Here is a 72,089-nt window from a genome sequence, read left to right as displayed (position 1 = left end):
ATTTTCTAAATCCATTTTGGATAGAAATTGGAAGGCTTTGTTGTTCTAACCCCAATGGCTAAAATCAGACAGAAAGTAGATTTGGAAAAAAACCACACTGACATTTTTTTCTGGTTTTGCCAGTGTCTAATAGTTTTCTTCCATCCAGATTTTAGTCGCCTGAAGACACTAACTTTAACTGGCTGTGGAATGAAAGTTGTATTGGGTGGCAAGCACTATATAATTGTGTTTGTTTCTGAGCACATTTTAACTCAGTTCCATAGTAATGTGAGTCTTGTGTCCATCACCATGGAGCAGAACAGGCTTTGGAACTAATTTTCCAATGAGGAGCCTATCAATACTATTTATGATATACTCAAAGAAAATGTCACTTTTCTTCCACCCACTTTCAGATCTTCCCAAAAACCAACCCTTAGGCATACTGTTCACTATTTCCTTATGTGTTCACATGTGTGGAAACACAACCATTAGTGGAACAATCTCCCCACTTGCTGTGAACAACAAAAGCACTGTAATTGTTATTTTGTCACTGCCAGACTGAGTAGTGTAGCCTTCTTCTTCTTCTTTTTTTTTTTTTTTTTAAAAAAAAAAAAAAGAAAGTCATCAGTCTTCTGACTGGTTTGATGTGGCCTGCCACACATTCCTCTCCTGTGCCAACCTCTTCATCTCAGAGTAGCACTTGAAACGTACATCCTTAACTATTTGCTGGATGCATTCCAATCCCTGCCTTTCTCTACAGTTTTTGCCCTCTACAGCTCCCTCTAGTACCATGAAAGTCATTCCCTAGTGTCTTAACAGATGTCCTATCACCCTGTCCATTCTCCTTGTTAGTGTTTTCCACATATTCCTTTCCTCTCTGATTCTGTGCAGAACCTCGTCCATTCCTTACCTTATCAGACCACTTGATTTTCAACATTCCCGGTGCACTCTTAATGTTGTTACCACCCTTGCTTTTAATTTCACCAAACGTTGTTTTGACTTTCCTATATGCTGTTTCAGTGCTTCTGACAGTCATTTCTTTTTCAATTTCTTCGCTTTTTCAAGCAGCCATTTTGTTTCAGCTTTCCTACACTTCTGATTTATTTCACTCCTCAGCGACTTGTATTTCTGTATTCCTGAATTTCCCAGAACATTTTTGCATTTCCTTCTTTGATCGATCAGCTGAAGTACTATTTCTGTTACCCCCAGTTTTTCACAGTTACCTTCTTTGTACCTATGTTTTTCTTTCCAACTTCTGTGACAGCTCTTTTTAGAGATGACTACTCCTCTTCAACTGTACTTGCCAGTGACCTAGTCCTTATTTCTATATCTATAGCCTTAGAGAACTTCAAGTATATCTCATCATTCCTTAGTACTTCCATATCCCACTTCTGACTAATCTCTTAAACTACAGCCTACTCTTCATCACTACTACAATGCAATCTAAGTCTATATCTGCTCCTGGGTATGTCTTCCGATCCAGTATCTGATTTCAGAATCTCTGTCTGACCATGATGTAATCTGACTGAAATCTTCCCGTATCACCCAGTCTTTTTCAAGTATACTCCCTCCTCTTGTGATTCTTGAAGAGAATATTCGCCATTACTGGCTGAAATTTATTACAGAACTCAATTAGTCTTTCTCCTCTCGCATTCCTTGTCCCATGCGCATATTCCTCTGTAATCTTTTCTTCTATTCCTTCCCCTTCAATTGCATTCCGGTCCCTCATGACTATTAGATTATCATCTCCCTTCATGTACTGCATTACCCTTTCAATATCCTCATATACTTTCTCTATTGCTTCATCTTCAGCTTCCAATGTTGGCATGTATACCTGAATGATTGTTGTTGATGTTGGTTTGCTGTCGATTCTGATAAGAACAACCCTATCACTGAACTGTTCACAGTAACATACTCTCTGCCCTACCTTCTTACTCATAATGAATCCTACTCCTGTCATATTATTTTCTGCTGCTGTTGATGTAACCTTGTTCTCATCTGACCAGAAATCCTTGTCTTCTTTCCATTTCACCTCACTGACACCCAGTCTTTGAATTTCCCTTTTCAGATTTTCTAGCATCCCTATCATGTTCAAACATCTGACATTCCACACCCCAGCTCTTAGAACATTATCCTTCTGTTGGTTATTCAATCTTTTTCTCATGGCTGCCTCCCCCTTGGCAGTCCTCTCCCAGAGATCCGAATGGGGGACTATTCCAGACTCTTTTGCCAATGGAGAGATCTTCATGACACTTTTTCAATTACAGGCCACATTTCCTGTGGATATATTATATGTGTCTTTAATGCAGTGATTTCCATTGCCTTCTGCATCCTCATGCCATTGATCATTGCTGATTTTTCTGCCTTTAGGGGCAGTTTCCTACAAGAAAGTACCCTGAACCTCTGTTCACTCCTCCACCCTCTTTGACAAGGCTGTTGGCAGAATGAGGGTGACTTCTTATGCTGGAAGCCTTTGGCCACCAAAGCTGATTATTAATCAAAATTTAAGCAGTGGTGGCTTTCAAACACAGGACCACGGATGTTTTGATTAGTAATCAAAGACACTACCCGTAGATCATGGGTGCAGTCTATTAACTTTTTAAACCACTTGTACTGTAACTCAAGGTAGGGTGTCTTTCTAAGAAAGATGAACGTAAGTTAGTCCACAGTCCATTGTCTCTGAATGATGTATTCCTTCCATCATCCACAATGATGCTTCGTATTCAAGAGATTGTCTTTCTTTTGTCCAAAACCACACTTAGATGTGCTTGTTAACCACAGATCAGTCTTATGTTCCTCATGTTTCATTACAATTGTTGAAGGTTCCATTCTTATTGGTCCCTCTGGTGTGTGATTATGAAGTCTATCTACAAGAGCTCTGCTCAGCACACCAAACTTCTGACTTGCCTCTCTGATAGGTAACTTTTGTTCTCAAATGGCTCGGAGAGCTTTGGTGACAGCATTCTCAGGATACTGGTGAATAGGTCTTCTCCTGCCTGGCATCTTCAGTTTTCTTTAATTAGATTTCCTGGCAAATAAACAGGGTATTTTAACCAATGTACTTATTACACTACATAGAAGGAATGACATGTTAATTAAACAGGTAGTGGTCACAGTCACATCTTGTCTTTCTGGGTGACTACTTAGTATACCAGCAGTTACAGTAGTATATTACTTACTACTGACAAGGCTTCATTCCTATTGTAGTAATGTGTAAAAGTAGCTGTAATGCCGAGCATGGCCTTCCAACCCTTTAATAAGCTGTCATGACTGAATATTGATTTTTGCTACTCAACTTATTCCAGTAGTCAGCCACCCCAAAAAATACATTATGGGGATACAAAAAGATAAAAATGTAGCATTAAAGGCAGTATTTAATCTTTGTACAATGCATAAAATGATGGCTGGTGTGTGTGTATACTAAAGTTGGAGTATAGTTAGCTATCAAACCCAACTGTGAAGTTAGCACAAAAACAGTCCATGCTCTTAGTTCAACAGGTGACTCTGACTAGCGGTAGAAAATGGCTGCTTATTTACACCAATTAAGCTCTTCAGAGTGCAACACTGACTTACTTGTAAATAAGTTATACAAAACTGCAACCAGTCACTTTTTTTAATTATTATGTTTTATTCCATGAACCAGTTTTCGAACTTTTTCAGGTTCATCTTCAGATGGTTTCTGGAAGTTACATCATTATTTCAAGCATAATGCTGGGTGCTGGCTTGCAACAGTATGGGCGGATTTTATCCGTTAATGTCCATCTGCCTGCCTCCATTTTGATGTCCGGTTGTTATATCACTACACACACTTTCACACAAACTATATTAATTTACACTCTGACTGCAAAACTTTGCCAGCAGCTAGCATGCGCTATACAACTACACAACCTATTGACTTAATAACATGTCTGCTAATTGTTATTACCTATTATAAATAAACAAACATTTAAAATTTAAACTTCAAAACTAGACTTCATATAAATATGGTAATAATTTTATTGTGTTCTGTACAGAACTTGACAAATACTTAGGTTGGATATTCCCTATCAGCAGAAACTACAAAAGATTTGCTGGTACCTTAATTATGGCTGCCAAAAAGTGTAAATCAAGAGGATACCATAAGCAATTCATCCCTGGGTAGTCCCAAAACAATGAGTTGTACCAAAACTTCCTCGAAAATGGTGATCAAGAAGTAGCAGATGAAGTACTACACAGTATAGATGCGGAGAGATGGCAAAAGTAGGAGGAAACAGTAGAAATCTTGAATTTTCAGACATGAAATAGACAGTCATAGATGTTATTGAAGTAACTAGGAAGCAGAGCCCCCAAACAGAGGAATAAACAGCAGTTAACCCAGATGCCATTGACTCACTTCTAGTAGCAACATCCAGAGCATCAAAAGACAAATCACACACACTCAAAGTGAAATGAGAACTTAGACCCCTAAAAGCCAAATCCTACAAAACAGCAGTATACCACAATAATTAAAACACTCTAAGAAATCACTATACTAAAACCTGGAAAACCAGCTGATAGCCTAAAAGTTACAGACCAATAGCACTGCTATCCATATCTACAAGCTATTAGGATGGATTATCTACAATAGAATAAGTACAAGATTGCTTAAAGCAATCCCAGTTGAACAAGCTGGCTTCCAGCCAAAATGAAGCTGAACAGCTCAAGTTCTGTCCCTCACCACCTACATTGAGGAAGGATTTCAAAGAAAACTTAAAACCGCAGCTCATTGACTTATCGGTGGTGTCCAATACAGAGTGGAGTGACAGCTTTTTCACCATGATACCTTGCAAACCAATTTCTTGCCTAATCAACAATATTCTAAATAACTGACTGTTCCAAGAAGTCAAGGCATCCAACATCAGCTCCCCAAGAAAATTAAAAAGCAGTCCACTGTAGAGATCAGTCCCTGCTCAATTTCTCTTCAGCTTGTTCACTGCAGACGTACCAAAAACAAAATCAAGGAACTTATGCCAATGACTGGGTACTTGCAACGAAGTGTACCTAAATTGAACAGTCAGAAGAAACACCAATGAATGACCTAGATGCAGCAGGAAAGTACTTTTGGAAATGAAGACTCCAACCAAATGCCACCATGATGGAGGTTTCCTGCGTTCACCTAAACAATAAACTTACTGCAAGAAAAATCAACTTGCAGTTTGAAAACACTACACTCACTCATAGTAAAACACCAAAGTATCTGGGGAATAACCATGACTGAACCCTGTCTTTCAGACAGCGTCTAACAAAAACAGCTGAAAAATTGAAAATAAGAAAAACATCATAAAAAACTATGTGGTACAATCTGTGGAGCATCAACATCCCACCTACGTTCTTCTGCTTTGTGTGTTGTGTTCTTAACTGCTGAGTATTGCACCACAGTTTGCCTAAACAGCCCATATGTATAAAAGATAGATGTCCAACTAAATAAGAGCATGAGAATGATTGCTAGCGTTATTAAATCAAGACCTGCAGAATGGCTGCCAGTACTAAGCCACATTCTACCCTCTCGGCTATGACACATAAATGCTCTCATGAACAAATAGAAAATGATCATGGATAATAAAAATTTCTCAATCCATCAAGATGTCGATGATGCAAACTATAACCAGCTCTGCTCTAGATGACAACCAATAATAATAGTGAGGGTCACTATAGAAGATGAGGTCAATATTAAGGAGTCAAAATGGACTGACAACAAAACAGTAATATGCCCTATATTACCCAAAAACCACTGGATTTTGACTTACTATGCAAAGTGTGGTCAGTGCCAAACAGAATTAGAACCCAACATGACAGATGTGCATATTTTTTACATAAATGGCATAAGCAACCCTCGCCACTTTGTGATTGTGGAGAACCATCAGACACATCACAGAAGAATGACTCACAAGATCATATGATGGTAGACCAGAAAACTTCCTGCTGGAACTCCTTAGTAGATAGATTGTATAAATGCACTAGATGTTTCTAAGATTTCATATTGTATATACACTGCTGGCCACCGTAAATGTAACACCAAGAAAGACAAGAGGTAGCACAACAAAATTTATTTTGTAGGTAACATGTTGACCAAGTATCAAATGATTACGTTTGCAGATGTCTGTGACAAGTGGTTCCTGCCAGAATCAGTAGCCAGAGTAGCCGCCATTGTTGGAGATCACCACTGCCACACGTCTCGGCATTGAGTCAAAGAGACATTGGATGTGTTCCTGGGGTACAGCAGCCCAAGCAGCTTCCACACGTTGTCAAAGATCATCTGGTGTGGCAGCTGGGGATGTAATCTGGGTCACTCGTTGAGCAACCATGGACCACATCTTTTCTATTGGCGAAAGATCCGGAGTGCGAGCCGGCCAGGGAAGCACTTCAATCTAGTTATTGACGAAGAACCTTTGGACAATGCGTGCCACGTGTGGTCGCGCATTATCCTGTTGAAATATGGCTGTGGCCGAGCCCTGAAGGTAAGGAAGGACAACTGGCTCCAGCACCTCGGATATGTAGCGCCGGCTATTTAAAGTACCGGCAATGCGTACTACAGGCGTGCGAGAGTAATATCCAATACCGCCCCATACCATAATACCTGGTGCAAGACCAGTGTGGTGGTGCATAATGCAGCTGTCCAGCATCCTCTCTCCACGGTGTCTCCACACTCGAATCCGACCATCGTGGTGCTGCAGACAGAAGCGTGCCTCATCAGTAAAGACAACGTCATTCTATTCTGCCGTCCACATCCGTCTGTCATCACACCATTGGCGACGGAGACGTCTGTGGTTCTGCGTCAATGGTAGACGAAGCAATGGATATCTTGCGGACACACCACTCTGCTGTAAACGGCGTCAAATGGTACGCGCAGACACTGGATGATGCGTTACAGACGCAACGTGCTGTGCTATGGTTCGGGATGTCACTGAGCGATCCGTCACTGCCATGCGCACAATTTGCCTATCAGCACGTGCAGTGGTGCACCGAGGTGAATGTGATCAACCACGTCGGTCCGTCGTACCCTCCTGCATCCAACGGTCACATATCCGCATTACAGTTGTTTGGTTTCGTCCAACACGACTAGCGATTTCTCTGTATGATAATCCACAATCTCGGTAAGCCACTATCCTTCCTCTGTCGAACTCGGATACTTGATCAAACGATGTTCGCTGTTGTCTACGAGGCATAACTGATCGTCTTGTGAAACAACCACAAGGTAAACACACGTGCCGAACGTACACTCGTCGAAATCGCCAAGCCTTAAATGGCGCTATGAGGTGGCACCACAGGCGCGCGTGATGTGCGTCTGCGCTGAAATTCTAATCAGTTGCATATCTCATCGCTGCAAACCCATGGTGTAAATTTCACTTGATTCGGATGCTTCCTTCAGGGTGTTGCATTTACGGTGGCCAGCAGTGTATTATCCTCTACAATCTACGTACTTTTTTTCACAATGTGTCAAAAAATAAATAAATGTATGTGTTCTAGGGTTTCCATCGATTCCAAAAATGTCTTTGCATCTGTAACCCAACTGTAAGCGGGTTTGGTCATTTTAATGAATATATAATCCTTTAATGTACCACATTCAGTTGGAAGGCCATCTTGGCCTTCACCTCCTTTGTCACCAGGTGCATTAGCCTTGGGCTTTCCCCAGGACCATGCTCTGACCAACATTTCTGATTCACCTGGCCCAGCTGTACATGACAACAAACTGGCTCTCCACCACTCATCTCTATACAGTGCTCAACAGACCAGTCAAACCATTGGTTTTGTCAAAATCTTTTTAAAAAGGCAGCCGAAATATTCTGCAGAAGAAATACAAACTTCACAACTAAACATGACATAGAAGACTTAGTGTAGTGGTTATACTGAAAGAGATAACTAAAATGTCCTAACATCACAATCTAATACTTTTACAGGAAGAGCATTTGCCAAGGTCTAGACTGCATGCAAGTAATGTCTTGTAATTCTCCTGAATTCAACATCTCACTATTCTAGGGGGGATGCTGATGAGAACATAAAGACATATGTGAGGCATAAATGTATGTTTACAGGGCTAGAGTCAGTTTTCCAAAAGGAGTGGAGTTGCCAGTGGGTGACTCAGTGTATGTAGCAATAAAGAGCAAAGCTGTGTTTTATGTTAAAAGTATCTGGAGCTAACTGCATTAATCAAAGAACGCTGCACAATAGGGACCAACTGAATGAGACAGTGCACTCATTAGCACAGTGACCTTGTATTCAGGAATATGGGGTGTGCTCTGCATAACTATTCTGATTTACATTTTCAGTGGTTTTCCTAAATCAATTCAGCCACAAACTGGGGTGGTTCCACTATCAAAGCCATGGGCAAGCACCTGTCTTTTACTCATAAAAGCACACTTATGCACTCTGTGTGTATTATGTTTTTCAACTACTTCTGTTCATTGTGCTACAATGACAAATCCTCTTTCATTGTACAATCATCCTTGGATGAATAAATAAATAAATGAAATTGTCACATTTCCATAAAATCCCTTACTGATACAGCTTTACATTAGCTTGGAATGATTCATGATTCATGTAGTCAGATACCTTAGACAGGTCCAAAGAGATCACATGATTCTTATGTTTCCTTTAAAAAGGGCTCAGAATGTTTTCAACTAAATTTGTAGTTACCATTATCCTAGACATCCCGTCTCTGAAACTGTGCTGTTATGAATGTAGTATTTTAAATTTTGTTGTAAACTTAAAATTCTGTTCTTCATTCACATCTCATAGATTTTCACAAAATTGGAAATTAAAGATGCTAAACAAATACAATAGGACCAAGAGTCAGTTTATAATATTTACAAAAGAATAGAGATATACTTTATACAAGCATGTGACATAAGATATGACAAATTGTATGCAGGTGTTTGTATACCACAACTGTATGTGTTTGTGTGTGTCTGATCTGCAGTTCTCTTTGCTTTTGCTTTGTACAAAATATCATATCCCTCAGTACGCAACCCATGCTGTCATCTCTTGTCAGGTTGATGTTTCGTTTACATTTTGCACATGCACCCATGCCATGCTGAGTTGTATTCTAAGCATGTTCTTCTTATTCTCATTGCATTTTTTTCTTTTCCTTCTTCTGGTGTTATAACTTTAAGCAATTTTTGTGGCAGTTAACTTTCATTTCCACATTTTTGTAATATGAAGTACTTTTGTAATACAGTCTCCCAATTACACTTCTAAATGGAGACAAAAAGAGGATGTTTACTAAGGTGATGTTGAAAATGCTTTGGAAGAGAAGTTGGAATTTTTGGACATGTTCTAGATGGTTACAAAATGTGTATGAGCATGCCCATGGTGATGGGCTAAGTTGATGTGAACTTTCATTTGAGAAGTGTTAGATATGCTGGTCATAAGGATACCAATGTTAGTGTTCTTGATGCTGTGCTGTGGACATTTATAATAATTTATGCCATGTTTGCCTACATTTACAACAAGGAGTGAAATAACTTTGTGATGTTGTAACGGCGGTTCTGATGGTCATGAGATACGTACAGGTAAGTGTTCCAGTAGATCTGAATGGGACCACACATTTGAAATATCAACTGAAACTGGAATCTGTATGCATTAGCAACATTTTGATTGGAAAGTAACTTTTACACATTCACAGTGTATTACCTGTTACTGGGTGACCAAAAGAGACACTTCACATGTACGTACTTAGAACTTAGGGACCAATAATACCTAGAGGTTTGCATGTGTGTTTCTTCTTGTCTATAGTTTTATATTCTATACTTGATTATGAACAGTTTCCAAGCATTATTAAGTTGTTAGTCACATTTTACCCAAGGACAATTTATTTATGCTCATTGCATTTTGAAAAACCTGAACTCTATCATTCAATGGTTACACATGTGTTTTTGTCGTCATATCGTGTGATGGTGCAGTGTGCTATTTAGAAAGTGGTGTTCTAAAATCTTTTACATATGTGTGTTGAAAAAGGACTGTTAAACATTGTCATAGAATCTGTGAGAATAATATTTAAGTTAAGTTTAGCAAGTGCTGTAGTGCATTTAATTGTTGCTGCATTTTGTACCTTTATTTTAGGGCAATTAAAGGCAGCACACCTGTGGGCATGGAACATTCTAAACAGAATTTTGTATGTGTGTTGTCATAGAATAATGTGAGTTTATTTGCTTTGATGGTGCACCATCCTTTATTTGTTGTATGAATGTTTTAGTTTTAAGTAATACCAACTTGCAATTTTCCACATGTGGATTTCATCTTTTCAAGTGTTCTGACTGAGGCAGTGACATTTTATCTGATGATATGGCTAATTTAGATTGCTATTTTCCCTACTGAGGCAGCATTGTTAGTCAACCTTGGGCTAGGAACAGGGTTTAATCATGTATTTGCTTCAAGATTCATTCAAACTCATGTTCAGTATTGTTCCCTTACTGGTTAAAAACCATGAGAAACTGAATTTCATCCACAACAGACAGGGGATAATTTGGACATATTTTCAGTGGTACAGTTTTTTTTTCTGTTGTGCCGACCTGGGTTGGCGATTGCCATCATTGGCTATCTAACTTATTTTCCCTGTCTAATTCTTATCCTCCTGCTGTGTCAATGATACTATTCTTTATTTCTCCTTTGCCAAAAAAGGGTAGTGTTGACTAAACCCATGAGGCAGTATTGGTTTTGCTACCTCATCTTTACATCCATAATTTTGAGGCATTGCACCTCCCTTATCAACAGAGACCATCCATCACTCCTCTCTTGTGGTTTGCCATCAATAGTGAGCTTCCGTTCACTTTTCTTGTGCATAATTAGTAAACAGTTGATTTGCTTAGCAATGAGTTTATATTTTCTGTCTGTTTGGTACTGGTCCTGCCTTTACTTTTGTAGTCTCATTAATGTTACATGTTTATAAGTGTTATGTCTGGTATGAAGACTATGCACTGCCATTCCATATAGGTCTGAAGTAATGACAACTTGCCCCTGATGTGTTTTCTCATGTACTCTTTTGCTTCATGTTCTTACTATAACTAATGAATAAATAATATTTAGCAGATTGGAGCTTTATTCATGGAAATAATTAATAAGGGAAATATTATGCAAATTAATCAAAGAGCAAAACGGGGGATATCGGTATTGATGAAAAACAAATTCAAAAGAATGGTCACAAACTGGGAACCTATCGATGAAAATCTGATTAAAATTAATATTGATATTCATGGATACAAAATTACTATTATAGGAGTATATGGAATAAGCGAAGATGAACCAATTTGTAAAAAGGATGATTTCTATAATAATTTAAATGGAATCATAGAGGATATCGGGAAAACCAGGGAGATTATTATTGCAGGGGATTTTAACAGTAGAACTGGAAGTAAAATTGGAAATAAAATTATAGGACCATTTGGAGACAATGTTATAAATGATAATGGTAATAGACTTATTGATATCTGTGGACAAAATTCATTGAAAATATTAAATGGCTTTTATCAACATAAAGAAATACATAAATACACATGGCATAAAGATACATTGAATCAAAAATCAATAATAGACTATATTATAATTAAACAGCAAACGAGGATAAAAATACATGACATAAGAGTATATAGAGGGGTAACTCTTAGCGATCATTATTTGGTAAATTCCAAATTTTTATTCCCCTTCAGAGGAAAAAGCACTGAAGAAAATCGAAATTGTCCTATAGAAAATATACAAACAGAAATCAAAATGCCTAAATATAATTTGAATAGTTTTGAGAATGAAAGCACAATATTTTTATATCAAAAGAGATTAGATGAAAAACTGGTAGAAACAGAGTTTGATAATACAGAAGATCAATATCATTATATTGTAAATAAACTACATGAAGCCGCCAAGGAAGCTTTAGGAGAAACAGAAGAAACACGTACAAACCATCCATTATACTACTGGAATGAAGAAATTAAAAAGGAAGTGAAATTAAAGAAAGAAAAATATTTAAAATGGTTAAATACCAGAAATCTTCAAGATAAAATAGAGCTTAATGCACAACAAGCGAAAATCCGGAAAAAGGTTGCAGAAGCAAAAAACAAAGTTTGGGAACAGTCATGTCAAAAAATTGAATCCTATATTGGTGGTAAAAGAAACACAGAAGCCTGGAAAACTATAAAAAATTTAAGAAGGAATTCCAAAGAAACAACACATATTAAATATATTACTCATGACTCTTGGGAAAAATATTTTAAAAGTTTATTAACAGAAAACAGGGAAGAATACTTGGGAAACCCTGAATATAATGAAATAGTAGATCTACAAGCAGAGAATTACATCCGTTTGGAAATAGAGACAGTAAAAACTGCAATAAAATCTTTAAAGAATGGAAGGGCTACAGGCATTGGAGGTATTCCTGCAGAATTATTAAAATTAGGAACAAAGAAATTAATGGAATTGTTAAGAAACCTTTTCGAAAGATGTTTAAATGGGGAAGATGTCCCAAATGATTTGAAAGTAGGATATATTTCAGTGATACATTAAAAAGGAGCGAAAGATGAGTGTAAAAATTATAGGGGAATAACAGTGACCAATACCTTCAGTAGATTATATGGAAGAATTATTAAATATTTGTTAGAACAAGAATACAAAGAAAAGGAGGCTGAAGAACAAGCAGGTTTTAGAGCTGGAAGATCAAAATTGATCATATCTTTTGCCTACAACAAATTATTGAAAAAAAAATGGTTCGGGCACAACCTATACATTTAGTATTCATAGATATAGAAAAAGCCTATGATAGTGTGCCTTTATCCAGTTTATGGAAAGCTTTAATATCAATAGGAATAAATCCAAGAGTAATTAAAGCAATTCAAAATTTATATAAAAATTCTATTTCAAAAATAAAAATTGGTAAATATCTATCACATGGATTCCAAGTCACAAAAGGATTACGTCAAGGATGTAGCATCTCACCTACATCGTATAAAATATATACAGAAGTAACTTTACAGAATTGGAAGAAAAAATGTCACGCTATGGGAATACCAATAAATGATAGAACAATATACTCGTTACAATTTGCAGATGACCAACTGATTATAGCCCAAGACTATGAGGACATAGAGTATATGACCAGAAAATTGATTCAAGAATATAAAAAATCAGGTCTAAATGTAAACATGAATAAAACGAAGTACATGGTAATTGGTGGAGTGAATGGAGACTTAATATTAGAAGAAGGGATGGGAACAATAACAGCTACTGAGGAATATAAATATTTAGGTGTGAAAATTACAAATGATGGGAAACAGGACAAAGAAATTAGATCAAGAATAAATTCTGGAAAGACGACAATCTCTTTATTGAATGGAATTCTCTGGGACAAACACATAACAACTGATAACAAAATAAGGATTTTTAAAACAATAGTTAGGAGCATTATTACATATGGTTCAGAAGTGTGGACAACAAAATGGCAACTGAAATCAAAATTATTAGCCACAGAAATGGATTTCTGGAGACGTTCAGCAAGAATATCAAGACGAGAAAGAATAAGAAATGAAGTAATCAGAGACAAGATGAAATGTAAAAATTCAATTATTGATTTCATCGAGCACAAACAACTTAAATGGTATGGACACATCAGACGAATGGAACAGGAAAGGCTACCAAAATGCATAATCGACTGGGTACCAATTGGAAGAAGAAAAAGGGGACGACCACCTGATACATGGATACAGGGAGTTCAGTCAGCAATGAGGAAGAACAACATTCCTGAAGATTTATGGACAAATAGAGAAGATTGGAGAACAATAATTAGTGACTTACTGTAATCTAGAATAGGTGCTGGAAAAATGTACTCACATTGTAAATCCAGAATAATAATAAATAATTATGCAAATTTTGTTTATGGTCAAAGAAGTAACAGTGAGTGAATTTAGACTTTGTTTCTACCAATTACTTTGAGGTTATTTAAAATTAGTGGTTATTTTCAGTGCAAATATCCACCAGATTAACATCTAATTGCCAAAGTGTTACTGTCTGCATGTATTATGAGGATTATTCCATGTTTGAACAATCTCACTTTAAAAGGAAACATTTGAGACAACTCTTGAACAAATTTTGACAATATAACCATTTATAATTTTCCCTGAGCAACACTACAGAAAATCAAATGTAACAGATCCATTTCATAGAGTTAAGCCTCCACAAGCACCAGTCCCCCATGAATGTGGTCCTTGTGGAATGGGGAAGCATTGCACATGTTACCTAACCAGTTTGAGTTATTGGGAGTAATTCATTGGTAATTTTTGAGAATTTAAAATTTTCTTTCACATATGTAGCTGCGACCAAGCTAGAGGCGTAGATTCCTAACCCAAGTTCTTGCAATGCCTATGTAACAAACCAAGCCTGTCCCTTCAGGACAGAATCAGTTGATTCCAGTAAAAGCTGTTGACAGGATATGCTTTCAGCTCCCTGTTCGGGCGCTAATGACCATAGCAGTTTTGCGCCCTAAAAAAAACCACTTTCACAACAATTAACTATTATTCCAGGCCCGCACAGTGCATGTAAAAATTGAACACATATCTTTCCGTGTGAGCTCTGATTTCCCTTGTTTTATTATGATGATTGTTTCTCCCTACATAGGTCGGCATCAACAAAATATATTTGGAGGAGAAAATTGCTGACTGAAATTTCATGAGAAGATTGTGCTGCAATGAAAACACCTTTGTATTGATGATGATCACCACAAATCCTGTATCATTTCAGTGACACTCTCCTCCCTATTTCACGATAATACAAAACGTGCTGCCCTTCTTTGAACCTTCTTGATGTAGTGCAACAGAAAATCTGCCCCACACAGTTACCAACAAGATCTTCTCAAAAGTTTTTAATTGGTTTACTGTTAATTTTCATTCTGCCAACCCAAACAAGATAAATTTTACGCAATTTTGACCAAGTCACATAAACTCAAAAGAGCACTCAATAACCAGTCACTACAGAGAGTTAGCGCCAGATTCCTGGGCATTCACTTGGACTGAAAAGTAAACTGGGAACAACATTCATCAAACTGTGAACAGACCAAACTCAGCAGCTTTGAGATTCAAAATACTCTTCCGTATTGCAACTATGCACCAGGCAAGACATCTGAGTGTTTGTGAATTCATAAAGATAAGTTATTTAGATGCAATAACTGTTATTTTAGTATAAATTAATTGTTAACTACATGTATAGTGTGTTTTTTAAGCTTACTGTTAAAGGTACCAATTTTCTTTACATATTATTCCAGAAAATATGAGAAGATCATACGGCCAAGTTGCAGTCTTATTTCTGTTTCTGTTTTGGCTTAGTTAACTTAGAGAATTGTGTTTAATTGCCCTGTTTTTCTTTCCAGTAATTTAAGTAGAGTGCATCAATTCATTCATCACTAAGTTAATATTTCCAGAAAATAGCATAAATCTTGAGTTGCTCTAGTAGTTTGTTTACTTAAAGCTTGTGTACATTAAAGTTATGGTACATCCTATTGTGAATAAATTAATTAACAGATATTTCAGTTATGTGAGTGCTGAGCTCTTGTTGTAAATACAAATAATTAAATGTTTTACATTATATCATACACCTGAAAGTATTGATGTATAAGCCTAATTTTTGCAGCTCATGAATAATGAAAATTTGTCTGGTGTAAAGCATGTTAAGTAATTTAGTTCTGAGTTCGAACGTGTAATTGGTGTTGCAATGCATGATAAATGCAGATTTTGCTGTAGGATAATCAAAGAGGGAGTGGTATGTGCAGACTGTGGGCTGGAATTCCACTGGAGTGACTGTAGTGGGGAACTGAATAGCAAACTCAATGAGGCTCTCCCATGGAACTATAGGCTACGCAAAAAGAAGAGAGATTTGCTGAGCGGAAGGCAAAGATTTGTGCTCTTTAGGTTCAATCATAACATGCAAATTTGAACTAGATAGGCTGAAGGAGGGAAATAGATCATTTGTACTAGGTAAAGGTAATAAGCAATGCACAAAAAGGGAACAGCCCTTCAACTTCATCTACATTTCAGCGTAGAGTAGCGAATAAATTTGACATGTTACCTGAAGTAGGAGGGGGAGGAGTCTCATCCAGCTGTACATTACAGTAGGGTGGAGCAGACTTCTAGCAAAGAAACTCAATGTAGGTTGGTACCGAAAGAGAGTAGGAAGAAAAGAGTCTTGCTGCTAGATACAAGTATTGTGAAGCCAAGTTTTAGCCTTAGCCAGGTGACAGAGGACACTGGGAATATGTGCAACAATTTTGGCAAAGAGGGTCATGTCGTTGTAGTACGTGGAGCACAGAACAGCCTGGTTAAGGACAGTAATTACAGCTTTATCGATGACCTGGATGAAATAGGAGTAGCAACTACACACACAAAAGTGAGTTTTATGGAGATCCTGCAGTGCCATGACCAGCCCTGGGTCAACACTCCTGTGAGTGTGTGAACACTAAGTTGATCAGGCTGCTGCTGACTGAAACGAAATCTCATATGAGTGCAGTGTCTGTTGCTGAAATTAGGAACTGGGGATATACTGTACATGGCCTACACCTGATTAGGAGAGGGAAAGATAAGGTGGCTGAGCTTCTTGCAGTAAATGCATGGGAGGCGACCAGCACACATAGCAGGGTCCCTGTAGTTACTGGTGTCAGAAGGACACTTTCTTTAGGCTAGAATCAGGATTCAGGCACCCTGTTTCGAAAGAAGTGAAAATAACACGTGTCCCACAAAATGCTTAAGAATGCACAGAAAAATAAGGTTGGCTTATTTCTTCAGAATATTAGAGGACAGAATAATAAGGCAGAACAGCTTCTTGTCCGTTTGTAAAATTTAGAGAGCTATGAAAAGATTGACATCCTATGCCTATCTGAGCACCACATAACCACAGGGTCAGAAGCTACATATAAAAGATTACATTATAGCAGCTTACTCATGCAGAACATATGTGAAAAGGAGGAGTTGTTACATGTATTAAGACAGAACAAAAGGTCCAAAGCATTGAAACCAGCTAGTTTTGTAGTGATCAGCACACAGGAGTGTGTGCTTGTGAATGAATACTGTTTCAGCTCACTTTTAATTGTAACTATTTATAGATCCCCACTGGATAATTTTGCGCTGTTTATGAGGAATCCGGATTTCTTACTCAGCTATCTATCAGACAGTAGCAAGGAGTCTGTGATGACTTCAATGTTGATTTCCTAAAGGTTTCTGACAAGAAAAATGATGATGATGATGATGTTTGGTTTGTGGGACGCTCAACTGCACAGTTATCAGCGCCTGTACAAATTTCCAACCTTTGCTCAGTCCGATCTCGCCAATTTCATGACAGATGATGAAATGATGAGGACAACACAAACACCCAGTCATCTCGAGGCAGGTGAAAATCCCTGACCCCGCTGGGAATCAAACCCGGGACCCCGTGCTCGGGAAGCGAGAATGCAACCACGAGACCACAAGCTGCAGAAGACAGGAAAAATGATCTGGAAACCTTATTTGGATCCTACAATTTGATGTCAATAATTAACTATCAAAAAGGATGGATAAATACAGTAGAACCCTAAATTACAATGTTTTCTTTTTGTGAAGCTCAAGGAAAGAAAATAACTGGTAACCCAATAAAAAATGCTCTCTCTGATCATGATGGACAATCGGTTAGGATAAATAATGTAGTGCCTTACAGTATGGGTATTCCTCAGTGGAAATCCGAATAATTAATGGCTCCAGGACAATTGTTTTTAAGAATAGTTTACTAGAGATGATCTGGGATGAAATTTATAATGAACCAAATGCTAATATAAAATTAAATATATTCCATGATAAATTCATATCATTATTTTCAATAGTTTTTTACAAAAGCTAAACAGAAAGGACAAAAACAGGAGAGATCAAATTATGTTGTGAAAGGAAAAAGGAGACACACTGCAGCAGTTGCACACTACAAAAACTGCTCAAAATTACTAAGAAAAGTTATTTAAAAAGGCAGGAACATCCACATTATGTCTGACAACAGACTAAGGCTATATGGAATGTAGTGAAATGAGAAACAGGACAACCAGCCACAGAACAGTGAACACTATTAAAGTGAATGGATGGGCTATAAACGACGAGTCACAGGTAGCTAATATATGTAATAATCATTTCGTAAATATAGCAGACAGTATAGTGACAAATGGTTGAAGAGAAAAATCACAGCAGTATACTGAAAAAGCAACTTTCATAGAATTCAATCACATAAATGTATCAATGACATCTCCTTCTGAAATTAAGAAAACTATACATTCTCTCAAAAATTTAAGCTTGTTCAGTTTTGTTTGTGTTTCATATAATAAGCCCTGTCTTATATGTAATATATGTAATGCATCACTAACTAAAGACTTTTTTCCAGAGAGACCGAAATATACTATTGTCAAACCCCTAAATAAGAAAGGAGATAGGGGAGATTTTAATAACCACCGACTTGTTTCACTGCTGACATTTTCCAAAACTTTTGAGGTCATATATCATAGAGTAGTACCTCACCTAAGCAACAATATCCTCAGCAAATCACAGTTAGGATTTCAGAAGATTTGTTCTACTGAGAATGCCATTTAAATGCTCACTCACCAAATATTACAAGTGTTAAATAATAAAATAGAAGCAGTTGGATTTTCTGCGATGTGCCTAAAGCATTTGAATGCATTAATCATGGTATTCTCCAATATAAATTGAAGTTTTATGGGATTGATGGTAATGGTATAGCCAACCACTGAATAATGTCATATATAACCAAAAGAATGCAGAAAGCTGTACTTAGCAAATTCAAGAAATATAGTCTAGGGACATTATTCTGACTGGGTAGAAATCACGTATAGCATTCTCCTAAGCCAAATCTTAGGTCCACTATTGTTCCTCATATATGTAAACAATGTTCCATCTCATACACAAGAACAAGCAGTTTTTTTTTTTTTTTTTTTTTGTTTTTTTTTTTCCAGATGACACTAGTATTGTTATCAATCCGAGCATACACAGAGAAACAGAAGAAAGGGTAAACAAAGTTCTTAAAAGTATTATTGACTGGTTTTCTATGAATGGTCTCAGACCTTAGTTTTGAAAAGACATGGTGTATTCAGTCTGAACACCTAGTGGTGCTACACCAATGATAGGTGTAACACATGGTGAGGAAATAATAAATAGGGTGGAAACTTCTAAATTCTTAGGTGTCCATAGTCATGAGAATTTAAACAGGAAAAAGCACATTTTGGAACTCATAGACCAACGTAGTTCAGCCACATTTGCATTTAGAATCTTTGCAAATCTTGGGGAGAGACAAATCAGTAAGCTGACAAATTTTTCATTTTTTCATTTAATAATATCATATGATACAAATGTTCTGAGGTAACACGTGTTTAAGAAAGAATGTCTTCATTGCTCATAAATGTACTGTAAGAGTAATATGTTTAAGGAGATGGCACAGAGGAGGTGAGTTGCCTTTTAAAAAACCAGATACATGCAGATCATTTTCCTTGCACCTTCATTGTTGGTAAAAGTGCACAAACAGCATGTGTTAGCAGACTTTCCAGTCAGTGCTGTAGAATAATCTTTAGTGACAGTCATAAAATTGTTATGGAAGTTTATGGCTTGCAAATGCATCTGGAAAAATGGTATGTTGCACTGGGCATAGTGTGCGAGACCCCAGCAAACAATAAAATGACAAACGCAACTTTTCTGCTCAGACTTCCTGGCAGGTTAAAACTGTGTGCCGGACTGAGGCTCGAACGTGGGACCTCTGCCTTTCGCAGGCAAGTGCTCTACCAACTGAGCTACCCAAGCATGACTCACGACTCATCCTCAGAGATTTACAGCCACCAGTACCTCATCTCCTACCTTAAAAACTTTGCAGAAGCTCTCCTGCAAACCTTCATATGAGTGCACACTCCGTTGCAGAGTGAAAATTCATTGTGGAAACTTTTCTGCTGCTAGAATGAACATGAGCACAAGTGACAGTTTCTCTTACATCATGGCCAGCTATGGCATGCCAAACCTTACGCAAGCTGGATGTGCAGGCTGAGGCCTGACCTATCTCGTCTTTATTCTGTCCTGCATTGAAGTACCTGGCACAATGTGACTTTTCGTTTAGTATTGTGGTGTGGCATTTTCCAGTCTGCACAACTCTCTTCAGCTTGGCAGAATCATGATGTCAGGGCTGTTTACTCTTCACTATTTGTTTGTGGTTTGAAGGATGTTCACAGATCCAGTGGCTGTTTGCAGAAAAGAGGCAGACTACTGATTTATCATCACAAGCCTTTAAAACTGAATGAGAATGACAGAAGAGAGGGATGAGAATTATCAGTAGCTCTTATGCAATTATATAATTGAAGGTACAGCAAAAGGCAGTTGTCCATCTGGTGCTTTCAGAGCCAGTGAGGTGAGGTGCTGATACAGAAATTGCGTATGACGCCAGCAAAGAGATAAGTAGAGAAAGCACATTTATTCTGGTGCAAATCAGGTAATTGTAATTAATAAATATTTGCTAACAAAACTTGGCTTTTGCCACTCTCTCTCACTCAAGACATTAGGAGAAATCTACCAGTCATAAATACTGGCTTTGCAATGCCACGAAACATTGATATTAATAAATAAATGACTAACTTTGGCATAACCAAAGATTTATTATTTCATATGAACTATACTGATTGTATGCTCAAGTTACAGACTGTGTGCCATAGTCAGCAGTTGTCAGTAAGATGCCTTTCAATCTAGTCATGCAGTAGTCCATGCTCTCATTCCATTAATAGTTAGCTTATTACCAGTGTGAACAAGTTCATTTTATGGCATTTCTGAAATAAACACACCATAACAGCATCCCATTTAAAATTATTTGCACAAAAAAAAAAATCCTTTTTGCTTCATCAAGTAAAAAATAGACAGTAGTAATGCACTTTCAGAACCCGACAGCACTCCTACAGTTCTGCAAGGGGACATAAAACTACGAAAGCATCTCCATGTCACAGGCAGGAAGAATTCCTACATGGAGCTCACTAAATCAATTCAAGGATGGACTGGCTTAAATATCACAAAACTCGGGTGGGAAAGAGTGGCCAGTTATACTGTACGCCCCTTATACCACCATCTTCAGACTCACCTGCTAAACTGAGACATTTCTGGAGGTTGGAGGTTTGGTATGAAAAGGGGGGGGGGGGGGGGGGCAGTTCATGCAAACTGTTCAGGATAACTTTGTTTTCCTCTGGTAAGGTTTCCATGGCTCCATAAGGAGGTTGCTACAATATTTCAATCAATGTATGTGTGTGAAAGACCTTTTTCCATTATGAACCTAAATAAGCCACAATTATGTGGCAACCTCAGTGCAAAAATCTGTGAAATTATTTGTGTGTGTCCATATGGCAGCAGTTTGTTCCAGATAAAAATTATATTAAGCATACCAAAAATAATTATGAGATTGATAATTTGTTTTGTTTATTATCTATGTCACTGAGAAATGTGAAATGTAAAACCGAGTCATACACAGTGCTACCGCATTGCCCTTTAAATACAACGTGTTTGCAGTTTCCTCCTCTTCCTCTTCTTTTCACACTCAGATAGCGTACTGTAGCAGTGGGGATAGTGTGCAGCAAAGCTGAGCGCTATGGCTGTTGAGAGCACGGCTCACGAACTAACTTCATGGCTACTGCTATTCTACATCTCGTATCTTTGAAAAAGTGGATGGCACAATTTGAGTAAGTGATGTCTCAGTTCAGGTATGAACTCTCACATCTAGGATTGGCCAGCTAATATTCAATGAAATCACTGTAGATGTGTATGGATGTCAAGTAATATACAGTTAACACTCAGACCTCCATCAAATGTGAATTCAATTTTAGTGCTATGGAAAGATACTGTCCTAACTTTGAAACAACATCAGGTAAACTATGTGCCAGATTCTCAGTCCACCACATTTTAAGTTAGGAAAATTAACAGTAATACACACTCCACAAGAGAGAAAGATTCATCTACATCTATATTCTGCAAACCATTGTGATGTGCATGGCAGAGAGGGTACATCCCATTGTACCAGTTATTAGCGTTTCTTCCTGTTCCATTCATGTATGGAGCGCAGATGAGTGATTGTTTGAATGCCTCTGTGCAGATTATAATTATTCTAATCTTATCTTTACAATCCCTGTGTGGAGTTGTTGTATATTCCTAGAGTAATCATTTAAAGCTGGTTCTTAGAACTTTGTTAAAATACTTTCTCAGGCTAGTTTACATTTATCTTCAAGAGTGTTCCAGCTCAGTTTATTTAGTATCTCTGTGAAACATAGCTGAGATTAAACAAAACTGTGGCCATTCATGCTGCCCTTCTCTGTATACATTCAATATATCCTGTTAGTCCTGTCTGGTATGGATTATACACTTGAGCAATATTCTAGAACCAGTTGCACGAGTGATTTGTAAGCAATCTCCTTTGTAGATTGATTGCACTTCCCCAGTGTTCTACCTATAAATCAAAGTCTACCACCTACTTTAGCCACAACTGAACCTATGTGATCATTCTGTTTCATACCCCTACAAAGTGCTACAATCAGATATTTGTACAACTTGGCCGATTCCAACAGTGACTCACTGATATTATAGTCATAGGGTACTATGTCTTTTTCATTTTGTGAAGTCCAAAATTTCACACTTTTGAACATTTAAAGCGCATTGCCAATCTTTGCACCACTTTGAAATCTTATCAAGATCTGACTGAACATTAGTGCAGCTTCCCTATCATAGTATTCCATTATAGATAACTGAATCATCTGACAAATGCCTAGTTTTACTATTAATATTGTCTGTGAGATCATTCATATACAACATGAACAGCAAGGATCCAAACACACTTCCCTGAAGTTACTTCCACATCTGACGATGACTGTCCATCCAAGATAACATATTACATCCTCCCTGCCAAACAGTCCTCAATCCAGTCACAAATTACACTTGATACCCCTTGTGCTCGTACCTTTGACAGTAAGTGTAGGTGTCACACTGAGTCAAATGCTTTTTGGAAATCAAGAAATACAACATCTGTCTGATTTTCTTGATCCGAAGCTTTCAGTACGTCATGTGCGAAAAATGCGAGTTGGGATTCCCATGATCAATCTTCTTGAAATCCATGCTGGTTGGCACTGAGGAGCTCATTCCATTCAAGATACCTCATTCTGTTTGAGCTCAGAAGATTCTACAGCAAATCGATGTCAAGGATACTGGACGGTAGTTTTGGGTATCACACCTACTACTCTTCCTGTAAACCTTCTTCCAAGAACTGGGCAAGTTTTTTTGTTTGAGGGATCTGCATTAGATTATAGTTAGAGGAGAGGTTAACTCAGCCACAAATTCAATATAGAATCCGACAGGGATTCCATCGGGCCCTGGAGCTTCATTCAATTTTAACAATTTGAGCTGCTTCTCAACACCACTGACACAAATACTTCTTTCATTCATCTTTTCAGTGGTACTAGGATTAAATTGGGGCAATGTCTCTGGGTTTTCCTTTGTAAAGGAATATTTGAAAATGGAGTTAAGCATTTCAGGTCCTGTGTCATTCACTAGGGACTGGACACCAACTTTTGTGCCACTGGCAGCCTTTACATATGAACAGATTTTATTTGGTTTCTGTGAAAGATCACTTGACAGTGTTCTGCTACAGTAGTCACTGAAGGCATCAGGCATTGCTCTCTTGACAGCCAAGCACATTTCACTCAGCATCTCTCTATCTATAGTCCTACACTTCGTTTTATAACTGTTATACAATAATCTCTGTTTTTATAGAAGTTTCTTTACAGTGACTGTATACCATGGAGGTTCCCTCCCATTATGAACTGTTCTACTGGGTTCATATCCAACTGCTGCATGCTCAAGTATTCTTTAAAACTTGAACTAGAGTTCCTGTGCATGCACCAGGCCTTGTGCTGAAAGTTTCCTCATTGAAATATACACCACGGATTTTTTATCTAGTTTACTGAACATATATATCTTTCTGCTTGTTTTAGTTGTCCTAACCATGTCATGATCACTGATACCAGTTTCCAATGTGGACAACCTCAAAGAGATTATGTCTATTTGTCACCAATAGAACCAATACATTTCCATCATAAGTGGGGATCCTAACTATCTGTTCTAGGTAGTTTTCAGAAAAGGCATTTAGTAAAGTTTCACAAGATGTTTCATCACGCCCACCACTAACATAACTGTAATTGTTCCAATTAATTGTTAGATGGTTAAAGTCTCCACCTATGGTTACAGTATGGTTGGGGAACTTACATACATGGAACTGAGGTTTTCTCTTAAGTTTCTGGTTACATCAGGAGATGAGTCTGGGTGACAGAAGGATCCAACTATCATTTTATGCTCATCCTTGATTCTGAGTCTTGCCCAAGCAGTCTCACATGCAGCTGCAATTTCTCTCTCTCTGTCACTTTGAGTTTCTTTTCTACTGCGAGAAATTTACCACATCCATTTCCCATTAGCCTATCCTTACAATATACACTTTAATTTTCCCAAAAATCTCACTGCTATCAACTTCAGGTTTCAATCAGCTTTCTGTGCCTAGTATTACGTGAGCTTCACTGCTTTGCACGAGCGTTTCAAACTCTGGCACTTTGTTGTGAATGCTTTGGCAGTTTACCGTTAGGATTTTAACACTCTCATCTGTGGGAGGCATTTCTTTCGATCTTATATCGATACTTCAGTGTTTCCTACAGCTATCATTATCTGGATTGGATGGAGAGTCATGTAATCTAAAACAAAAACATCTGTGTGCACCCCACACAGAGTCAGATACCTGAGTAGCAGCCACTTAAGTGTAGTGCACACCTGACCTATTTAGGTTGACCCTACAGTTCCCAAGTTGCAAGTCCAGGAAGTTGCAGCCTAACGTGTCACAAACCTTCAAAGTGTCTGGTTCAGTCTTTCCACTGACTCAGAACCAAAGGACTACAATCAGTTGTGGGGAAAATGCTGCAGATTGTGGAGCTTCGTTGAAATTCCATGTGCAAGTCTGGTCTCTCAATATTCTCTGCCAGTCGCTGGATGACCTAAGAGCCCAGACAATGGGCATCATTTGTTCCAATGTGTGCCACAATCTGCTGTTGGCTCCACGCTGTTCCCTCAATGGATGCAGGAATAGCCTCTTGAACATGTTGGATGAGGCCCCCAGGCATACACACCAAGTGCACCCGGTGTCCTTTCCTGTCCCCTGCTGCCATTTTCCGAAGAGGTACCATCATTCGCCGTACGCTCGAACTACTGACGCTTAATAGACCCTTATCCTTTTACGTTTGCAGCCTCCTTGGGGGAAAAAAAACACCAGGTGAAGTACACCTCAAATTTGTTGGTTGGGGGGGGGGGGGGGGGGGGGGACTGGGTACAACATCCTGTGTCTTCCTGGCCCTGTCCACCCTGCCTAAATCTACCACTGACACACCACTGGCAGTCAAGTGGACAAGTAATTACAGATCCTGTACTTTCTGCAGAGGAGGCAGTATCCATGGGAGAGGATGGTAGTTGAGGTACTTACAGTACGTGTATCACAGGTACACAACTGTCAGGAGCTCTTCCATTACACCAATTCACAGCAGCTACCAATCATTTGACAGTAGTCAGGACAATTTTCAGCTCCTTATGAATGCCAACCAACTCATTCCATGTTCAAGAACAGCATTCACAGTGGGGCTGCATTTTGGTGCTGCGATGTATTACAAGGCAGTGAACAAATAATAACTTTAAACTAAGCCTGCTCATTATCTTTTAATCTGTTGAGCTAAAAAGTTGCTAATTCCCAAGAATGAAAGGAAATACACGAAACAAGATTTTTATTAAGGCAACACAAAAGCCTGTGGTAAACACTACTAGTTTTACAAGTTTCCTAAAGCTTTTTGATGATGTTATAGTTGTTAGCAAACTTGAAAACAGAGTTAAATGCAGATAATATATATAGGGCTACTTCTGTTTAAGGGAAAACTACATGTAACACAATATATTAGAAAATCTGCTCCAGCAACAATCATAAACGCTGATTTGCTATAAATTGCTCATAGATTATGCAAAGGACAAAGGTAGCTTCCAAAAATTCTCAAAAACACATGTTTATTTGTGTTTAAAAACAAAGATGAGGTGACTTACCGAACGAAAGCGCTGGCAGGTCGATAGACACACAAACATACACACAAAATTCAAGCTTTCGCAACAAACTGTTGCCTCATCAGGAAAGAGGGAAGGAGAGGGGAAGACGAAAGGAAGTGGGTTTTAAGGGAGAGGGTAAGGAGTCATTCCAATCCCGGGAGCGGACATATTGGTCTTTAAATATGTCTGCTTGTGGCTGTATGTGTGGATGGATATGTGCGTGTGTGCGAGTGTATACCTGTCCTTTTTTCCCCCAAAGGTAAGTCTTTCCGCTCCCGGGATTGGAATGACTCCTTACCCTCTCCCTTAAAACCCACTTCCTTTCGTCTTCCCCTCTCCTTCCCTCTTTCCTGATGAGGCAACAGTTTGTTGCGAAAGCTTGAATTTTGTGTGTATGTTTGTGTTTGTTTGTGTGTCTATCGACCTGCCAGCGCTTTCGTTCGGTAAGTCACCTCATCTTTGTTTTTATATATAATTTTTCCCACGTGGAATGTTTCCTTCTATTATATTGTTTATTTGTGTTTATATACAATGAAGTTTAGGGTGATGTACTTCAGCACAAGTGAACCACAAATTCTGATTTGCTACGAAATAAATTACGTATCCAAAACGCTCTTACCAGCAACTCAGGAAAATATAAGTTTTGTAAGCATCCAAAAATTCTCAAAATAACCTATTTCTCACGTGATTTAACAATGAAATTACAGAACGATTGTTTTGAACGAAGATAGGTCTACTGCTCTCAAAAAATTTAAAAGAGCACAATTAAGTTTCAGTCTACAATTGATGACAACAGTACAAGTTTATCTCGGCACTCTCAAACATTGGAAATTTTGCAATATATCACAATATACAATACAAATGGATCTTGATAAAACCAATGATAGAATCCATTGTCATGCACGTATACAGTAACATTAGAAGATTCCAGGAGTAAGATCTCCATTTCCTTTAATTAACACTTTACTTTTTTTATCATTTGGAATGGATTCCTATCATAACTGTTTTGTCTTCTATTACACTACTGCCATTGATTTCAAAGTTATAGTTTCTAGGTTTGGGAAAAACAGTTACAGACAAAAGTGGTAAGAGATGTTTTCCGACCTGTAAAGTAATTATCACAACAATAGTGTCAAACTGCCGAAGACAATCATATAGTACAGGATCCATGGCCTTTACTAATTGCCGACCTGACAATACTTAAGGTATGTGATAACCTTTCAACATGAAGTTTCAGTTTGGCACACAATGCTATCCCGTCACAATAGGTCATGGTGGCTCTGTGTAATTGGTTTGTATTGCACATAATGATAAGTGTCTGCAACCACCGCAAGTTACCTGAATGATAGTGTTATGCAAATCTGGTTACCACTGGATGGGTTACAAAATACCTTTATTTTACTTTGTAGTTTCACCTGCAAAGCAATTTCCAAGTTCTTGTATACTGTAACCCATCAAAATAGATATATTTGGCTCAACAGTCCAAGAAGTCATTAAAACTTACAACAGTAAAACTGTAGGTGGCTGCCTGCGATTCACAATTAAACATATGACACCCTGTGTATCCGATTATCGACAGTCAGTCAGCCTGTCCTCTTCCTGGCCAGTAAGTCTGCCCTGACCTGGAGTTCTGGCAAGTTTTCCAAATTCTCCCAATCTCCTAAACCTCGCCATTTTTTTTATTATTATTATTTTTTTTTCCATCCATCTTTCTTCCCCTTCACCCATCCCGCCACAAGGAGCTACCACTGGCTCCAAAAGCTTGTACATTTCTTTAAGCTCCAAATATGTTTTCTCCTGCCACCACTTGGTGACTAGATTTTTTATCTATCCAATTACGTTACCTTAACTGTCCTATACACTCTTGGTGTCATGTCCGTGTTATTCTGAAGTGCAGCCAACCCCTCAACATTTTTACAATTGTGTGATTAATGACTACTCGGACTCGTAACTCAAGTGTAACCATTTGCATAGGTATAGTGGGAATCAGTGAAGTTGGCAAGAGGAATAAGACTTCTGGACAGGTGAATACAAGGTTATAAATAAGAAAATCAAATAAGGGTAATGCAGAGGTAGGTTTAATAATATATGAAAAAAGTAAGGATGTAGAGAAGCTACTTCAAACAGCATAGTGAACACATTATTGTAGCCAAGATAGACACAAAGCCCAGTAGTACAAGTTTATATGCCAACTAGCTCTGCAAATGAGATTGTAGAAATGTACGATGCAATAAAAGAAATTATTCAGACAGTTAAGGGAGACGAAAATTTAATACTCATGGGGGACTGGAATTCGATTGTAGGGAAAGGAAGAGAAGGAAAATATGGACTGGGGATAAGGAATAAAAGAGGAAGCCGCTTGGTAGAATTTTGCACAGAGCATAACTTAATCATAGCTAACACTTGGTTTAAGAATCATGAAAGAAGGTTGTATAAGTGGAAGACGCCTGGAGACACTGGAAGGTTTCAGATATATTATATAATGGTAAGACAGATTTAGGAACCAAGTTTTAAATTGTAAGATATTTCCAGGGGCAGATGTGGACTCTGACCACAATCTATTGGTTATGAACTGTCGATTATAGCTGAAGAAACTGCAAAAAGGTAGGAATTTGAGGAGATGGGACCTGCATAAACTGAAAGAACCAGAGGTTGTAGAGAGTTTCAGGGAGAGCATTAGGGAATGATTGACAGGAATGGAGGAAAGAAATACAGTAGAAGAAGAATGGATAGCTTTGAGGGATGAGGTAGTGAAGGCAGCAGAGGAACAAGTAGGTAAAAAGACGAGGGCTAGTAGAAATCCTTGGGTAACAGAAGAAATATTGAATTTAATTGATGAAAGGAGAAAATATAAAAATGCAGTAAATGAAGCAGGCAAAAAGAAACACAAATATCTCAAAAATGAGATCGACAGGAAGTGCAAAATTTCTAAGAAGTGATAGCTAAGAGGACAAATGTAAGGATGTAGAAGCATATACACTCCTGGAAATGGAAAAAAGAACACATTGACACCGGTGTGTCAGACCCACCATACTTGCTCCGGACACTGCGAGAGGGCTGTACAAGCAATGATCACACGCACGGCACAGCGGACACACCAGGAACCGTGGTGTTGGCCGTCGAATGGCGCTAGCTGCGCAGCATTTGTGCACCGCCGCCGTCAGTGTCAGCCAGTTTGCCGTGGCATACGGAGCTCCATCGCAGTCTTTAACACTGGTAGCATGCCGCGACAGCGTGGACGTGAACCGTATGTGCAGTTGACGGACTTTGAGCGAGGGCGTATAGTGGGCATGCGGGAGGCCGGGTGGACGTACCGCCGAATTGCTCAATACGTGGGGCGTGAGGTCTCCACAGTACATCGATGTTGTCGCCAGTGGTCGGAGGAAGGTGCACGTGCCCGTCGACCTGGGACCGGACCGCAGTGACGCACGCATGCACGCCAAGACCGTAGGATCCTACGCAGTGCCGTCGGGGACCGCACCGCCACTTCCCAGCAAATTAGGGACACTGTTGCTCCTGGGGTATCGGCGAGGACCATTCGCAACCGTCTCCATGAAGCTGGGCTACGGTCCCGCACACCGTTAGGCCGTCTTCCGCTCACGCCCCAACATCGTGCAGCCCGCCTCCAGTGGTGTCGCGACAGGCGTGAATGGAGGGACGAATGGAGACGTGTCGTCTTCAGCGATGAGAGTCGCTTCTGACTTGGTGCCAATGATGGTCGTATGCGTGTTTGGCGCCGTCCAGGTGAGCGCCACAATCAGGACTGCATACGACCGAGGCACACAGGGCCAACACCCGGCATCATGGTGTGGGGAGCGATCTCCTACACTGGCCGTACACCACTGGTGATCGTCGAGGGGACACTGAATAGTGCACGGTACATCCAAACCGTCATCGAACCCATCGTTCTACCATTCCTAGACCGGCAAGGGAACTTGCTGTTCCAACAGGACAATGCACGTCCGCATGTATCCCGTGCCACCCAACGTGCTCTAGAAGGTGTAAGTCAACTACCCTGGCCAGCAAGATCTCCGGATCTGTCCCCCATTGAGCATGTTTGGGACTGGATGAAGCGTCGTCTCACGCGGTCTGCACGTCCAGCACGAACGCTGGTCCAACTGAGGCGCCAGGTGGAAATGGCATGGCAAGCCGTTCCACAGGACTACATCCAGCATCTCTACGATCGTCTCCATGGGAGAATAGCAGCCTGCATTGCTGCAAAAGGTGGATATACACTGTACTAGTGCCGACATTGTGCATGCTCTGTTGCCTGTGTCTATGTGCCTGTGGTTCTGTCAGTGTGATCATGTGATGTATCTGACCCCAGGAATGTGTCAATAAAGTTTCCCCTTCCTGGGACAATGAATTCACAGTGTTCTTATTTCAATTTCCAGGAGTGTATCATTAGGGGGTAATATAAATACTGCCTACAGGAAAATTAGAGAGACCTTTGGAGAAAAGAGAACCACCTGAATGAATACCAAGAGCTCAGAGGGAAACCAGTCCCAAGCAAAGAAGGGAAAGCAGAAAGCTGGAAGGAGTATACAGTGGGTCTATAGATTATGGAAATGGAAAAGGATGTAGATGAAGAAGAAATGGGAGATACGATACTCCGTGAAGAATTTGACAGGGCACTGAAAGATCTAAGTCAAAATAAGGCCCCAGGAGTAGAAAACATTCCATTAGAACTACTGACAGCCTTGGGACAACGAGCCATGACAAACTCTTCCATCTGGTGAGCAAGATATATGAGACAGGTGAAATACCCTCAGACTGCAAGGATATAATAATTCCAATCCGAAAGAAAGCAAATGTTGACAGGTCTGAAAATTACCAAACTACCAGTTCAATAAGTCATGGTTGCAAAATACTAACACGAATTCTTTACGAACGAATGGGAAAACTGGTAGAAGCTGATCTTGGGGAAGATCAGTTTGGATCCCGTAGAAATGTTGGAACGCATGAGGCAATACTGACCCTACGGCTTATCTTAGAAGATAGGCTAAGGAAAGGCAAACCTATGTTTCAAGCATTTGTAGACTTAGAAAAAGCTTCTGACAAAGCTGACTGGAATACTCTCTCTCAAATTCTGAAGGTGGCAGGGCTAAAATACAGGGAGTGAAAAACTATTTACAGTTTGTACAGAAACCAGATGGCAGTTATAAGAGTCGAGGGGCATGAAAGGGAAGCAGTGGTTGTAAAGGGAGTGTAGCCTATCCCCGATGTTATTCAATCTGTACATTGAGCAGGCAGTAAAGGAAACAACAGAAAAATCAGGAGTAGGAATTAAAATCCATGGAGAGGGAATAAAAACTTTAAGGTTTGCTGACGATATTGTAAATCTGCCAGAGACCGTAAAAGGAGACTGGAAGAGCAGCTGAACAGAATGGATAGTGTCTTGAAAGGAGGATACAAGATGAACATAAACAAAAGCAAAATGAGGATAATGGAATCTAGTGGAATTAAATCAGTTGACACCAAGGGAATTATATTGGGAAATGAGATACTTAAAGTAGTAGACGAGTTTTGCCATTTGGGAGTAAAGTAACTGATTATAGTCGAAGTAGGGAAGATATAAAATGTAGACTGGCTATGGCAAGGAAAGCGTTTCTGAAGAAGAGAAATCGAGTATAGATTTAAGTGTCAGGAAGTCTTTTCTGAAAGTATTTGTATGGAATGTAGCCATGTACGGAAGTGAAACATGGAGGATAAACAGTGTAGACAAGAAGAGAATAGAAGCTTTCGAAATGTGGTGCTAAGAAGAATGCTGAATATTAGATGGGTAGAATTGGGGAGAAGAGGCATTTGTGGCACAACTTGACTAGAAGAAGGAATAGTTGGTAAAACACGTTCTGAGGCATCAAGGGCTCACTACTTTAGTATAGGAGGGTAAAAATCATAGAGGGAAATGAAGAGATGAATACACAAGCAGATTCAGAAGGATGGAGGTTACAGTAGTTATTCGAAAATGAGGAGGCTTGCACACGATATAGTAGCATGGATAGCTGCATCAAACCAGTCTCTACACTGAAGACCACAACAAGGGTAATCTAGCTGATGTGGAGTTTCACACAAAAACTTGCCTGATTTAACAAACCGTGCCGTACCGTTCCATTCATTTCTGCTACTGTACTGGGCAGTAGCAAGTGAAAATAAAGAAAACTTTTTTTCAGAGGAAATCTGAGAAGAATTAGAAGCAACTTTCCATTTTGATGTACTTTAAGCCATTTTTGGTATTCACAAGCACCCCTGATGGACACAGAACTGTGAGGTCTGACATTTGCTCTGATGGGCAGATATGGAATCAAGATTGATTAAAAAAAAAAAAAAAAAAAAAAAAAAAAAAAAAAAAAAAAAAAAAAAAAAAAAAGCAGGCCACATCTTTTCTTCAGCCAGCAGCATGATGTGTATGGAAACTATTCAGTACATAGAGATCTGAAATGTTTGATAACTGCCTTCAAAAACCAAGTACAGCTCATCTCACTGTACGACCTGACTTACTACCCACCTTTACCTACTACACTAATCTCTGGAAGCTATGTTTCAACATTTGCTGGATGTGTCCAAATCCCATCAGCTGTTGCTCTTGGACATTATTTTCGATGAGGGTTTCTACCTTTCTGCAGTATAATTTCTTCTACTTGGACTTGACTTTTAGTTCGCTTACTCATTATGCAAGATTCACAGCCACAAGTTACTGTTAGCATCAATGTTGAGCTACATACAGCTAACACTCCCTCTCCCTCTTATTCCACTAAAGACATGTTTCTCCAACTCACTTCCAAATTCCTTTTCCACCTTCCCATCTGCACTGATAATGAAGCCCAAGTACTTAAATTTACAAACCTGTTTTAGGGGCCATCCATCTACATCTACATGCTTACTCTGAAAACCACAGCGAAGTGCACAGCAGAGGGTACTTTGCATTGTATCACATTACGGTTTCCTCCTGTTCCAGGCACATATAGCATGCAGGAAGAATGATTACAATTGCTTACATGCCTCTCAGCACACTGTAATTAGTCAAATTTTGACTTTGCAAAAATATGATGAGACTTACCAAACAAAAGCGCTGGCAGGTCGATAGACACACAAACAAACACAAACATACACATAAAATTCTACCTTTCGCAACCAACGATTGCTTCGTCAGGAAAGAGGGAAGGAGAGGGAAAGACGAAAGGATGTGGGTTTTAAGGGAGAGGGTAAAGAGTCATTCCAATCCCGGGAGCAGAAAGACTTACCTTAGGGGGAAAAAAGGACGGGTATACACTCGCACACACACACATATCCATCCGCACATACACAGACACAAGCAGACATTTGTAAAGGCAAAGAGTTTGGGCAGAGATGTCAGTCAAGGCGGAAGTAAAGAGGCAAAGATGTTGTTGAAAGACAGGTGAGGTATGACCGGCGGCAACTTGAAATTAGCGGAGGTTGAGGCCTGCGGATAACGAGAAGAGAGGATATGCTGAAGGGCAAGTTCCCATCTCCGGAGTTCTGACAGGTTGGTGTTAGTGGGAAGTATCCAGATAACCCAGACGGTGTAACACTGTGCCAAGATGTGCTGGCCATGCACCAAGGCATGTTTAGCCACAGGGTGATCCTCATTACCAACAAACACTGTCTGCCTGTGTCCATTCATGCGAATGGACAGTTTGTTGCTGGTCATTCCCACATAGAAAGCTTCACAGTGTAGGCAGGTTAGTTGGTAAATCACGTGGGTGCTTTCACACGTGGCTCTGCCTTTGATTGTGTACACCTTCCGGGTTACAGGACTGAAGTAGGTGGTGGTGGGAGGGTGCATGGGACAGGTTTTACACCGGGGGCGGTTACAAGGGTAGGAGCCAGAGGGTAGGGAAGGTGGTTTGGGGATTTCATAGGGATGAACTAAGAGGTTACGAAGGTTAGGTGGACGGCGGAAAGACACTCTTGGTGGAGTGGGGAGGATTTCAAGAAGGATAGATCTCATTTCAGGGCAGGATATGAGGAAGTCGTATACCTGCTGGAGAGCCACATTCAGAGTCTGATCCAGTCCCAGAAAGTATCCTGTCACAAGTGGGGCACTTTTGTGGTTCTTATGTGGGAGGTTCTGGGTTTGAGGGGATGAGGATGTCTATCCAGGGCCTCGCTGCGATGGAGCACTTCCTTTAATGCCGATCACCTGCCACCCTACCTAAAACCTCTTTCCTCATTACCTTAGCCAGCTTCATCCTGATCCACAACTTCTTCACTTTTGAAGGCCAGACATACCAACAATTAAAGGGAACAGAACAGCCATGGGTACCAGGATGGCCCCCTCGTACGCCAACCTATTCATGGGTCGCTTAGAGGAAGCCTTCTTGGTCACCCAGGCCTGCCAACCCAAAGTTTGGCACAGATTTATTGATGACATCTTCATGATCTGGACTCACAGTGAAGAACTACTCCAGAATTTCCTCTCCAACCTCAACTCCTTTGGTTCCATCAGATTCACCTGGTCTTACTCCAAATCCCATGCCACTTTCCTTGACATTGACCTCCATCTGTCCAATGGCCAGCTTCACACGTCCGTCCACATCAAACCCACCAGCAAGCAACAGTACCTCCATTATGACAGCTGCCACCCATTCCACATCAAACGGTCCCTTCCCTACAGCCTAGGTCTTCATGGCAAACGAATCTGCTCCAGTCCTGAATCCCTGAACCATTACACCAACAACCTGAAAACAGCTTTCGCATCCCGCAACTACCCTCCCGACCTGGCACAGAAGCAAATAACCAGAACCACTTCCTCATCCCCTCAAACCCAGAACCTCCCACAGAAGAACCACGAAAGTGCCCCACTTGTGACAGGATACTTTCTGGGACTGGATCAGACTCTGAATGTGGCTCTCCAGCAGGGATACGACTTCTTCAAATCCTGCCCTGAAATGAGATCCATCCTTCATGAAATCTTCCCCACTCCACTAAGAGTGTCTTTCCGCCGTCCACCTAACCTTCGTAACCTCTTAGTTCATCCCTATGAAATCCCCAAACCACCTTCTGGCTCCTACCCTTGTAACCGCCCCCGGTGTAAAACCTGTCCCATGCACCCTCCCACTACCACCTACTCCAGTCCTGTAGCCCGGAAGGTGTTACCCACGTGATTTACCAACTAACCATGACCAGCAACAAACTGTCCATTCACATGAATGGACACAGGCAGACAGTGTTTGTTGGTAATGAGGATCACCCTGTGGCTAAACACGCCTTGGTGCACGGCCAGCACATCTTGGCACAGTGTTACACCGTCTGGGTTATCTGGATACTTCCCACTAACACCAACCTGTCAGAACTCCGGAGATGGGAACTTGCCCTTCAGCATATCCTCTCTTCTCGTTATCCACAGGCCTCAACCTCCGCTAATTTCAAGTTGCCGCTGGTCATACCTCACCTGTCTTTCAACAACATCTTTGCCTCTTTACTTCCGCCTCGACTGACATCTTTGCCCAAACTCTTTGCCTTTACAAATGTCTGCTTGTGTCTGTGTATATGCAGGTGTGTGTGTGTGTGTGTGTGTGTGTGTGTGTGTGTGTGTGTGTGTGTGTGTGTGTCCGCGCGAGTGTATACCCGTCCTTTTTTTCCCCTAAGGTAAGTCTTTCTGCTCCCGGGATTGGAATGACTCCTTACCCTCTCCCTTAAAACCCACATCCTTTCGTCTTTCCCTCTTTCCTGATGAGGCAACAGTTTGTTGCGAAAGCTTGAATTTTGTGTGTATGTTTGTGTGTCTGTCGACCTGCCAGCACTTTCATTTGGTAAGTCACATCATCTTTGGTTTTTTTTATATATAGCTAAAGGATATTTCTAGATTGTTCATTTCGTATTACACCTTGAAATTGCGTTATCGGGCTTCTGTGAGATAGTGTCGCTCTGCAACTGTCTGCCAATTCATGTTTTTTAACTGTAATGTAACGCTTTTCTTCAATTTTGTTTATAATCTTAGTTTTTGTTTATCTAATATTTAACTTTCTTCCTTTCTTCTTCAATTCTTCCATCCAGAAACTGATGTAATGTTGGAGGTTTTCTCCATCAGAGGTTACTATCTTAAGGTTGTCTGCAAAAACCAAGCTAGCCATTTGGAAGGGTTAATTTATGATGGCCAGCTTCTTTACTTTTGCTGTTACATGCCTTAAATATTTGGTCAACATACATCACAAAAGGTTTGGAGCTGAAGCTACTGTTTTGCCTTGCCTGATGTAAAATTATAACAAAAAATTTTTGTTGATATTTGAACATACTCACTATGAAATTAATAAAAGCTCGGTACATTTTAAGTTATTTGTGTAACCAGTCATGTCTCAGTGGGCGAGTTCCCAGTTGATTCAAATATGCTGCAGTTATCTTGCTTTACAAGAAAGACAATATAGAAATAGCACCGAATGATTTCAATTTTGGCAGCATCCAGAATTTTTTTATAAAAGTTTACATACTTATTGTTTGGGAAGTATAGAATGCAATCAGACAGCTTAAAGGTCGTACAGAGAGCACTGCCCGACTGTCTATGTTACAGGACAATGTGACAAGTTCTCAGTCCATATGTGAATTATTCATAACCTTGTGCACAGAATGTAACTCTGAAAGCCTTCTGGGAATAACAACAGTATAAGGAAAAGGACACATTGCTACTCACCATAAAAATGAAATGTTGAGTTGCAGACCAGCACAATGAAAAGACTGTTACACTTTTAGTTTCACCTCTTACATTAATCTCTGCAAGCTGTTTTTCAACATTTTCAGGATGGGTCAAAATACCATCAGCTGTAGCTCTTGCATATTATTTTACAGAAGATTTTCTACCTTCTGCAGTATCATTTCTGCTACTTGGACTCAACTTTAGTTTGCTTACTCATTATCCAAGATTTAACCCCCCCCCCCCCCCCCCAATTGACACACGACTGCCGTCTCCAGCAGCTTAGACATTCCAGTCCAAACGAGCGTGCGTGCATGTGTGTGTGTGTGTGTGTGTGTGTGTGTGTGTGTGTGTGTGTGGAGGGGGCTTTCTTGAAGAAGGCTTTGGCCGAAAGCTGAAGATGTAACAGTCTTTATGCTGGGCCTGTCTCAATGCGTCATCTTTATATGAAGCTGGTATCTGTACAGATACCATTTGTGATCTTGTAGCTCTCGAAGGATGAAATTACAATGAAATCAGATCTTTAGCTGCTTAAAGGCATTGATATTTATCAATGCCTATAAGCAGCTAATGGTCTGGATTTTGCAGTAATTTCATTCTTCGAGAGCTGTAAGATCACCAATGGTAGATAAGGCTTGCCGGCCAATGATCTTCTTCAGTGTGGATGCATACCGGAATCGGCAGATTGACAATCACAAGTAATGAGTATGGTGGGCAGGCGCACTACATATGTAGTGCGTGGACAGAAAGTTGGAAAGTGTGGGTCTCACTGGGAGCGTGCCAGAGATAAGTCCCTGCAATCGCACTATCCTCTGTGTCCTCGGTGGCTCAGTCGGATAGAGTGTCTGCCTTGTAAGCAGGAGGTCCCAGGATTGAGTCCCGGTTGGGGGGGCGGGGGGGGGGGGGGGGCACATTTTTCAACTGTCCCCGTTGCTATTTATGAATGCCTGTAAGCAGCTAAAGATCTGATTTCACTGTAATGTCATCTTTATGGTGAGTAACTATCTATCCTTTTCCTTATATTGTGGATATTCCAACCTGGAGCCTTCTGGAATTGTACGGGAACTGGAGGAGTTTGGCTGATATCCTTGGACAGTTTAATGATGTAAACTTTTGTATTCCCAGTCTTGCAATCTTCAAGCTAAACAGTGATTAAATGGCACAATAAACATTGAAAAGAAATCAATTCTGGAATGGTCCTTAATGTATGAATTTGAATCACTAACTGGAACTGCATGGAACAGTGCACCTAACATCAGGGAAGTCACCTGCACAATTAGTGTCTTCAACATTTAGAACCTTGTCCAATATATATCACAAGATATCTTAAATTTATCGAGGTTCATACAGACTGTAAATGTGATTGGGACTACTGTAAACTCTAGAGGGGCTCTCCTTGTGGCTCATTGGTAATCCTCCAGACTACAAATCTTGAGGTCAATCCTACCATTTTTATTTGTCACTTATCACTTCTTTCAACTCTAGTAAGCTTCACTGATGTGAAAGATCCTGAGTTTCACCATTGTTCAGAATCCATGTTCAACTGTAGATCCTGTTATTACTGGCTGGGTAAGTCAGTTCAGAGTTTGGAGGAAGGCAACGACATACCACCTCCAACAGGACAATGCCTAATAAAACACCATGGTGTTCAAAATAATCTTCAGATTGATGACTGCTTTATTTTTTATTCAACTTCATTTCCATGTAACAATGAGTTACATTCACTGCCGAAGATAGGAAATACTTTTAAAAGATCACATGATATCATTAACATGTTACTTCACGGAGACCATTATTTATTAAGTAGATTTCTACATGACAACATGACATTTACAATCACAGAAGCATTCTTAACCTTCCATGAAATACACACATATATATTACAGCCTTAAACAAATCAATATGCTGCTAAGAATTTAAAAAATAATTTATCACATCTTGGGCAAAAATATTTACACCTTATATATACAAATGAGTAGCAGACATAATGCACATCTGTTAAAATGAGAAGATAACTACAATGTGTTGTGTGTGAAATGGAAATTTATCCAGCAGAAAACTACTGCCGAAACAAACAATACGATCAAGCATTTCTTATGAGACTATTGCACTTCTGTTATGGACTCTGCTTTCAACAGATACAAATGTAGCATTTACGAATACTCATACCTTTTAGTTAATATTCCTTTGGTCATTATACGAGACTGGCAACAATAGGAGCAACAACTGGAGAGATAAATAAGAATAGGTATGTACATCATATTATCCATGAACAAAAGAATCTGCCATACAAATCACAAACCAGCAACCATTATATTACAGTGTACACACATTTTAAATTTAATGTTTTTACATTTTCTGCATTTACAGACACAATAGTATGACTTAAAACAAGGTAATTTATGACAGGTACCATGTATTATTATTTTCCCACAAATTTTAAGTGGATATAATGTGTTTATGGGCTAAATTCAAAGAGCAGCAATTTAGATTAAGTTACACTTAAATATCTTGGAAACAAATTGGCCCACATTCAGCAATTTTTAATATGCTGTAACTTTTTTAACACTAGTGCAACTAAATGGTATATAGCCAACAATTGTTTATGTTATGACACATACACTATTTAGTTACATTCATTTAAACAGTATTACTTCTTCAGACTGTAATATTTTCACTGTTATCTGATATGTCTGAAATAATATATCATACCCCCACCATTACTGAAATCCTCACTCCACAAGCATATGAATTTAATCACAACTATCAATTACTACTGTAATACTGTATCAATGAACCACTACAAACACACAAAACAGCATTTGTATATTTACACTTGCTCACACTCCAAAATTAATATTCAGTATACTCAGTACAACAGCCACTCAGCCAAACAGATAACCAGAGCCATTAAGTTTTAAACATTGAAGTTACTACCCACAGAACTATAGAACATACATATGAAGTTCCTGTAAGTAACCCACAAATCTTAAATACACAAATAAAAAAATAATAAGGCAAAATATATTACCATCTGTATATACCGTTTATACATGAATACAGTTTTAGAAATTCACTCGAAATTACCTGCTGACAAACAGGCATGTCAGTTTTATGTCAAGTCAAAAGGGATAAATAATGTCAAAACTGAGCAGCGGAAGAGAAACCTCTCCCATAAGTTTGAAGAACCAAGCTTCATTTTCATACCATCTTAACACCATACAGGTGCAGCAAAATATTTGATGAAGACACTAACACTTAACAGCCAGAAAAATACTGCTGAGTAAATGTGTAAAAATGTCTACCATGTACAACTGGCTATCTGAAAGTAAAGTTTATTCAAACCAAATTAATGAACAAGGAAAAGAAATGGTAACTAAAAATGTTGTGCTCAAGTACTGCTGATTCACATTCTACAACAAATAAAATTAACAATTGCAGAGAAACAACTTACAATTATTTTTGCAAAAGCTAAACATTGTGGATTTTGGTTAAAACAACAGTTGAGATCGCAATAACATTTGCTTTCGGCTTATGTTACAGCCATCCTCAGATTTTTTTGGCCCCCTATGGTTGGTGCTGGCGGCTCCTCGGCTTTTCGCGTGATACCAGTATCATGGACGATTGGGCAGTGTATGAGCTTGGCATCATGTGAAAAACCGACAGTACCAGCCATAGGGGACCCAAAAAAAATCTGAGGATGGCTTTAATGTAAGCTGAAACCACTCATAATAAACAAATGTTATTGCAATCTCAACTGTTGTTTTAACCAAAGTATAGCACCAGATCGCTGTGCCTCATGAACAATGTTGTCTAAATTCATAAACGTTGTGCAGTTTACTAACATACACATCTCCAAAGATTAACTTTGCATTGCACAGTGTAAGAAATGGAATTAGAAACTATTCTGTTGCTAATACACGGTGCAAACATCAGGACAGTAACCGAGTCACACTTCCTCTCTCCAGAAGCACAAGTATGAGCAACCCTAAGCTCTAATCACCGAGCACAGATATTTCTGATATAGATACCTTCACTTTCTTAAATCTCAGCACCTGGATAGGTAGGATAGGACTGGAGAACCAGCAGCTGTGAGCAGTAGGGTGCCACTTTTTGCAAATAATGAGTCCTTGCAAAATGGTTAGATTGTCAATGTAGCTCAGCATCTTTTGTGCTTTCATTTCAACCTTGGATGCTGCTATACTGTTCCCAGCAGCAATTCATGCCTCAGGTGGGTTCATAGTGTAAATGACAGCGAGTAAGGCAGAAAAGAAGTCACATTTCAATTAAGGTTAAGGACCCTAGAAAACATTAAGAGGTGAAGATGTGTTGCTTTAGAGATAAAGGTGATCTGCATACCCAAGTGAATTGAACTTGGGAATCAGTGTGCATATCGTGAAAGGATTAAAGAGTTTCAACCATACAAACTGTGTGCTATTCGTAAGATCAAACTGTGGTAATGGGAGAACTTTGCCTCAAATGCAAGTGCTGCTTGAAGGAAATGGAAAAGCATAATCATCAATGGTAATAAAGCTCATTTCCATTTGAGAGGAAATGTTAAACAGAATTTCTGTTCCCAGAATGAGATTTACTCTGCAGTGGAGTGTACACTGATATGAAACTTCCTGGTAGATTAAAACTGTGCAGCGGACTGAGACCCGAACTTGGGACCTTTGCCTTTCGCGGGCAAGAGCACTTGCCCGCGAACAGGTCCTGAGTTCAAGTCTCGGTCCAGCACACAGTTTTAATCTGCCAGGAAGTTTCATAATTTCTGTTACTAAGACTAAGAGAATCCTTTTAAAATACATGAAAAATATTTCCGTTCTGAACATTTAACAATGTGATATGCAACTGTCAGCATTAGCCCATATTTTATTGCAGATGAGAACAGCACTACCTTGACAGTCACCACTGAATATTACAGTCGGATGCTCAGCACTTTGTGACCATAAATGAAAAGATAGCCTACTCAACATCCACTGCTTGTTTCAAACATGATAGTGCACAACTCCACACACTTCACAATTGTCATCTAATTACAAATGTTACGTAATTCTGCATTTTTATGTAATAAAATTGCTTTATTAAACACCAATTGAGAAACACTCATTTCAAAATTCATTTGCCATCAGTCACACACTATATTTTGGGTTGTATTCAGGGTTTAATGGTCCTCAGTACAAACCATACACAATGAAGGTTGGTAGTCTTCTGATCTTATGTCAATTTAACAATAAAATTATTTCAGGTAGCAGCTGAGCTGATTAAAATTATCCTATTATAAAAAAAAGAGACATCTCAAATACATTTTATGAATTTATAGACAGAATGCTTTAGCATATTTTAAGTTTACCGGTACAAAAAAAAAAATTGAAGATAACACGTATTTTATTGCACAACACTTAATCGCAATCAGGCATACAATTTATTTTTACAGTATATCCAGGTACAATTACTGATGGCAAACTCCCCCTCCCCCCCCCCCCCCCCCCCCCACTAAGTGTAGACTATATTAGTAAGCAATTTCAACAAGTCTTTCACAGAATATATATATTTTACATGTGTATTTCATATTTTTTGTGGGCTATTGCTCATACAAGCACTAGCTTGCCGTCGCTAAGTTTTTGTATGGTTGCTGTATTTACTATTCTGTCCTTTCACTGAGAAGACGATCCGAGGAAATGAAGGTTTCTTAATGCACCTAGTGGATGAACTGGACTAACAAGAGACATGGCATTTTGAGAATGCACACAAACTAACAAACAGCTCAACTTCTTTCTCAGGTGTATGAAAGAGAGCACCTGTGTCTGACATATTTGCCACTTTTGGAAATCCACTGTAAATTGTTAGCATTCTGAGGATGCATGTTCTTCCTACACATCTCACAAAAAAATTTAGGTGAGGCATGGAAGATGGATAATGATACACACACTTTTACATGCGGCAAGGTGGACTGCGGATTACATATATACATGTAAAAAAGAGTCCAACTGCTTCTATGAGCCACTCAACTACACTGCAGGATCTCATTTCTCACGTAATTATGGATCTTCCACTGATTACATTTGGAAATATTCCTTATTTGTCACTATTTTTCGCACAGTAAAAATTGTGGAATAGTAATACATACCAACTAAACACAGCGAAATAGGTTTAGTCTAAGTGACAGAACATAAAAACATGAACTATACTTTAAAAATTGCTTTCCTCCACAAAGAAGTGTTAAAATTTTGAGCTATTACTTGCTGATATAGTCTAGTGCAATAAAACAGTATTAATGTAAAACTGCTTCTGTTCTAAACTGGACATGCCAACAAAGTGTACAAAAAAATTACAAAATTATACTTTTCAGAAGTCCCAGCATGCCACTAGCAACTGCACAATTATTGGTACTTCATGAAATTCCAATTAATAGAATACATCAATCCTTGCTCAATATGAAAGAAATAAATTATCACATTCCATATAACATTTTGCATTTAATGCAGTAATTTTAAAATTTTTAAAAAGTGGTTAACTTTTGGTAACTAATGACACATTTTCCATTTCCCTGTAAACTTAAATGACAGTCAAGGATCACATATAAAAACAAATCACAAGCGGTTTTAAAATATGACAATGAGTGAATTATGTTAATTACAGCAATGAATATAAAGTTCCTGTAGCAAAAGCAAGATGCACTACAATCTTGTAATGCAACAGCACTTTATTACACAAATAATAAATGGATCTGCCAAGTGAACATACCTTACGGAGCATCACTGAAGGCATGAAAGCAACCCATATCAAACCAAAGCAAAACTGCTTGATGGCTTCAAGGAGTACATGAATGGCAGCAGTTTCAGAACTTTTACAGCTCTTTACTACATGACTGTGACAAGGAAAATGATTACAGCTATCTTACAAGTAGTAAAAAAATAATCACAGTATCATCAGTCTGTGTATCGGCCCAGGACCAGTGCTCTGAGAAGTGGGCCAACTTCTTGCGTGTTTTGCAATGCTTCAATCAACATCTTCTCTACATTACGCATCACTGCCACTTTCTGGTGGCCCTTCAATGGGTATGTTATTTGGCCCGTTGGACCAGCCTGTCAACACAATGAGCAACCATGTACTGAAGAAATCTCAACAATGGTTGAACTAAAATACACAAGGAAACCGGCTAATTAAGCCTGCACAACTCAACTGAGGGCAGATATCTTAAAATTCTATACAACTATAATAGTTTAATGAAACATCTAAATAAATAATCAGTACACACTGAAAAACAAATATCAGCTTTGAGGAAGGGTGTGCGCAAAAAAAGATCAGACTTTTGAAATGGTGCATTATCAACTGGCAGGGTTTACACACTGTGGGTAGCAAATGCACCTAGTGGCAGGTTAAGACAACAAACTGCTGTTAGCCTTATTTTGCTGTGGCCATTAGTTGCTATGCTACAACCAGTGAAGTGGGCACACTCATACCCTGTACACTGGATTAATGACAAAGAAAGAGCTTGAAGAACACTCTCTCTCTCTCTCTCTCTCTCTCTCTCTCTCTCTCTCTCTCTCTCTCTGTGTGTGTGTGTGTGTGTGTGTGTGTGTGTGTGTGTGTGTGTGTGTGTGTGTGTGTGTGTGTGTGTGTGTGTTTTAAATTATTTGATAGTATCACTTCACCTCCTATTTACATTACAGTAGAGCGTCGATTATCCACAAGTCGACCAACCGAATTATCGCTTAACCAAACTACCAACTGCTTGCGCGTGATGCCCTTCCCACGCTACAGTTTTCCCACCATCCACTCACTGCATCAATGCCAAACTGCCAACATAGTAAACGTTTGCCTTCTGTTACAACATTTTGTGTCAACTTTTCTGCTTAAAGTAAACTTGTAATATAAAATGCATAAACTTAAACATGTTTTCCTTCCTATGAGAGATAAATATGACATTAATAGAAGGTTAGAGAAAGGTTAATTGGAACCAAGTTGAGTACGAGGTTGGTAATCAACGATCACGGATCTAAAAAAAAAAAAAAAAAAAAAAAAAAAAAAAGGGAAGACGAACATCACAAGTTTTATATCTAAGATGGATTCTACTGATGGATCAAGAAGTCATAAAACTATGAAGCTCGTCAGTAACATGGATCTAGATTGTGCTGTTTAAAAGTGGTTCACATTAAAAAGGTCACAAGAAGGATCTATTTCTGGTCTCTTGCTAGCAATTCAATTTAATGAAACTCTTTGAGGGCTATTGGATTTTAAAGCAAGCACAAAGTGGTTGAAATGCTTTAAGTCAAGATTCGGCATTTGTGAGCTTCAAATACATGGACAAAAACTGTCTGCTACAACATCACCAACTGATACTTAAAAAATCAAACTAAGTGACGTAGGCTTACTGAGGGAAGAAGATTATGCTCTTGAAAACATGAACAATGCTGACAAAACTTGGCTTAGTCGTAAGCTTTGCCAAGAAAGCTCTTGCTTCACATAGAGAATTAGCAGCACCATGCCCTAAAATAAACAATGATCTTATTACTGTTTTAGCTTGTGCTAATGCTACTGGAAGCCACCAACTGCCTATGGTCATCATTACTCAATGGTAAATTTAAGAAACTACATTGTTTCGAACACATTAGAGTGTCTGTGGTGCCTATTATTTACACTACACAAAAGAGTGCCTGGATGGATAGTACGAATTTCACAAAATGACTTATGGAAGATTTTGCACCCTCTGTAAAAGCTCATCAGTTAAAAAAATTGGCAAAAGGGAGATAACATTAATGCTCCTTGACAATGTACCAACTCATCCATCATGTGATATCTTTAAAGGAAAGGACTAGTTCACAGAAGTGGTGTGTCTTGCATCTAATGGAACTGCCTTTTTAAAGCACTCGGATCAAGGCAATTTTGAGACTTTTAAACAATATTAAAGAACATAATTGTTATGTATGTTATTGTTAGAAGAGGAGGGAGATGAAAGTCTGTCACGAAACCATAAAAATATTGATTTAAAAGATGCATCCTACATTATCGGAACGGTATGGGACAGTGTAAAGAAACATAATTTAAAAAATCCCTAAAATAAAATTTCAGGTTTTTTCCAAGGTATAGCTGAAAATGACGAACTGAATGATGTGTCCCTAATTCTCAATTAAAAGAACCCAATTGCCATGAATGTGACGAAGCAGACATTCAAGAATGGACAATTGTCTTTGATGCAGATCCAGGGCACCGAATCACACACAATAGCGAAATTTTGAACCTCATCAGTGATACAGAAATGAAGATGAAAATATACCCGCTGCTTCTGAAGCATTTACATGTTTGGATACTGCCTTGTGACGGACTGAAGCTCAAGATGAAAGGGACCAGTATGAAATACCTGCCATGAAAAATGTGCACAACTTAGCTGCTTGTAAGGAGGGAGGCTTGCTTACACAGATCAAAAGCAGACCAAAAAGGATTTTTTTAAAGTGTTAAGTCTATACATAGTATGTATTGCACATGTAAAATACATCTGTATTACATATTTTTGTTTAAAGAGACTTGTATCATAGATATACATAATTTTTGGTAAATAACAGTATACAGTTCAATTATCTTAATAAACCAGTTTCCCAAATACTCACGTCTACCAATTAGTTCAAAAAACCAACACTCCACTGTATTTGTAAATTATGAAGACCTTGTGTGAGGCACTCCCTTCTTCCTCTTCAAACATTCTCATACAGAATGTGTTATGACATTTCAATAAGATAGCTTGGAGCTTCTTCTAACAAATGCAAGTGAATATCATAAAAATAAAATGTTGACCAAATTCCATACATACCTTAAACCAAAAATTAACTGAAACTGTGTAACCACCACGCATCAAGGATTCTACGTGATGCCACCAGTATATAGGTATGTACAAAACATCTCCAGGACCCAGAACTGCTTCCTGACCATGAGCTTCTCGAAGCTTTGGGAATCTACTGTAGTCTGGTCGTTCAAAATCAACCTGAGCAACAGTAGAAAGGATGGAAGCTCTCAAATGTTTAAAACATTTTCTGAAACGATACATTGAGTTCCCTTGTTTTGAAGCTTACCTGACTTTGCCGATCATGAGGATGGTACACTGGGTATGGATAAAAACATTCAAATTGTTCAGGTGGAAATAAAATACATCGCTTATAGCCTTTGATCTGGGCAAAGAAGTTCTGCTGCTCATCATAATGGCATGGTGTAACATTACCTGAAAACATCGTTTTTCAATTTAATGTGACAGCTGGAAGGGAGAAACATTTTACATAGATAAAATTTACTGTAAAGAACAGTTTCTTTTAAGAACTTCACCTAAATTCCTGCTCTTTTAATGGCATGCCAAACAGTTGTTTATATTAAAAGTATTTACAGTCTTCACAGGGAGGAAAGTTTCCAACATTTTGGTAACAACAGCTACATCAGCTTCCAAGGAAAGAAAGTAGCTGATTCACAATAGAATATTAGCTGTCACCTTCCATTGTGTATTACGGTGATAGCTTACATTCTTTATACCAAGCCACAATTTGTGACCTGGTATTACACTGTGTTCTATCACCTGAGCTATCCAAGTACTCCTCACCCCCTTGTTGTTAAGTTTTTCTCTGTTGCTAGTTCCATCTTTGCAAAAACTGGGCCGACACCCTAGTTTTCGAGAAGATTTTAAGTGGTTATAATAGTTCATTTCAATACAGTTTCAAAGCCACCATCCTACCACAAAGGATGCTGGTGAAGTGTGAAAAGCAGATGTGAGGTGGTGGTGGTGGTGGTGCTGGTGGTGGTAGCAAGAGAAGGTAAGAAGACAATTTAAGTGTTCTGACATTGACAGCAACAGGAAATATGGAATTTGATCTTTTTCCAGCAAACAATTTTACTTTGTCACCAATATCCAAAAAGAAAAGATGCCTTTTATCACAGTTTTCAATTAACTGTTGGAAAGCCCAAGTTTTGTTTATAATAAAGCAGCTGCTATAGCTGTTTCTATTGCTGATTAATTATTAGAAACTCACATTTTTGTCAAAGAATAGAAATGATCCCATTCTTGTTGTTGGAATCAAGTACACTCTGTTTGCTAACACTAGAAAGACCATAACTGTTCTGCAAAATGTACATTTAACTGTTAAAAGCTTAAAACAGAATACAGCAATAGACGGCTCTTCCTGTGAAAAATAAGTTAAACTGAATCTACAGCAGATAGTAGCAAAAAGAACTAAATACCACAAACAAAAATACTACACTTATTTCTTCAGTGATCATTTTACAAATTACTCCAAGCTCTCACCTTCCATTGATATCAAAAGCAAATTTGATGTAAGCGGACCCCAGCCATTCTTTTTTTGTTTGCTGTTGATCCAGTCCCAGTTGAAGTTAAGAAAGTCATGAACTATTGCTTGACCAACAGAACTATTCAGTGCTTGCTGGAGGTACATCCTAAAATACAAGACATGGTACACAACTGATGCAATGACGATGAAATCATTAATGCGAAAATACATTATCTAGAAATATTGACACGAATTTTCATCTAACAACTATTTCAATTCATATAAGTTTTAAATCTCAATTACATATGGTGTCAATTCACCAAAACGTAACAGAATTTTAAACAACGTTCATGACATATAACACAGAAGTCAATTTTTTTTTTTTTTTTCAAATATGCATACAATAATATTTTTGTTTGTGGAGTCATTAAGTAAGCAGGTACTCTGAACAGATATGTTCCTGGCAATATATTTCTAACAACACAACTGTTACCACTACACAATGTTTAACAACAAAATACAATGCCCTAAATTATTTCTGATTTTTCATTGATTTGAGACAATTTGAAACTTATTTTCAAGGTCCACAATCAATCAATGGTACAGTACCAGACTGCAAATCTAAAGGTCTTGTGTTCGATTCCCAGTCAACCATTAGATTTTTATCTGTCACTTATCACTTCTGGGAAAGTTTATTGATGTGAGAAATAAGGTGCACTGTGGTTTGGAATCCATATTAAGCTCTAAGTCTCCCAGTAACTGGGTAACTAAGTAAGTTCAATGGTCGGAGGGAGACAACAGCATATCATCTCCAACAGGATGGTGCCTCGGAAAGTGTTTATGTATTTAACACAATCTTCTATTACAAGTAAAATATAAGAGGTGATCAAACAGTTTCCCTTTGAGGGCGCTGCTGCATCTTATATGCAACCTATCACAACTGTGATGCAAGTGTATAAGCACTGATGCGGACACATGAACTACACTGAGACATTATTACCAAATGCGCCCAAACAGGAACGAAGTGCCAATATTCTTTTCTTGGCTGCCACAAAACAAACACCAGTAAGCATCCACCAAAGGACGAAGAATTTCTATGGAGCAGCATGTCTGTTGAAAACCACATTCTGAGAAAACTGCAACAAGGGATGCTGCTGCTTCACGATAATGCACGTCTTGGTATTGCAAATGTAGTAACACAGAAGTCACACCTCGAGTGGAAGACACACTAGCACCTGTCCTACAGTCCTGATATCTCCCCATGCAATTAAAAAGCCTCCGGTTCCTTAAAACAGACCTCGAAGGCTCAACTATTCCTGTCAGTTGAGAATGTGCAATGGACAGTAACAGATTCTTCACGCAGTAGGACACAGTGTTTTATCAAATGGATACCTTCAACTTTGTGTGTTGGTTGGATGGCTGCCTCAATGCCCACAGCAATTCTGCCCAACTGGCACACCAATTTTGAACTGTACATCCTTCGAACGAAAACATTTTGATCATCCTTTATATATAAGAGAGATTTACTCCTAGTGAACTTTCTCAGCTATCTACATTGATGAGAGAGAGAGAGAGAGAGAGAGAGAGAGAGAGAGAGAGAGAGAGAGAGAGAGCAATTACACAGTTTAGGAAACACAAACTTAAATACCCTGTAGGAACAAAATTGCTACAATTAATACTGTAACAAGGATATGTCTCCTCTATGCAACATCTTGGTTCTACTCATCAAGCTACACCACCCACACTGCATTAGCAATCACCATAGATCATGAAATGCCTTCTGCTATAGCAATTGTCTATTTCCTGTTTACATAGGTCAAAAGTTGACTGTCTTCTGAGATTTCTTCAACACAAAGCTGGCTTGATTAATGTGCTAAATTCCCACAAAACAACACGAAATTTTGCTAAGTAGCAAAACTGTTGGTAAATGTTATTTTTGTAACGATTTTGCTCAAACAGATGCGAGTAAGTGTTTTTAATAACAGCTATGTTAAGGCATCAAAGTCACATTTTTTGCATACATGGATAAAACAATTTTATTGACTACTGCGGCCCAGATACACACACAGAGTACAGAAGTTCACAGGCCTAGGCCAGTGCAATGAGACTGTTTAGGTTTTGTCACCTGTGATAATATGCTACGTACACCTTCTTGGTTCAACCATATTGTGAGACTTCTTTTCATGTATAACCAGTCTTATTTCACCATAGTGTTCTTTAGCTTTGAAGTCATCAGCTTTTCATCTTGTCTGAAGCTGTCCTCTATCTCTTGCTGTTAAGTGACAAATTGTAAATCTCTTCTACACTAATGTCAAGGAGAATCTCTCTTACACCTTCTGACTTTTGTTTGGTCATAAAAATTTCCCCTCTACTGCTTCTTGAGTGAAGCTAACTATTCCTGGACATGTTTGCAAACATACCATGCTTATTGCCCTGTAGAGTGCCAAGTTAATCATGCCTGGTTTCTGTATGTTACCACAGAAGTGTTTCAACTTATTTTTGTCCTCACTGCTGCTTCTCATTATCTTACCATTACTTTCCCTCATACAATGAGTCCCCGTATAGGGTGAAGCATACTGTAATTTACTTCATTTTTCCATTACGCTGGTAGCTGTATAACACACCAAAATACCAACTGCTTAGTACATCAACAAAAACAAACATCTGTAAAAATGTGGCTTCTAGCGAAAATGTTTTCCAGTACACAATTAAACTATATTAAATTTACTATGAAAAGGCCCCATTCATTTTTGTCAAGAAAAATCCCCGCAGGGGATTGAAAAATCACAGATGATTGGAAACACTGTTGTAACAGCACAAAATTAATGTTCATCTTTAAATGAAGTGCTTTAAAAGTCATGGAAAGGTCGGTCACTGGATTGTGTTCCTGTAGCTCCTACTGAAGATCGAGTAGGTGGTTCCCCAGACTAACTACCACACATCGTTACAAGCAGCATCTACAAGATTTTTCATAAACTTATACCAGCTCTCCACAGAGCATTTTATGAATCGCTGCCGACAGAGTGTGCACAAATGCCTGATGAAGGGGGGGGGGGGGGGGGGGGGCATTGCATTGTTAACAGTAAACAACGGACTGCAGCTATGAGTTACTAAAGACAACAAGCACTGCTCACTTTTCAGTTTACAGACAGACTGTTCTTTCCAAGCACTTACATTTTAATTCTCTTACGTAAGTAGGCAAAATAACTACAGTGAGTAAGTGTTAATACAGTGGAATTATTTTCAGTTTATTCAATGAGTACCAAATTTGCAGTCGTTAAGTGAGCTAATACATAAAATACATTCCTGTAAACAATGGCTGAGAATTGTTTAATTTCTAAGTGCTACGATGTCAGTGACCTATCAGATAGTTATAATTGAGAGTGAGGCTAATCACAGACGTCCAGCGTGGGCTGTAAATATCACAGGGCAGTGAAATTTTGTTGATATTCTAATGCATTAATGCAGAACCAATTTATACAGGACAAAAATTAGTTCTAATTTTGGCCACCAGCTGAAAATCTGGTGCTGTGAATGTAAGAAAGACATATAGAAATGTTTCCATATGCAATGGATTAGGGAAGGGCATGGGCAAAAAAGGTGAAACATGTGAGAAAGGCATAATGTTGACTTTACTTTTACCGCCACTTACACAATTTGTTCAATATGGGCACTAGGGAAATATGAGATGCTGCACCCATAAACCGACATAACCAACAATTGCTCACAACAGTCCTGGTTGAATATGAGCAGTATGTTCCTGTATACTGGCCTTCAGATAACGTAGAGCCTAAATGTATTCTTCGTAAACAAGTTCTTTTGGATAGCCCCAAGTAACATAGACTCAGACCAGGTGATCTTGCAGGCCATGCATCTGGAAAACCTCTGGAGATAACACATTCATGGAGGCAGATCTTTCACTGGGAGAGCCACATTAAGTGTTGCCCCATCTTACATGACAACAGTGGTTTCCATACAGTTGCACTCTTCCATACAATTTCGATTTGTGCTGAAAATTGAAAAGCAAATTTATAACATTGCTGCAGATCATGAGGTTTCAGTAGCTATGCCGTCTGGATCTTGTATGGTTACTAGTGTAAAATGAACTGCAAAACTTCCCATACTGCTGGCCATTGGATGGGCAATTCCTGTGAGACTGCAAAAGTACTAGCACTGTCTGGGGCACATGCTCATTGCCAGTTATAACAGCAGCAACCTTGTCACTAACTTCCACGGGATACGACGTGTTCCTCTTCCAGGAGCCACACTAAACTCACCCATGTTTTTGAATTCTGTTATCTCATCTTTAAACCATTAAATGACCTTGGGCCTCATGTCAGTCCTTTCAGTCAGCGATACTCATCAATGCAACACTGTAATTGCTGTCATACACATAGAACAGTTTCACTAACAAGAGCTCTCTTGTCGGTAGTCGTATTGTTATCCACCAACTTCCGCTGCCATATGATAATTACAGCCCACCTCCGCGAGTAACTGCAATTTAATTGTAACTGTCCAGTATGTAGTGTTGGTGGCAAAAGGATGGGACTGGTAAATGTTGCACCTGCTGCTGTCTATCAATGACAGTGTATCGTAAAGCCGTGTAATTGTGTTTTAGTCACTAGATTGTGAATTAATGAATGACCAGAAACTGTAATAGAATTTCAGAATAGTCAAGCAACGCATTACAGCAGATTACTGTTCTTACCTTTAACATGATCAGTCCCATCACATCAGACATATTCATACCCATCTTAAAAGATATACTGTGAATTTGTAGTAAATGACTTCACTCAATGTAGCCGACCCTCCAAGTAACAGCAGTTTCTAAATGGAAGAGATTTATGCAGTAATTAACAGTGAGAGAAGTGCAGTACTTTCTGGTCATTCTTTGATTCACTATCATCTAACTATGACATAATTACATTTTTATAATACACTGTCAACAACAGTCAGCAGCAAGGTGTCATATTTATCAATCCAATCATTTTTCTGCCATCAGTACACAGGGCACTGACAACACCACACTTATGAATTATACCCTTGTCAGCCCTTGTTTACAGGATTATACTTAGGTAAAAACTCATTTCAAATAAATACTCATTTAAGTAACTGAAAATAACTCCCCTATATAAACACAAGCTCACTGGAGTAATTTTGTCTACTCATCACATAAGAGAACTGGACAGGAAATGCTTGGTAAGTATAGTCAGTCTGTGAGCTGAAAAGCAAGCAGTGCTCATGAAGAGGGAAGTTGCCTTGCAGGGACGAACGTTAACATGATTAAAAATCAATTTCCAGAACGGGATTTTCACTCTGCAGCAGAGAGTGTGCTGATATGAAGCTTCCTGGCAGATTAAAACTGTGTGCCAAAACAAGACCCAAACACAGGACATATGTCCTTTTGCAGGCAAGTGCTCTATCGACTGTGCTACCCAAGCACGATGTACTAGCCATCCTCGCAGCTTGACTTCCACCAGTAACTCATCTCCCCCCTTCCTAACTTCAGAGAAGTTCCCGGAATGAAATTTTCACTCTGCAGTAGAGTGTGCGCTGATATGAAACTTCCTGGCAGATTAAAACTGTGTGCCGGACTGAGAATAACTTGGGACCTTTGCCTTTCATGGGCAAGTGCTGTACCATCTGAGCTACCCAAGCATGACTCATGACCCATCCTCATTGGCGGAATTAGGTTGTGAGGACATGTCATGAGTTGTGCTTGGGTAGAGCAGGTGGTAGAGCACTTGCCCGTGAAAAGCAAAGTTCCAGAGTTCGAGTCTCAGACTGGCACACAGTTTTAATCCGCCAGGATGTTCCAGAGAAGTTGTTCTGCAAACCTTGCAGAACTTCTGCAAATTTTGGAAGGTAGAAGATGTGGTACTGGAAGAACTGAAGCTGTGAGGACAGTTAGTGAGTTGTGCTTGAATAGCTCAGTCTGTAGAGCACTTGCCTGTATAAGGCGAATGCCCTGAGTTCAAGTCTCGGTCCGGTAGACAGTTTTAATCTGCCAGGAAGCTTCCAGAACCAATTTCACCATTAGCAGTCTGAAACAATGTTTGGAGATTTATTTATATTCTGTTCATGTGTGTTTCTTGCATTAGTGTTATCAGTAACTCATAGCTGCAACCCAGTAGCGTTATTAGTGTTATCTCATTTTGTGGAAGGAAGGAGATTTTTTAAAAAAAAAGCCTCCGGCATGCCTGCTATCTGCAATGTCAACAATTTGTATGGTGTGTTGGGGAGGTTTATTTTAATTTTGTGAAACTTCCAGCTTGATCTTCAGTTTGCAGACTTATGAAGGAGGTAAGTGCATGAACAGAAGCCAGCACCCTTTGTTCCATCACTCTTCTACCCCACACATCCTCCTCCCACCCCTCAACACTGTTATGCCCCCAGAACACAACTTATCCCTTAATATGGCTCTGATGCACTTAGGTGTGGCACGAATATTTAATATTTGTTCTCAACTGACTTTGTTTAAAGATAAACATTCATTTTATGCAGCTAGAATAACATTTTAAATAATTTCCAATTTTTCCTTCTCCTCCAACATGGGGATTATTATTAATTAAAACTTCCGGGCTAAATTGCCATGGTCCATATATAAAACTACTTCTCCTTCCTGGCGTTTTGTTGCCTACTGCAGACAACATATTCCAAGGTGAGTCGGCAACTGGCTCCTAGGTGCTGGAGGTCCCGCTTATATAGAGCACTTAGATGACGCCACCACTCATCATGTGCTTTCGACTTAAAACTATCTCTGGCTAGTGCCATCTCTCAATTTCAGGTAATCGATTGTCATTTTGTTGGTGCAAAGTCGACCGCCATATCTTGTCTAGTTTAAATTCTTCTTCGTTTTTATTAAAATGATTTTCACGCATGTAGATCTCTATAGCTTCTCTATACATGCGGGTATAATAATGTGAGGTCCTAGCTATCATGTTTGTCTCATTAAATTTTATTTCGTGATCACCGTCTTCGAAAACGTGTTCTGCTACAGCTGATTTGTTAATTTGTCCCAATCTACAGTTCCTCTTGTGTTTCGTTAGGCAGGTATTAACACTCCTTTTAGTTGCTCCAATATAAACCATGCCACAGCTACACGGAATTTTATACACACCTGGGGTAGCTAAGGGGTGTCGTGCGTCTTTCACCGATCTTAAACTTTCACTAATTTTCTTGGTAGGTTGAAAGACGGTCTCCACTTGAAACTTGGCCAAAACTTTCCCAATACGGTCCGTGATGTTATGAACAAATGGAAGAAAAACTTTTCCAACCGACAGTTGTTGTTGTCATGTATTTTCGGACACGTTTCTTCTAGAGTGGAGTGCTCGATCTATCTCGTCGTCAGCGTACCCATTTCTCCTGAAAGCCGTTCGCAAATGGCTTAATTCATCTTGCAAATAAATTGGCTCACAGATGTTATTAGCCCTGTCCACTAAAGTTTTTATGACTCCTCTCTTCTGCCTAGGATGATGATTCGAATTCTCATGTAGGTAACAATGTGTGTGTGTGTGTGTGTGTGTGTGTGTGTGTGTGTGTGTGTGTGTGTGTGTGTGTGTGCGCGCGCGCGCGCGCGCGCGTTTCCTACATACCTTGTGCCCGAAAGTCCCATCTGCCCATTTAATAACCAATACATCCAAAAAATGGAGACAATATTTCAACCTACCAAGAAAATTAGTGAATGTTTTAAGATCGGTGAAGGACGCATGACACCCCTTAGCTACCCCAGGTGCGCATAAAGTTCCGTGTAGCTGTGGCATGGTTTATATTGGAACAACTAAAAGTAGTGTTAATACCCGCCTAACGGAACACAAAAGGAACTGTAGATTGGGACAAATTGACAAATCAGCTGTAGCAGAACACGTTTTCAAAGACGGTGATCACAAAATAAAATTTAGTGAGACAAACGTGATAGCTAGGACCTCACATTATTATACCCCCATGTATAGAGAAGATATAGAGATCTACAAGCATGAAAATAATTACCTGTAATCGAGAGAGATGGCACTAGCCAGAGATAGTTTTAAGTCGAAAGCACATGATGAGTGGTGGCGTCATGTAAGCGCTCTATATAAGCGGGACCTCCAGCGCCTAGCAGCCAGTCGCCGACTCACCTCGGAAGATGTTGCCCGCAGTAGGCAACGAAACGTCATGAAGGAGAAGTTTTATATATGGAGCATGGCAATTCAGCCCAGAAGTTTTAATTAATGAAGATGCTGGCTGTTAAAGCTTATATGTTACGATGACGATTATTAGTCATGGAAAAAGAATGAGTAAGACCATTTTGTAGAAAATTTAATGTAGTCTTTTTTCTAATAAAAACACTGTTGCTGCCACTGTTATTGAGTTTTCATGAAAAACATACAAGTGACCTTTAAAACAACCTCCCCTCCGATGCTCACAACCCATCTGCCAGCATTTTTAGCATGTTTCTAATGGCACTCCCTCCTATTACTTTACAAAAATTTACGACAACCCAATTCCCCCCCCCCCCCCCGACTTTTTTTTGTCTTTGTTGACTGAACTATTTACCAAAAGTAACTAAATGATGATGTGGCATGTAACATGTGCACAAAGGGGGGAAAAACGAACACTGACAACACTGTTTTGGTGACTGTATTACATTTTGGAATGTATACTGCAGTGATAAACTGGTCTGCAGTGTAGCCCATGGTCTAGGTTAGGTTGAAAGGTGACGGTTTGGTTGTTTGTTTGTGAAGTGGTATCAAACTCTTCAGTTTAGCCATTAATACTAATACAGCCATAAAGGCACTGCATAAATGGTGCATTTACAACACTTAATTGAGGCTTTGTATGAAGAAATTGCCAAAAACATGGTACCACAAAGTGAGTGAATAAATTTTTGAGATTCTTCAGATAACGATTATCTCAGACGAAATGTTAAACAAAATTATGAATTATATTTTGTATACGAAGAATTTGTGTGCATAACAGGTGTTGATTACAGGCCAAATATGCTTGTGGAAGGATTTCACAAAATCCAATTTTGAAAGGTAAAACCATAGTCTGGACTTCTGGCACAGTGTGAGTAGACAAAATTATATGCATTATCCAAAAAGAAGCAGACTGAGATTTAACATTTTGTCAATGAAGACGTCTCTAAGGACAGAGCAGAAGATAGGACTGGGGATGGTGCAGGGAGAAGAAATTCAGCTGTGCCCATTACAAGGGAAATATCCTGTTATTTACCTTAATATATGTAGCAAAACTACAGAAAACTTAAATCTGGATGCCTGGATGGTAATTCTGACCGCTGTCCTCCCAAATGCTAGTCCAAAATCTTAACCACTGCACCACCTCTCTCAGTTTCTGACTCGCAGGATTTATGAGCAAATTATGTGGGAACTACCTGTTATACAAAATTTCTAGGCCGTGCACACAACAAGCTGGACCAAAATGTAGTACACCTGGCACATACGAAATTATGGTGAACCAAGGGAATGTGCCTGTCAACAAAACAACTACCGAAATGTCAAAAGTGTACGAACTGGACTTCAACCCTATTTCTGAAAACATGTCCCCTTATTTCTTTAGTCTTTTCTAGCATCTACATATTTTTAATGGAAGAAATTTATCTGTGCTTTGCTTGGGTATTAGACACAGCTGCAAATTAATTTCTGTTCTGGGCTCAGAAAAAAAATTAGAATCTTACTGAAACAAATGTAGGAGTAGTGAAGGACAGAATAAAACCCCATCAAGTTTGACCAGTGGTGCTGTGAATAAGGCATGTACTCAGCAGCAGTACATAATTGTTATTAACACCTTCAAACGTTTAAAAAACCTGAAAATACCACATCATAGTGGCAAAAACAGGATTTTCTTTGTGGACAGAAACACACACTGTAATGTGCAATTTCTTTATTTACAAGAATTAAAAAATGGATTGTCACGAGATATTTGTTTGCTTTGCGCACTTGAAACTGAGCTGTCACTTTTCAACTTAATGTAGACCCCAGAATGTTCAGAGATCAGTCTGTCCGGTCGAATTTTGTTGAAACTGCACTTACAGTGCCACCTGCTTGTCCTCTGTGTGCTGCTGTTGGTAATGGTTCGCACAATTTATCATGGGAAGCTGACATTACAAATCTTGAGAGAGCAGTGGGTAGCCAATGAGTTTCTTGCTCGTAATTAGCTAGTATTCTGTTATATAATGTTATAATTTAACTACATCATGAGAATTTTTGGAAAATTAGGGAGTAAGACATAGAAGTAGATTGCTGAAATGATGCATATCTCAGGCTACACAACACATGAAACTATTACAGCAATCTTATTTGAATAATAGCCTATGGCCCTGCTACAGTGGTAACATCAGTTCCCATCAGAGCACTGAAGTTAAGAGCTGTCAGACTGGGCTAACACTTGGACGGGTGACCTTCTGGTCTGTCAAGCACTGCTGGCGAGTGTGGTGCACTCAGCCCTTGAAAGGCAAATTGAGCACCTACTTGATTGAGAAGCAGCGGCTCTGGTCTCATAAACTGACATATGGTCAGCAGAGTGGTGTGCTCATCACATGCCCCTTCATATGTGCATTCAGTTAAGCCTGGGGCCTGAGAAGGGCCTAAGAATGACATGACGGCCGGTCAGTACCATTGGCCTTTATGGCCTGTTTGGGTGGAGACATCTGAATATTGAGATTTGTTGATTTCACCAACTGGCAAACAAAGAATCACATTCCAAACTAACATAGACCTCTGGCGATGCTACAGATTAGTCATTGCCTACTCACAACCAAATTGTCACATTCCACCTAACCTAGGCCTCAGACTTAACTACAAACCCATCTGTCAGCGCATCTTGATTTTTCCAATCACCAAAGAAACACAAACATCAATATGCATCCTTAAAATTTGTAATAGCCAGATGTTTGACAGTTATTCTGGAGCTCTCCATATCAGAAGCAAGTATAATCAATTTGTATCTTCTTCCAAAAGAAATTACCAGATTCAGCAATTCCCATTAGCTATCATATGCTGTCACATGAACGCTACGACCAACGTCAATGAACTGCTGTGTATAACAGAGCTACCGACACTAAGTGCACTTTAGGTCAACTTTCACTTTAAAAAGTAGTGCCAATGGTAACATCACTGGTCAAAGTAACATGGAAATATTGCCAACTTCAAGGTAATTCAAATGCAATGAGCTGAATGGAAATTGTTTTAGTTGTCAAACTTTTAAATTCATCCTCATATGTGGTAATTAACCTCTGCAGTTAATTATGCAACTACATGTTATTTAGGTAGCTTAACACAAATAACTGTTTCCTTGCCATCAAAAGGAAGTCACTAAAAAGAAGAAAAGTTGTTCAAGATGATCTATCTTGATAGCTCAATCAGTAACATTAGGTAATAAAATGAAGCCTGTGGAACAATGAAGTTATATTGCAACATATTTCATAATACGTTGTCACCTTTGTTCACTATTTCAAAATGGAGCTGGGGTTTTTCAAATGCTCTACTTATCTTAATAAATCACGATAAGCAAAAGGATAAAATTACTAAATATCAAATAATTTATCATGAAGTTCCTGCTGCTCCCTCCAGATTTGAATGTACAAAAAGTGTAAGCACACAATCAATAACAAGTTAGCCAGTTTTTATAATACTCAATACTGAAAGTAAAACACTATGTAATAACGATAATATTAAACCAAATATTGAAGAAAATAGCCAGTGTGCTGTAGATACACAAAGACCTATTCAAGTGTCACCTGATACTGTTGCAGGGTGAAGAAACAAAGACAGATAAAGATTCAACTTCCAATGAACTGTGAGATCACTGGAGAAAGCAGAACAGCACACGCTGAGAAGACGCGTGGCAACGTATGAGAATTGGGGATCAAATATAAGTTGATTAACAATGACTTGTTTGACCAATTTCCAGTCAGCCACACTCAGCTAGCAGACAGCATTGTGTTTACTATGTCAACATCAAGATATACAGAAGTGGTATCCAAAGTTAAGAAATGTAACCTATCATTGAGCTCTGAATCATATGTACTGGCATGTTTGACACACTGAATATAGGACTGCCTGTAACCTACGATGGGAGCAAAAGAAGAGTAGACAATCCTAACTGAGGTCATTTGATTTATATCTCCTTTAAGTACTCTCATCAAAAGCCACCATCCTGTCTCCTTAGATGTACATCTACTACATTTTAAACAACTCACAAAGCCCAAAAATGAAAACTGAACTCTATACATATTCGGGAAACGTGTTATCATAATCGATGTTTTTTAAATGTTTAATATCATGACGTGACCCATGTTTCATGACTTGTGAATTATGAGCAACAATTCAAGAATATCAGTACAAAAATCCAAATCGAAGTTTCAAGACTTTCTGAAGAATCAGACAAAGTTCTGGAACAATTACTGTCTGCTGACAAGACATGTGTGTCTGCCCTCATTCTCACTACAGGTGGGTGCTTATCATCCAGGGTCTGAGTGAACTGACCTTCATTTATATACTTCATCTACATCTACATCTCTACTCCGCAAGCCACCCAACGGTGTGTGGTGGACGGTACTTTACGCGCCACTGTCATTACCTCCCTTTCCTGTTCCAGTCGCGTACGGTTCCCGGGAAGAACGACTGCCGGAAAGCCTCCGTGCGCGCTCGACTCTCTCTAATTTTACATTCGTGATCTCCTCGGGAGGTGTAAGTAGGGGGAAGCAATATATTCGATACCTCATCCAGAAACGCACCCTCTCGAAACCTGGACAGCAAGCTACACCGTGATGCAGAGCACCTCTCTTGCAGAGTCTGCCACTTGAGTTTGCTAAACATCTCCATAATGCTATCACGCTTACCAAATAACCATGTGACAAAACGCGCTGCTCTTCTTTGCATCTTCTCTATCTCCTCAGTCAACCCGACCTGGTAAAGATCCCACACTGATGAGCAATACTCAAGTATAGGTTGAACGAGTGTTTTGTAAGCCACCTCCCTTGTTGATGGACTACACATTCTAAGGACTCTCCCAATGAATCTCAACCTGGCACCCGCCTTACCAACAATTAATTTTATATGATCATTCCACTTCAAATCGTTCCGCACCCATACTCCCAGATATTTTGCAGACGTAACTGCACCCAGTATTTGTTCTGCTATCATATAATCGTACAATAAAGGATAATTATTTCTATGTATTCGCAATACATCACATTTGCCTATGTTAAGGGTCAGTTGCCACTCCCTGCACCAAGTACCTATCCGCTGCAGATCTTCCTGCATTTCGCTGCAATTTTCTAATGCTGCAACTTCTCTGTATACTACAGCATCATCCGCGAAAAGCGGCATGGAACTTCCGACACTATCTACTAGGTCATTTATATGTATTGTGAAAAGCAATGGTCCCATAACACTCCCCTGTGGCACGCCGGAGGTTACTTTAACGTCTGTAGACGTCTCTCCATTGAGAAGAACATGATGTTTTTTGTTTGCTAAAAACTCTTCAATCCAGTCCCACAGCTGGTCTGATATTCCGTAGGCTCTTACTTTGTTTATCAGGCAACAGTGCGGAACTGTACTGAACGCCTTCCGGAAGTCAAGGAAAATGGCATGTACCTGGGAGCCTGTATCTAGTATTTCCTGGGTCTAATGAACAAATAAAGCGAGTTGGGTCTCACACGATTGCTGTTTCCGGAATCCATGTTGATTCCTACAGAGTAGATTCTGGGTTTCCAGAAATGCCATGATACGCGAGCAAAAAACATGTTCTAACTTCCGCAACCTATCCCTCTCACCTCCCTCAGGTAGGAACTATTCGATCCGAAATCTCTGTGGTGAGCCACTTTTAATTCTGTATGTGTCTATCAGTGGTACCACATTTTGCTGCCTGTAAAAAACGAAGAAGAAGAAGAAGAAGAAGAAGAAGAAGAAGAAGAAGAAGAAGAAAAAAGAAAGAAAGAAGCAGCATATTGTAGTTGTGTGAAACCAAAAACATGTCCCTCCGAGGAATCGGCAGGGCAGGTTGTATCTAAACCATTACACTTTTTGCAGGAGAACCAAGTGATTACTGCAAGGTACGAAGAGAAGTATCCATTGATTACACAAATACAGCGATAATCTATGCCATTCCTACATATAACACAAAATAACCAAATTGTACTTTATTTACTTGAAGAATTTGGCTTTCCTAGACATCGGTTACTGCACCCACACCTCCATTAGCCAAGTTACAAATGATTTCCTAATCTTAAGAAAATGGTGAACAAGATATTTCCACTCAAGTTAGGTAATACTGCAATGGAAAAGCAGCAGACAAGGAAATTTCTGAGAGATCGTAAAACTTAATATGTATTCAGACCATTTTCTTTCCCAGGAAATGAAAAGAATGGTACGTGATGTCCTCTGTCTGCAACTGGAAGATTACTGTTGCATCAAAAACAAAATAATATAAGTCAACAATGAAGCCAAAGAATCACCTGATGAGTCTTTCAAAATAATGGCTGACTGACAGTCGAATACAGCAGAAAAACAAAAATTTTGTGTTAAGTTTGGTAAACTAAATAAGATCTTCGAAACTAAAATGCCTGTGGGTCATTCCATGCCAAGTGGTCTAAACCTTCCCACCATCATGTCTCCAATTTTCTTCAAATTTTATCTGTAGCACTAGTCAAGTGCTAAATTAAGTTTCTCAAGATTTCAAGCCTCTAGCTGCAATACTTGCTGATCTACACCCCCTTGTCTGAAGGGTAGTAAGTTCGCATGCGCGCGACATCAGACAAAATGCCATTTTTGGGGTCTCATAAAATTGAAACCAATTCATAAGAATGGTTAGTAAGATGAGACCCTGTACAGTTTTTTGAGCTGATTCAAACGAAATTAATTATAAGATTACTGATGCAAAATCCGGTCAAACAAGTCGACTCAAAGTGTACCCCTAATTCTGTCGTGACTTAATGCGACAAATTTTGACCAATATTCAGACTGCAATAATTTCCTTGCAGATAAAGATATGGACTTGAACTTTTTACCAAGTCTTATCTTTGTGCTGGACATAATACAGCTGGATTTCCAACTACCCAGGCTTTATAGTCGCCTTGCAAAATCTCTTCAAATTTGGCAGTGTCAGCGCAAATGGCTTTATTTACCAAAGTTCAAAGCCCATTACTACAAAATAGTCAGCCTGGATTTAATTGTGAATAGTATCATCTGAAAGAGAAACTCTTGCTCTACGAGATGGATATATTTTTCTTTTGCAACGCTTCCATTAAGTGCTTATTTACTCAGGTCAAAGTATCTTATATTTTGTGTGCGCAGTGCCCTGCGTTGGTCCATGATGGCTGAGCCATTACTGGTTATCACAATAAAACCAGCATCCCCATCGCCATAGGGGCCACGCCCGATAGCCATGCAGTAACAGCCACGGGTGGGTATCTTTACTGCAGGTTCCCAAGCCTGATTACAGGGTGTCTTTACCACAGGATCCCAAGCCTGATTGTGGGTTTCTTTATGCAGGTTCCCAAGCCTGTCTTCCTCAGTTACTTCATCATTCTGGAAGCATCGTTGATTTGCAAGAGAATGCTTTCAGGAAAACTGTATTGCCGACCAGATGATGTCACTGATGGAGCTGGAATAACACCAATGATAAGTTGTTCTGGAATCCAGCAAGTATCACGTCTTAAGGGCCAATAAAATGAACTTGCAGGACCATGAGGATGCATAAAGCTTATGAAAGCATCTTTCTGTTCGACTGAGATTTCAACGATGTTTCCAATCCACCATTTCTTTTCATAAATGCAAGCAACATACTGCCCAGGCTGAAGATCCATGACTTGAACTACTACTTCAGCAGCACTAATTTTGGCCAAAAAAGATGTCGCATCATTAGAAACTCTACTGACCTTAATTGTCGTCATATCAATGGGCAAAAAATGGTGGTTTTCTCTTGTGCCAGCTAGAGTGTGCCCTTGCAGGAATCTTTCTTCTTGAGAAGCTTTTTCTTCTTCAACTTCCTCTTTGCTGATGAAAAAGAATTTGATTCCATTGATATTATCATTGCAGAAGTTGAAAAGATCTTTGGGTGTTAGAATCTGGTTTTCATATGGACGTTGCAAACTTGCTCTTGCTGCCAACCGTTTTGTTGTGCCTCCAATGCCATCACAAGGCGACTTTCCATGGCTTGTTCCAAAGAAATTCCATTCTGCTGTTATTTCAAAATCTTCTTTGTGATAGCATAAGTTGAGAAAATTCTTGAAATTCTTATATTGTGCAGCTGAACCATCACTGAAGTAGTGGATGTGGCTTATTTTGGAAAATTGCATCTTCAGGTAATTGATTACTTTTCCAATGTAAACATGGACAGTAATCGTATCGTGTCGAAGGCAGTCACTAATAACACAAAGATTCACACATTGCACCTCTTCGTTTTCACAGTAGTAGACTACAAATGGATGAACTGTTGCTTGACTGTTTTCCCAGTGAAAGCCTTGCACTGCATCTTGAACAATAAATGAATAGTTTTCAGCAAAATCCATTAGTATTATGAATTCGCCTTCTTTCAAATCAGTTTTGAGAGCTTTCAGGTGCTGGCTTTGATGCTTGGCAATGTAGTGATGACAAGACAGGTTCCAAATTTTTGCTGCAATATCTTCAACATACTCTTCTGTTGAAAGCTGCTTTGTTTCTAAAGTATCCCTGTCGGTATGAATCCATTGTTTGTACTCAATCAGTTCTTCAGGGTCATTATCTTCAAAATATGTTGCAATAACTGCTTCTACATCTTCTGGACCAGGGCAGTTTTCACAACGATGAAGCATACAATCCTTGTTTTCCAAGCTGCAAACAGCTTTGCTAAGAATTTCCTTGTAGTCTTCATTGATTGATGCACCAGTGAGCATAAGCTTGACATTTTGGTGTATTGTACAGACACAAACTGAGTGCATTCCAGCAGAGCCAACTGTAACACACCATTTTGGTCTAAGCTCGCAAAACTTTGAGAAGCCAATTTCTGGTCCATTTTGCTTCTGATAAGACACGTACATTTCCTTCAAATTGCAAAGCAACAACCGCTTTTGCTTGTACACCTTTGTTCCTGAAATTCTCACAGGCACACAGTCTTTCTTCCCTGGACAAAGTCTGCTGAATTCGTCATCTTGAAAAAAGTCATGTACTTTCTGAACAACTTCATCTGAAAGCTTCCTTCCTTGCCGATTTGCTGGAAAAGCTAGAACACCTTGCTCATTCTTCAGTTTTCTCGCTTGCTTTACCATTCTTTCTGATACATTAAATGCTGTTGTCGTATCTTTAATTGTCCAGCTTCTTGGAACCAAGGTCAATATTTGAACTTTTGTCCTACGATTTGACACTTTACATTTTTCTTTCAACTCTTCTATAAGATTATCAAGATCTGCACAATTATTGCATGGGCGACTTTTACTTGAACTTGGCTGTTCATCGTAATTGATTCCTACAGCAGCAGCAATTTGATTCCCAATTAAACTTTGTGCATCCAAGATCTTTCTTTTTGCATAGCTTTGCTTATCTCTTTTACTTAGTTGTCTTCTTTTCAATGGTGAAGCACCAATAAATGATAAACTTTTGTTGATGGCTGGTTCAGTTTCATCCGTTGTGAAATCTTGTTCAGATTGGGTTGATAGTGATGATGAATCTTCTAGCTTTTGGTTCAGTGCCGACATGCAGCGAGGGCAAAGCTTCTGACCAGGTTTTATATCAATCACTTCTTTTTTCTTTAACAGGCAAAGTTTGGCAGCTGTTTCATTATCAAGCAGTCTAAGTCCAGCTTTTACATTGTGATTCCTCTTCTTGAATGGATTGCAACATTTCTTTTGCATCGCTTGATATTCATGTAGGAAGAGGGCTTCATGGTGGAAGCAAATGATGGAATTTTCGTCAAGTTTGGCTTCTGAACGCGAAACAAGCAATTTCTGGTCACATTCTGTGAAATCACTAAACGCTTTGAATCCAGTCTTCTTAGCATAGAGGATAACATGGCACTTCGATGCAGCAGCATCTTTTCCAATTGAACAGGGGGCCAACGATTCTTCTTCTTCATTAACTTCTGACATCTCTCACTGGCCAATCACTGAATAAAACACGAATGAAATATCCAATTATATCAGTAATTCTAAGCGACTATTAAGATTCAAATTCCTAGAAATGAAGAAAAATTAGTGCATCGCGCATACAAAATATAACAACTTTGATGTGAGTTAATGAGTACTTAATGGTCGCGTTGCAAAAAAAACAAATGTCAGTCTTGTAGAGCAAGAGTTTCTCTTTTAGGTGATACTATTCACAAGCAGATTCAGGCCAACTATTTTTTAGTAATTGGCTTGAAACTTTGGTAAATTTTACCGTTTGTGCTGACACTGCCTAATTTGAAGAGATACTGCAGGGCGACCATATGGCCTGGATCATTGCAAATCCGGCTGCATTATGTCTAGCACAAGCATGAAGCTTGGCCAAAAGTTCAAGTCCATATCTTCAACTGCAAGGAAATCATTGCAGTCTTAATATTGGTCAAAATTTGTCGCGTTGTGTCACGACAAATTTTGAAGTATACTTTGAGTCGAGTTATTTGACCGGGGTTTGCATGAGTAATGTTATACATAATTTCGTTGGAATCAGCAAAAAAAACTGTACAGGGTCGCATCTTACTAACCATTCTTATGAATTAGTTTCGATTTTATTAGACTCCAAATATGACATTTTTTTTATGTTGCATGCACACGGACTAAGTACACTTCAGACAAGGGGGTCTAGATCAGCAGCTATTGCAGCTAGAGGCCTGAAATCTTGGGAAACTTACTTCAACACTTGACTAAAGCTACAGTTAAAATTTGACGAAAATTGGAGACCATGATGGTGGGAACTTTTTTCAGTTTTAGACCACTTGGTGTGGAATGACCCCTGTGTAAAAGGGGACATTTTTTTTACTCAGTGTACATTTTCAGTTTCAACTTATAACAAAGAAATGAGGTCTGTTTAATACAAAAACTAATTCAAAAACTGAGGGCAGCTCAGGATGCAATGAAAAGCTGCACACTCGGAATTACTAAGATAACAAGAAAATAAAGAAATGTGTTAGGGAACAAGTGGAAGAGGGAAACATAATAATGCTCATAATGAAAATGAAATTGTGTTGGTAGAGCATGAAGCCATATGAATGGATGGTTGATGAGCAAGTAAAGTTCCTTCCTGGTGTCCAAGAAAAAAAAAGTTGTGGTGACAGACAGACCTGTATGCACTCAGAAATCTAGATTAGCTTTGAAGTTTGAAGTTGACAAAGTATTATTTGAAACTTTAGTTAAATACAACACATTCAACAAATGGAGGAAACTTGTACAGCCTGTTCAAAACAAGGTTCAAATGGCTCTGAGCACTATGGGACTCAACATCTATGGTCATCAGTCCCCTAGAACTTAGAACTACTTAAACCTAACTAACCTAAGGACATCAAAACAAGGAAAGAGGTGTATACCCCCTTACATGTGAGAAGGAATATCACATGAACATTTTGAGACTACTGAATCTATTTGAAGGAATAAATTTACTACACTAATTAGAGACATCTGAACATCTACACAAGATCTAAAGACAAGAGAGTATCTTTCACCGTAACACATTTCCACAACATGGACAACTGCATCAAAGCATCTACATTTATATTCAGTGACAGTCAAGAGTGTAACAGGAAGCGTTATCATCCAATCAAACATCCAAAGTACAATAACTTTGAGACCTACTCCCACAAGAACTACAGCAAATAATACCCCACAAAAACTATGGGAATAGATTTCATAAATAAATGGAAAGTCTGAAACAGGGATTTATCTGTGCTACCTAATTTATCTTATATGCTGTCAATGCATACAGTGACATTTTGTGAGGCTAGCTACAAAAGCTAAATCTCATTTTAAAGTCAATGATTGTGTGTAAAGTTTCATTTCCATTAGACAATTTCATTTTAAAGAATGCTTAAGCAAACCTCTATTAAGCAGAAATGACATATGGCACGAAGAATCACAGAATAGTGTAGCCAGCTGACTTTTTAACGTAACACACAGAATTGAACTTAACATGTAGAACTGTAAACAAAGCTGTCTTGAACTGCAAATCCTCTGTTTTCCTTTAAATAGAACCAGTATAAAGCACAACCTGTTTCCAACCAGCACATGTTTCCATTTATGTACTACATGTCCCACAGCCCTGGTTTATGGGATGTTTCAAAGTTCAGTTTTGAAGCTATTACGGTGTGTTGTGAAATCCACATTGTGGTAATACATCGAAGAAAAAGTGAGAATCAAATCACAAAACAAACACAGGAGGCAATGGCAAAATGCTGAAAAAAGTAATACCTTTCCTCTCCTCTCTTCCAGTCTTTGAGGCGCCGGCAAAATTCAGGAAATTTCATGTCAAGCCGCCGTGTTGGAGGCGTAAAGTCTATTTTTCCTTCATTCGCACCATGTGGGACCTTTTTGTCATCGAAATACTTGAATTTGTGGTTGCGAGAAAGAAAGACCGTGTGGTCTGCAACACCCATATGTTTTTCCAAGTATTCTAAATCCCATTTCTCCGCTGAACCGACCAAATTCGTTCCCGTTATAACAACTGGTTTCTAGAAGTGCAAAATTTAAAGCCACATTATTCCTACAACAATACAAGTTCTTCAATTACATTTCAAGAAATGTTTCAAATAATTCAATTACATAACAAGATTTTTTTAATATTATCGACATACGTTATACAATAAAAATAAAATGAGTTCACTATCTGTTCGTGGCGTAATATCACAACAAGAAGCGAAGTCTTTATTTGTGGCACTGACATTGACAGCTCCCAATTCAAGTTGATAAACAATACTATGGACAACCCCAACCTCAAATTTAGATTGAAAACGTTGTTATTCTGAGAAATAAAGCATCACTTACATTTTCCGATATGTACTTGTCGACTAGTGGATCATTTACGTCGAGTCTTGGTATTTCATCCAAGGGAATGTCGTATTTTCGCAACTGACTTTGATCCCAGCCATTCTTGTCCCCCATGATTGGTGCGCCTACACACCGCTACTGCCAACTACGATATACACTGGCAGAGGGAGAGGTTCAGAAAGTCACGTAGGCACCTTCGGCGTCGCAAGCTTTTCCCGCCATGCCACAGTCGCAAGAACAGCGAGAGGGAAAAATGAAATGCACGTCGTTGAAGTCAGGTTTTTATGCTGCATATAATCAGCCTGGCGCTTGTTCTCCTGATTATTTAAAGTCATCATAGTATTCACTTTAGCTCACAATTAAAAATATGTTCCGAAAAGTCAAATTAGTGAAAAAATCGCAAGTTGGAGTTGTTGAAAAATCAGCATGACTTTTGCTTCTTCAAGCGCAGAAATGAAAAGCAAGTTTTGGACCAAACTACGACTACGTAATACTTAGCTCGATAATTTATCTCACTGTAATGGATAGTTATTTCCGGACGGATGCTACCGTTTTTAACATCACTATGCTCCATTGCGTTAAAATAACGAGTTATTCACCCATCAAACAATCCTACATGATATGTTTATAACAAGAATAAATGAATGTATTGGAAACATTGCACTACTATTAGGCAGATTTCCTATACAGATGGACTAAACCGGCTCCACCTTATAGGTGAACTAGGGAGCGACCCAGGTTTCCGATAGGAGCGTTAAAGATTGGGTTATTGTGTCTTTTGTCTTGAAAGCCATGCAGCCACCCCTCACTCAGTGTTTCGGAGTTTAGTTGCATTTATCAAATAATTTCATAATTAGTTATAAAAGTAAGATATTATTCTGATGAAGGAGAGTGGTATAGCCGTTGTAAATGGTTGACTACATCGGATTAGTTGTATGAAATCGATACAGTTTACATTCAAAAAATACATGATTGATATCCCAGACAGTCATTCCGTTACATTCACAATAAGGGTTATCTCGAAAGATCGCTAGAGAATCATCCATGATTAATGCAATTTTGTCATATGATGACATGTTGGAGACCGTGGCTGTTTTTGAAGACAAATGTTGATCGTGTTAGGACAGCAACCAGGCACAAATTTACTTTGAGTTCCTTTATTCAAAGGAAACCGTTACCGGTTTCGAATCGTTGCGATTCATCATCAGACGGTTTACACGCTTTCTTTCTACATTTGGTGTGTTTTTTACACATTAATTGTCCTAAAATATAAATAAAACACAATTACAAACACGCCACACACAGATGGTTGCGTTGCAGATTTTCGTTGCATGCGACTTACGTGAAACGTCGGTTTCGAGTGATTGTTTCTATAACGTTCATCCAATCGATGTAAATGCATTCCCACTGCATCCTCGTTGTTGCACACGTAATAGTTGTCACTGTACACTTTAGATTTGTCGCTGAGTTCATTCCAACCACGCACAACATGTTTTGGTACATACAAAGAGCTTACAAACATATTGAATAAAGGAACTCAAAGTAAATTTGTGGCTGGTTGCTGTCCTAACACGATCAACATTTGTATCCATGATTAAATCTCATGCGAATTAAGGAATTTACATATTTTTTATTCGCCCCAGTTGTGAGGAGCTACAATCTCGAGGGAATGTTTTGACTGCATTTTATCATGATAGTTCTCTTTGATGCTTATTGATAATTGATTTTCTTCTTCCCATTGCCGACTTATCTATACTTGTATACTATTACACAAAGCCAAGTCATTGTTTAAGGTTGTTACCAAAAATTTCCAGTAGTTCTTGACCGATTTACTTCAGATTTTTACACGATACTCTAATAAACGATTGGATGCAAATCTTTTTAATGTATGCCGTATATAAATGTATATAAAATTTATACTACTACATATAGTCCGTTGCTTAATGTTGTTACCAAAAATCTCTAAAGTTCTTGATCGTTTATTTCAAGTTTTTAGGCGGTACTCTAATAAATGTTCGAACGGACATAGGCTACTAGATTTACTATATAGAGGGAAACTTTGTTACCAAAAAAACACTTGGGCAGGCATAGGGTATATATTTTTTAACGTAGGCCTACACGGCAAATATATATAAAGGGGAAATGTTCTTAGCAAAAATTTTGAAAAGTTCTTGACCAATTACTTGAAGATACCATAACACAGGGTGGCGCAAAATAAGTGTTAGGAGGTTTTTGTCTACTGCGACGTAATAAGGGGTGGCATAGTCTCGTTGTCATTTCTATGCTGTAGCAGACAACCTGAAATTTAATACAGAAGGTTTTCAAAGTAGTTTCCTTCTGCAGCAATGAGTATGTGGGACCTTGAACTGAATCCAGTATGTCGTTCTGAAGAACTTCATTTTCGGCTGCACGAACCTCTTTGGAAAGATCCTGGAGTGTTGCAGGAACATTTTCGAAGACTTTGCCCGCCAGATAACACCATAAGAAGTAATAACCGGGGCTGAGATCGTGATTATAAGGGTGTCATTCCACACAACGTCTATTGAATGCTAAGGTGTCCAGAGCGACGATTCAATGTCTGAATATTGCCAAAAGATAGTGGAAGACGTCCGTAGTACCGTGTAGACGTGCACCATCTCGCAGGAACCGGTAGTTGCAGAGCATTAGGCGGCAGCGGGCACAAATTCATGTTCCGGGATTTGGCTGAATTTGTCTTCTGTGCTAGGTTCTAACAAAAAATGTGCCAAATAATGCATTGTGCACCGAACAGTGACTTTTTGTGGATGCAGTGGAGCAGCGGTTTCAACGCATAGGTTCACAATACTTCTTTTCCAGTGTAACTGCTTCCATTCTGAAATATGAACTGAGACAACAATGAGTGAACTGTAGAACTTCCAGAGCTACAGTACAATAAATCACAAGGAGAATCCTTTACGGCGAACAATTAAACCACGATAGACAAACACTTCCTAACAAGTATTTTGCCCCACTGTTAATTCAGATGAACATATTTTACATGTTTTTTTTAAACAGCAATGCACATGTTTTCTGTTAAAACCGACAGCAAGAAAGAAAATGTTATGTTGCGAAAATGTGCAGTTTCGTTTTCTTTTCTATAGTCGGTTTAA

General features: G+C 39.0%; 2 protein-coding genes across 2 annotated transcripts; one reads left to right on the top strand and one right to left on the bottom strand.

Annotated features, from left to right (window-relative positions):
• Positions 1–11,037: 11,037 nt before the first annotated feature.
• LOC126456505 (uncharacterized) lies at positions 11,038–12,486 on the top strand. Its single transcript, XM_050092254.1, has one exon. It carries the CDS (start codon positions 11,038–11,040, stop codon positions 12,484–12,486), a length of 1,449 nt encoding a protein of 482 aa, XP_049948211.1.
• Positions 12,487–42,256: 29,770 nt separating this feature from the next.
• Positions 42,257–69,111, bottom strand: LOC126458234 (hypoxia-inducible factor 1-alpha inhibitor-like). Its single transcript, XM_050095131.1, has 6 exons — positions 68,959–69,111; positions 68,386–68,645; positions 48,047–48,195; positions 46,833–46,978; positions 46,574–46,744; positions 42,257–43,850 (listed from the first exon to the last, which is right to left on the bottom strand). The coding sequence occupies exons 1-6, from the start codon at positions 69,073–69,075 to the stop codon at positions 43,695–43,697; spliced, it is 999 nt and encodes a 332-aa protein (XP_049951088.1). The 5' UTR covers positions 69,076–69,111; the 3' UTR covers positions 42,257–43,694.
• Between the last annotated feature and the right edge of the window lie 2,978 nt (positions 69,112–72,089).

Source organism: Schistocerca serialis, chromosome 2 (genome assembly GCF_023864345.2).
Source record: "Schistocerca serialis cubense isolate TAMUIC-IGC-003099 chromosome 2, iqSchSeri2.2, whole genome shotgun sequence".
NCBI classification, from domain to species: domain Eukaryota; kingdom Metazoa; phylum Arthropoda; class Insecta; order Orthoptera; family Acrididae; genus Schistocerca; species Schistocerca serialis.
The sequence above is the reverse complement of the archived record's forward strand: the minus strand, read 5'-3'. Positions and strand labels throughout refer to the sequence as shown.

Coding starts and splice junctions, on each gene's coding strand:
- LOC126456505 (XM_050092254.1), top strand. CDS start 11,038: ATGGAAATAATTAATAAGGGAAATATTATGCAAATTAATCAAAGAGCA.
- LOC126458234 (XM_050095131.1), bottom strand. CDS start 69,075: ATGGGGGACAAGAATGGCTGGGATCAAAGTCAGTTGCGAAAATACGAC. Junction 48,196..68,385: donor TGGAAGAGAGGAGAGGAAAG/GTATTACTTTTT, acceptor CTTGTATTTTAG/GATGTACCTCCAGCAAGCAC. Junction 46,979..48,046: donor GCTTTTGATATCAATGGAAG/GTGAGAGCTTGG, acceptor CGATGTTTTCAG/GTAATGTTACACCATGCCAT.